General features: G+C 42.5%; 3 protein-coding genes, 2 pseudogenes and 1 gene segment (V, D, J or C); 4 read left to right on the forward strand and 2 right to left on the reverse strand.

Annotated features, from left to right (window-relative positions):
• Positions 1 to 7,206, forward strand: part of LOC135515501 (uncharacterized) — an 11,108-nt pseudogene extending 3,902 nt beyond the window's left edge.
• Positions 7,207 to 20,362: 13,156 nt separating this feature from the next.
• LOC135515502 (Ig kappa chain V region K29-213-like) lies at positions 20,363 to 20,832 on the forward strand. The segment is given in 2 exon segments: positions 20,363 to 20,378; positions 20,474 to 20,832. Coding segments are annotated over 2 exon segments (375 nt in total).
• A 5,285-nt stretch (positions 20,833 to 26,117) lies between these two features.
• Positions 26,118 to 29,566, forward strand: LOC135516277 (uncharacterized). The gene is made up of 6 exons (XM_064940445.1): positions 26,118 to 26,178; positions 26,341 to 26,685; positions 26,849 to 26,878; positions 28,598 to 28,780; positions 28,971 to 29,005; positions 29,102 to 29,566. The coding sequence occupies exons 1-6, from the start codon at positions 26,136 to 26,138 to the stop codon at positions 29,234 to 29,236; spliced, it is 771 nt and encodes a 256-aa protein (XP_064796517.1). The 5' UTR covers positions 26,118 to 26,135; the 3' UTR covers positions 29,237 to 29,566.
• A 5,203-nt stretch (positions 29,567 to 34,769) lies between these two features.
• Positions 34,770 to 37,679, forward strand: LOC135515503 (uncharacterized; annotated as a pseudogene).
• Positions 37,680 to 61,270: 23,591 nt separating this feature from the next.
• On the reverse strand, positions 61,271 to 64,029 carry LOC135516275 (uncharacterized). 2 transcript variants are annotated; one of them, XM_064940444.1, is made up of 6 exons: positions 63,969 to 64,029; positions 63,518 to 63,865; positions 62,530 to 62,721; positions 62,220 to 62,351; positions 62,016 to 62,050; positions 61,271 to 61,653 (listed from the first exon to the last, which is right to left on the reverse strand). In XM_064940444.1, exons 1-6 carry the CDS (start codon positions 64,006 to 64,008, stop codon positions 61,531 to 61,533), a joined length of 870 nt encoding a protein of 289 aa, XP_064796516.1. In that variant the 5' UTR covers positions 64,009 to 64,029; the 3' UTR covers positions 61,271 to 61,530. The 2 variants fall into 2 exon arrangements, with proteins under 2 accessions (XP_064796516.1, XP_064796515.1); XM_064940443.1 differs by having other exon boundaries at positions 62,530 to 62,880.
• A 666-nt stretch (positions 64,030 to 64,695) lies between these two features.
• LOC135515504 (uncharacterized) overlaps positions 64,696 to 72,089 on the reverse strand; it is an 11,813-nt gene continuing 4,419 nt past the window's right edge. The window contains exons 5-6 of the mRNA XM_064939129.1: positions 65,577 to 65,761; positions 64,696 to 64,833 (exon numbers count right to left, since the gene is read on the reverse strand). Of these exons, the coding sequence (XP_064795201.1) occupies positions 64,696 to 64,833; positions 65,577 to 65,761 (323 nt within the window). The remainder of the gene's footprint in view (positions 64,834 to 65,576; positions 65,762 to 72,089) is intronic.

Raw genomic sequence — 72,089 nt, forward strand, 5'->3', positions numbered from 1 at the left:
GAGGAGTTGACAGGGTTAACCTGACCATCTCTAAGATACAGTTAGGGGACTCAGCTACATGCTAATGTGCTGCTATTGAAGTGGGCAAAGTCACATTTGGACAAGGAGCAGATTTGATTGTCAAAGGTAAACTAACTCAAGTAAATCTTTGTTTTGGATTTTCATTTTGCATTCATGAAATTCTAAATATACAATATAAATTGTTCATTAAAAAATTCTAGCAGGACAAACAGTTGACATACCATGATCTTACTCTGTCACTCTTTTCAGAATTAGAGTCCAAGAGCATGTCTGTTACACAGCAGCCTGTGTCTGAGTCAGTCCAGCCAGGAGACTCTGTGACTCTGAACTGTACAATACACACTGAGACCTGTACAGGAGAACACAGTGTCTATTGGTTTAGACATGGCTCAGGAGAATCCCATCAAGGAATCATTAACACTCATGGAAACAGGAGTGATCAGTGTGAGAAGAGCCCTGAGGCTGGGTCTCCTACACAGAGCTGTGTCTACAATCTCCCCAAGTGGAACCACAGCCTTTCTGATACTGGGACTACTGTGCTGTGGCCTCGTGGGGAGATACTGTTTGGGAATGGGACCAAGCTGGATGTTGAGTGTGGTCACTCTGATGATCCACAGATGAGAATCCTGGTCCTTCTCTCTGTCATAAGAACTGGAGGTCTCCTCCACTGTCTGACCATCTTCATCATCATCTACACCACCAGGAAATAGATCAATCTAAGATAAATGACGATGGACATTTTGCAGTAAATGTTGGAAATATCATCAACTTGTATTGAAAATTAGTATTTGTTGAGATTGCTGAGTTGTTTTGCATTATATAAGTATATAATTTGTATAAGTTGCTTCTTATAGCATTAATAAATATCCATTTAAACACCTGATACTGACTGAAATAGACTTGTCCCTTCTCCTCTGGTCTGTACATACAGTATGTCAGTATGAATGTGTGCAGAGGGATTCTGCAGACCCAACCTACTGATAAATGCTAAACCCACCCATGCATACACCCACACAGCGAGATGTAAACAGGTACCTGCACTCTGTGGTCTGATGTGAGCACAAAACAAGGCCATCTCTACGCTTTGGACAGGCCTGCTGGCCTTTTACACACCCTGTGTCTCTATGTGGTTTTCAGCAGGATGTCTATGTGGTGTCACTGTTTTCTCTCATTCTTTCATTGTTGTTCACAACCATGACAATTAGCAACATAGTCCACATATGTACTGTATGTCATGTAGCCTGTATCTTGTCGCTTACAAGATCATAGGTTTAATTCATTCAAACTACATTCATTTGTTTAATGAGTTAAACAATTGTATTAATGTATATTAGGTTACAGTGAAGAGGCCTATCCATGAGGTTCACCCCTACCAAACGCTCAACTAGTAGCCTACACTTGAGGTAGTACCTGAATGACAGGGATAAGACTGACTTTCATCCTGTAGGTGTTTCCTCCACATACCCTCATTGTAATGCTCCACCCCTTATCACCCTACACTTCAGGACATGTTCTTTGTATAACAGTCCCCCTATAGGTCATCAGGAGTACTGCCTGTGACTGTTGCATGGGGAGGGGCTAAATCTATTTTAGGCACACAACTGAGTTTAATAACAAGAGGATACAGGTACATTAATTTGTAATGTATGCTTGAAAATGTACTGCATACTTACCAGATAATATTATACTTTTAACCCCATTAAATTAAAGATATACATATATTATCTTTACACACTGCCTCATTGTTGGACATCTTTGATTCAGCTGGTGCCCACATAGCAAACTATACATTTCCCCCAAAAAAGAATTATTCTAGACACCACAAACTGTCTACCACAAACCTGTACTGGGGGAAAGGTTTGTCGAGCTAATTGAGGTAATATGTACATAGGGGTAAAGTGATAATTCATAGATAATAGATTATAAATAGTGAGTAGCAGCAGCGTAAAAAAAAGGTGTGTGGTGGGGGGTGGGGGTCAATGCAAATAGTACATGTAGCCATTTGATTAGCTGTTCAGCAGTCTTAAGGCTGGGGGTAGTAGCTGTTAAGAAGCCTTTTTGTCCTAGATTTGGTGCTCCGGTACCACTTGCCATGCGGTAGCATTAAGAACAGTCTATGACTAGGGTGGCTGGAGTCTTTGACAATTTTTAGAGCCTTCCTCTGACTCAGCCTGGTATAGAGGTCCTGGATGGCAGGAAGCTTAGCCCCAGTGATGTACTGGGCCGTACGTACGTGTATTTTAGCACCTTACAATCGGAGGCCGAGCAGCTTCCATACCAGGCAGTGATGCAACCAGTCAGGATGCTCTCGATGGTGCAGCTTGAAACATTTTCGAGGATCTAAGGACCCATGCAAAAACCTTTCAGTCTCCTGAGGGGAATTAGGCGTTGTCGTGCCCTGTTCACGACTGTATTGGTGTGTTTGGACCATGATAGTTTGTTGTTGGTGTGGACACCAAAAAACTTGACACTCTCAACCTGCTCCACTACAGCTCCATCAATGAGAATGGGGGCATGCTTGGTGCTCCTTTTCCGGTAGTCCACGATCATCTCCTTTGTCTTGAGCCCATTGAGGGAGAGTTTGTTGTCCTGGCACCGCTCTTCCAAGACTCTGACCTCTTCCCTATAGCATGTCTCATTGTTGTCTGTGATCAGGACTACCACCATTGTGTCTTTTGAAAACGTAATAGTGGTGTTGGAGTCGTGCTTGGCCATTCAGTCATGGGTTAACAGGGAGTACCGGAGGGGACTAAGCACACACCCCTGAGGGGCTCCCATGTTGAGGATCAGCGTGGCATATGTGTTGTTGCCTACCATTACCACCTGGGAGCAGCCTGTCAGGAAGTCCAGGATCCAGTTGCAGAGAGAGGTGTTTAGTCCCAGGGTCCTCAGCTTAGTGATGAGGTTTGAGGGCACTTTGATTTTGAATGCTGAACTTTAGTCAACGAGCAACATTCTCGCGTAGGTCTTCCTTTTGTCCAGGTGAGAAAGGGCAGTGTTGAGTGCAATAGAGATTGCATCCTCTGTGGATCTATTGGGGCAGTATGCAAATTGGAGTGGGTCTAGGGTTTCTGGAATGATGGTGTTGATGTGAGCCATGACCATCCTTGAAAAGCACTTCATGGCTACAGATGTGAGTTCTACAGGTCGGTAGAAATTTAGGCAGATTACCTTGTTGTTCTCGGGCACAGGGACTATGGTATTCTGCTTGAAACATGTTGATATTACAGGGACAGGTTGAAAATGTCTTTAAAGAAAGATCAATAACTCAAATTATAATGTTAAACCGTTTTTTCTCTTCTCATGCCACTAACACGCCCTCAAACAAACAGCAACCTATTTACAGTTACTCTGCGGTCTGCAATGAACACAATATGAGGATGTATCTACACTTTGCTATGGCCTGCTGCCAATGTATTGTACACAGGACCCCCTGCGCTCTCTCTCTCTCTCTCTCTCTCTCTCTCTCTCTCTCTCTCTCTCTCTCTCTCTCTCTCTCTCTCTCTCTCTCTCTCTCTCTCTCTCTCTCTCTCTCTCTCTCTCTCTCTCTCTCTCTCTCTCTCTCTCTCTCTCTCTCTCTCTCTCTCTCTCTCTCTCTCTCTCTCTCTCTCTCTCTCTCTCTCTCTCTCTCTCTCTCTCTCTCTCTCTCTCTCTCTCTCTCTCTCTCTCTCTCTCTCTCTCTCTCTCTCTCTCTCTCTCTCTCTCTCTCTCTCTCTCTCTCTCTCTCTCTCTCTCTCTCTCTCTCTCTCTCTGTGGTTTTCAGCCGGATGTCTCAGAACTCTTAGCTCTCTCATACTGTAGGTTACACTACTTGCCCTTCAAGTTGACCATTGTAACAACATTAAACCAACTTTTTTGATGAGGCAGCCAACCTAAACATAGTTGACTGAAATCTGTGAAAAAACACAATGAGCTATTTATTAGGTCATTTCAGCTGTAGTTCTTAGTCAATCACAACACAGTTTTAACAGTGAAGTATTATCATCACCTATAGGCCGAGAGGAATCTGCCTCCTCAATAACAAAATCATGGGAAGGGATTCTATCCAGCCAATACAATTGAGTGTAAGTCCTGAATTATGTTTTTTCAATAGATGTTTTTTTAGTGAGGTGAAGTGACTGTGTGGTGATAGAAGCCCTAGTGGATGACAGTGTCATTGCATGCATGTTCCCAACACGTTCACAACTGAGTCTCTTGACATAGACAACAGTATCTGTTGAGATAAAGAATAAGGGATGTCAAACTTGAATGATTATTACTAAATTTGTACTAAATCTATACTCTGTGACTCTGTACAATGTGAAGACAATTGTCGTACCGGAATAAGGTGTCAATAAAAATTATGGGTCCAGTTCGAGAAATCACCTGCAGCTCCATTGTTGAAGTGTTGTCTACTTAGGTGGACTTTTTCAACTCAAGACAAGTTGTGAGGAGGATGACAACTTCAATGAGGATCACACTGTGTCTGATATTTCCAGTTCTTGTAGAGATGGTTAAGTCCAACTTTTATATTTCTCTGCTTATGAGATGTCCGCCCTCGATTTGGATGTCAGTCCAGCCAGGAGACTCTGTGACTCTGAACTGTACAATACACACTGAGATCTGTGTAAGAGAACACAGTGACTATTGGTTCAGACATGGCTCAGGAGAATCCTGTTCAGGAATGATTTACTCCCATGGATACAGGAGTGATCAGTGTGAGAAGAGCCCTGAGGCTGGGTCCCCTACACAGAGCTGTGTCTACAACCTCCCCAAGAGGAACCTCAGCCTCTCTGATGCTGGGACTTACTACTGTGCTGTGGCCTCATGTGGGGAGATACTGTTTGAGAATGGGACCAAACTGAACATTCAAGGTAAATCCCATTTAATCTGTTAATATTCCCAACAATACTGTATATTCATGCAAACAGCCTACCTCCAAATGATCCCATACATTTGTCTCAACAAGCTATACAATATCACCAACAGCTTTTGATGCCATACTTTACTGTTTGATGATCTTCCTAAGTGCTCATGAATACAATATGAATTCTCTGATACCCTTTCCACAGTTCCAGAACATGATTCTCCATTTGATCTGAGTCCTACTGTTCTGGCCTTGGTCGTCTCCAACATCATTCTGGGGATAGTGACCCTTCTACTTGTCTGGGCGCTGTGCAAGAAACAGAGATAGCAGAGGTATTACTTTATATCTAATGTATCCAATGTATGTGATGTTACAACTGATGTGTCTGATGTTACATGCATCTCAATGCAATGTACATTCTGTAAATATCCATTAAATGCCCAACATATCAGCATTGTTAATTAACTACATGAGGTTAAAAATAGATAGATTGTCATAAAAAAATCATAGCTGGCCTTCCTCTATTTCAATCTCTATGAAGGGAGGACTGATGTCCCAACGTCTCAGGGAAATCAGTTAAACTTGTCAACATTTATAATTATATAATATTTGTAGTTTTTACAAGAAACTGCCTTACAGCTAGTGTTCAGCTTATTTGTGCATTTGTTGTTATTAAGCTTTCTTGTAAGTAATAGGTCACTGTGATAGATGAAGCCTACTTATCTTTGTGATTGTTCATTTTTCTGTGGAACTTCTGTCTGTCACTGTTCCGCTGACTGCCAGGTCATTGTAGTGGGTGTACAGTCTGAACAGTCATGTCTTTTGTAGTGTTTTCTTCCACAGGAGAATTGAAACACTATATAGTTGTCACGCCCTGACCCGGGTGTCAGGTCAGGGTGTGATGAAGGTGGTATGTGTCTTTTTGTCTCATCTAGGGTGTTTGTAATGTCTAGGGGTTTTGTAGATTCACAGGGTTGTTTCCATCTAGGTGTTTATGCAGGTCTATGGTTGCCTAGAATGGTTCTCAATTAAAGGCAGGTGTTTATCGTTGTCTCTGATTGGGAACCATATTTAGGCAGCCATCTTCTTTGGGTATTTTGTGGGTTATTGTCTATGTTATGTTGCATGTTAGCACATTGTTTATATAGCAGTCACGGATGTTTTTTTTGTTTAAGTGTTCTTCATCAAATAAAGAAGAATGTATTCTAACCACGCTGTGCTTTGGTCTACTCCATAAGACAATCGTGACAATAGTAGATCATGCTGTCATCATAATGTATTTTCACCCGCAAGAAGAAGTCCTCCTCTAGAAGAGCAAGAGAGAAGACCAGCAGAGAGGATGCAGTGTATTCTGATGTCAGGAACCTGTAGCAGCAGTGAAAGATATCACCACTGTCACAAAGACTACAAGAAGAAATGTTACTATTTGTAGCATAATAAAACTGATTTTAGTAACAATCATTTGTATGTTTTCAAAGTATCAAAGAAACTGTTGTTTTAACACCGTTTTGCGGGTACTATTTAATGAAGCTGCCAGTTGAGGACTTGTGAGGCATCTGTTTCTCAAACTAGACACTATAATGTACTTGTCCTCTTGCTCAGTTGTGCACCAGGGCCTCCCACTCCTCTTTCTCTTCTAGTTAGAGCCAGTTTACGCTGTTGTGTGACGGGAGTAGTACACAGCGTTGTATAAGATCTTCAGTTTCTTGGCAATTTCTCGATTGGAATAGCTCCATTTCTCAGAACGAGAATAGACTGAGGAGTTTCAGAAGAAAGGTCTTTGTTTCTGGCCATTTTGAGGCTGCAGGAGGGATAGCAGACATTAAACAGGTTACATCGAACCCACAAATGCTGATGCTCCAGATACTCAACTAGTCTAAAGAAGGCCAGTTTTATTGCTTCTTTAATCAGAACTACAATTTTCAGCTGTGCTAACATAATTGCAAACGGGATCAATTAACATTTTAAATGATAAACTTATATTAGCTCACACAATGTGACATTGGAACACAGGAGTGATGGTTGCTGATAATGGGCCTCTGTATGCCTATGTAGATATTCCATAAAAAAATCAGCCGTTTCCAACTACAATAGTAATTTACAACTTTAACAATGTCTACACTTTGGCTGGGCTCCCTGCCTGTGCCATTAAACCCCTACAACTCATCCAGACTGCCGTGCCCCACGCGCCCGTCCGCAGCCCTGTCCTGGTGTTCAACCTTCCACTGAAGTTCTCTCCCGTCACGGCCCTGGCTCCTCCGCTCGAGGTGGAGTTGGTGAACTCCACTGGCTTCCAGTTGAAGCTTCGCATCCGCTACAAGACCATGGTGCTTGCCTGACGGAGCTGTGAATGGGTTGTCAGAACAAAAAGAACGCACCGCCAGGCAGACTACAGGACAGGACAAGGTCCAGGCTCTGATCAGGCCCTACACCCAAACAAGGGCACTGCGTTCATCCACCTCTGGCCTGCATGACAGAAACACTCCCTACCACTGAGGAATCTAGGGTGTTTGTAATGTCAGTTCCCGCTCAGCCCAGTCAAAACTGTTCGCTGCTCTGATTGGGAACCCCCATCTTCTTTGGGTAATGGTGGAACAAACTCCGGATGTTTTTTTTGTTTAAGTGTTCTCACAAATAAAGAAGAATGTATTCCAGGACAGCGTGAGTCAATCACCACCTTCCGGAGACACCTGAAACCCCACACCACTCTTCAAGGAATACCTAGGATATTTGGATAAGTAATCACCATTCCAGTTGAGGACACATCCCAAACTAGACACTATAATGTACTTGTCCTCTTGCTCACCCCCCCCCACCCCTTACATGATTTAGATGCACTATTGTAAAGTGGCTGTTCCACTGGATGTCAGAAGGTGAATTCACCAATTTGTAATTAACATTTTAAATGATAAACTTATATTAGCTCTGGATAAGAGTGATGGTTGCTGAAATGACTTAAATTCCATAAAAAATCAGTAATGTAATGTACACTGTTTTTCAGATAAATGTGATGTTATTTATTGAACAAAACATTTGCTTTTCTTTCAAAAACAAGGACATTTCTAAGTGACCCTAAACCTTTGAATGGTAGTGTACATAATCGTAGCATCAACATACATTGTAGTGTAATTCAATTTCACATATTTAATTGTTCTTTTGGTTCAACCATAATGCATAATAAGCATCATCAACAGGGGGAATATATTGGGTGTGCGCGGATTAGCTCTAGAAAGAATATATCGATTTATAAGACTTTTTCATAAAAATAGGCTTTCCCACATGAACAGGTGATGAGATGATACCCCGAACAGGGTTTTTCAACCTGTATGTGGGTGTCTGAAGAAATATGTTTTTATTGTGATATTGCACTGTGCACAAGAGACACATTTGTAGTTCCCATTTGGAATGTGTGTCAAGAGTGTCTGAGTGGGCTCAGGGTGCATGACTGATCTCATGAAGCTATCTCCAATATTGCGACCACCGGGACATGGACTTGTACCCATGTACCAACTTACTATGAAAAAGTGTCATTCCAGGGAGATTTCGCAAATACATCTTGTCTTGAGCTGCAAAGGATGACTTGAGTTTTATTTTGCCCATACTGATGTTGGTTTGTATCATTGTGGAATATTCTGGTATAATGAATAGAGATGGTGCATATGCCATGAAGGTCAGTGAAGAAACTGAAAGTTTAGTAGCAAACTATGTTTCCAATTTGAATTTCAGTTTATTTTCCATCAGAATGTCGAAATGTTATGTGGTTCTCTTTAGCCAATTGTCACGTTCTGACCTTAGCTCCTTTGTTATGTCTTTGTTTTAGTTTGGTCAGGGCGTGAGTTGGGGTGGGTAGTCTGTTCTTTTTTCTGAGCTGCCAGAGTCGCCCGTCTGTCCTGAGCTGCCAGAGTCGCCGTCTGTCCTGAGCTGCCGGAGTCACCCGTCTGTCCTGAGCTGCCGGAGTCGCCCGTCTGTCCTGAGCTGCCGGAGTCGCCCGTCTGTCCTGAGCTGCCGGAGTCGCCCGTCTGTCCTGAGCTGCCGAAGCCCCCGTCAGTCAGGAGCTGCCGGAGCCGCCCCTCAGTCAGGAGCTGCCGGAGCCGCCCTTCACTCCGGTGCTGCCGGAATTGTCCTTCACTACGGAGCTGCCGGAATCGTCCTTCACTCACGAGCTGCCGGAATCGCCCTTAACTCCGACGCTGTTGGAGTCTCCCGCCTGTCCAGTGCTGCCGGAATCTCCCGTCCGTCTGGTGCTGCCGGAATCTCCCGTCCATTCAGGGCCCTCTGCTAGGGTCCCCAGTCCGAGGTCGGCGGCGAGGGTCGCCGCTCTAAAGGCACCATGGAGGCGGGTAAAGAAGCGGGCAAAGACTATGGTGGAGTGGGGTCCATGTCCCGCGCCAGAGCCGCCACCGTGGACAGACGCCCACCTAGACCCTCCTCTATAGGTTCAGATTTTGCGGCCGGAGTCCGCACCTTTGTGGGGGGAGGGGTTCTGTCACGTTCTGACCTTAGTTCCTTTGTTATGTCTTTGTTGTAGTTTGGTCAGGGCGTGAATTGGGGTAGGTAGTCTGTTCTTTTTTCTATGTTGTGGTTTTGTGTTTGACCTGGTATGGTTCACAATCAGAGTGTCACGCCATGGTCGAAATATATTATGTTTATTCTTCATTTATTCGGTCAGGCCAGGGTGTGACATGGGTTATTCTGGTGTGTTTTTGTCTTGGGGTTTTGTGGGATGTCTAGCGTTAGTCTATGGCTGCCTGAGGCGGTTCTCAATCAGAGTCAGGTGATTATCGTTGTCTCTGATTGGGAACCATATTTAGGCAGCCATATTCTTTGTGTGTTTCGTGGGTGATTGTCCTTAGTGTCCTTGTTCCTGTATCTGTGTTAGTTTACACTAGTATAGGCTGTTTCGGTTTTCGTTACGTTCTTTGTTTTGTAGTGTTTGTATTTAGATTCATGTTACGTTTTGTTCATTAAACATGGATCGCAATCTACACGCTGCATTTTGGTCCGACTCTTTTTCACCGTATGAAAACCGTTACACAGATCACGTGTCGTTCGTTGTCTCTGATTGAGAATCATACTTAGTTAGCCTTTTCCCACCTGTGTTTTTCCCAATCACCTGTGCCTTTTCCCACCGGTGATTATGTCCTGTTTAGTGTGTTTTTCATTCACCTTACGGGACTGTTCATTTGTTGTTTTGTTCAGTGTTCAGTAATTTTATTAAAAATATGAACTCTTACGACACTCCGCTTTGGTCCTCACCTTCTTCCACCACAGACGATCGTTACACCAATGATAGATACAAGAATGAATTACATATACAACGAGCTGTTTGTATGTGGATGCTATGAAAGTGAACTGTGTTTGCGTGGGATCATGGGTGTATTCATTGCACCGATTCTGTTGAAAAACGTTCTACAACGGAAGCAAACGGAACAAAATGGGGATAAACATACCTGAATTTGTCCAATAAAAACTCTTGTTTGCAACTGCTGGACTAATGATTACACCCTTGATCAGCTAGATGCAGGAAACAGTGTGCAAGGTGGTATTGAATGTGTCACTGTCTGTCATCTTGATTACTCCAAATTCTCTCGACCATTGAACCTACGTTGTAAACTTTCATTCATAGGCTAGTTTGTACTAACCTCATGATGGGTACAGGGAATATTTTGGAATCATGTAGTAGACAAAACATATTGATTTTACGTTGAGATGGGTGAATGGAATATGAATGACATTCATCCAATATGCTATTATAGAAATAAGGCCATGTTCATTAAAAAAATTATCATACTTTATCTTAAACGGCACCGACCACCACGGGTGTATACTAGTCATTCTGTCTGTCAGATTAGAGTGAGAGGCAGGGGGTTGGCTGTCTTACATGACTATAATGACGATCACTAGGCATGATTGGCTGTTCTGAGACCAGCAGAGAGAAGGAAGAGGACAGATAATAAAGTCCTGAATAATCAGATGAAAAATTAACATTAACATGTTTCAGATTTTTACACTATATCTACACTTATACAGTAGGGAGAACAAGTATTTGATACACTGCCGATTTTGCAGGTTTTCTACTTACAAAGCATGTAGAGGTCTGTAACTTATCATAGGTACACTTCAACTGTGAGAGATGGAATCTAAAACAAAAATCCAGAAAATCACATTATGATTTTTAAGTAATTAATTTGCATTTTATTGCATGACATGAGTATTTGATCACCTACCAACCAGTAAGAATTCCGGCTCTCACAGACCCTCCTGTTCTCCACTCATTACCTGTATTAACTGCACCTGTTTGAACTCCTTACCTGTATAAAAGACACCTGTCTACACACTCAATCAAACAGACTCCAACCTCTCCACAATGGTGATGTAACGGCGTTCTTGTTTAGTTGAAGGAGAGTCGGACCGAAATGCAGCGTGTAAGTTACTCATGTTTATTTAATGAAGACAAAACGAACGAACTAACACGAATAACTAATAAATACAAAAAAAAACAACAAACAGAACGAAACCTAATACAGCCTGACTGGTGAAACTAACACAGAGACAGGGACAATCACCCACGAAATACAAGGCGAAAAACAGGCTACCTAAATACGGTTCCCAATCAGCGACAACGAGAAGCACCTGACTCTGATTGAGAACCGCCTCAGGCAGCCAACCTAATTAACACACACACACACACACCCCTAATCAACTACCAACCCAAACACTACAAACCCCAATACAGAAATACAATACAAAATAACCCCATGTCACACCCTGGTCTGACTAACTAATAAACTAAAACACACATTACTAAGACCAAGGCGTGACAGGTGAGAATGCAACATCTGTTGGCGCAATTATTAGAAAATGGAAGAAGTTCAAGATGACAGTCAATCACCCTCGGTCTGGGGCTCCATGCAAGATCTCAACACGTGGGGCATCAATGATCATGAGGAAGGTGAGGGATCAGGCAGAACAACACGGCAGGACCTGGTCAATGACCTGAAGAAAGCTGGGACTACAGTCTCAAAGAAAACCATTAGTAACACACTACGCCGTCATGGATTAAAATCCTGCAGCGCACGCAAGGACCCCATGCTCAAGCCAGTGCATGTCCAGGCCCATCTGAAGTTTGCCAATGACCATCTGGATGATCCAGAGGAGGAATGGGAGAAGGTCATGTGGTCTGATGAGACAAAAATAGAGCTTTCTGGTCTAAACTCCACTTGCCGTGTTTGGAGGAAGAAGAAGGATGAGTACAACCCCAAGAACACCATCCCAACCGTGAAGCATGGAGGTGGAAACATCATTCTTTGGGGATGCTTTTCTGCAAAGGGGACAGGACGACTACAACGTATTGAGGGGAGGATGGATGGGGCCATGTATCGCGAGATCTTGGCCAACAACCTCCTTCCCCCAGTAAGAGCATTGAAGATGGGTCGTGGCTGGGTCTTCCAGCATGACAACGACCCAAAACACACAGCCAGGGCAACTAAGGAGTGGCTCCGTAAGAAGCATCTCAAGGTCCTGGAGTGACCTAGCCAGTCTCCAGACCTGAACCCAATAGAAAATCTTTGCAGGTCAGTATTGCCCAGCGACAGCCCAGAAACCTGAAGGATCTGGAGAAGGTCTGTATGGAGCAGTGGGCCAAAATCCCTGCTGCAGTGTGTGCAAACCTGGTCAAGAACTACAGGAAACGTATGATCTCTGTAATTGCAAACAAAGGTTTCTGTGCTAAATATGAAGTTTTGCTTTTCTGATGTATCAAATACTCATGTCATGCAATAAAATACAAATTATTATACTTAAAAATCATACTGTAACGGCGTTCGTCTGTTGAAGGAGAAGCGGACCAAAATGCAGCGTGGTGGTTACTCATGTTCTTTAATGAAAACGAACGAGACATGAAATAACTTAAACATACAAAACAACAAACGGAACGTGAAAACCTATACAGCCTATCTGGTGACAACAAACACAGAGACAGGAACAATCACCCACAAACTACTCAAAGAATATGGCTGCCTAAATATGGTTCCCAATCAGAGACAACGATAATCACCTGACTCTGATTGAGAACCGCCTCAGGCAGCCATAGACTATGCTATACACCCCCAAGACAAAACACACCACAATAAACCCATGTCACACCCTGGCCTGACCAAATACATGAAGACAAACACAATATAAAGAGACCAGGGCGTGACACATATAATGCGATTTTCTGGATTTTTGTTTTAGATTCCGACTCTCACAGTTGAAGTGTACAAATGATAATAAATTACAGACCTCTACATGCTTTGTAAGTAGGAAAACCTGCCAAATCAGCAGTGTATCAAATACTTGTTCTCCCCACTGTATGTACACTAATGAACAATATTTTCAAATGAAATGAAAAATAACAGTATTAATTACTGTAAGTTTTTGCCAAAGTTCACCAGGAACAACAAACAGAGTTTGATTCAAGCGTGAAAAGAGTCCTTTATAGGTGTCAGCTAATGGCCATTTCCTGCTGTTTGTTTTTTAACTGACATTAGAAAGGTGACAAATGCATCAACCACAGGGTGAGGTGACAGGAACTACAAGGCTGGAGCCAGTGTTGACCTAATATTATTGGTTAGTGAAGCGTTTCCCAAACTAGGGGTCACCTGATGTGGGGTCACCTGATTTTAAACTAAGTGTCGCCAGAGAAACTCTGAAATAAAATAAAAACATATCAGCTGGTTCATAGTACCAGGGTTACGTCAGTAACCTCTAGCAGCCGCTAGATGCGGTTGTAGTAAATAGAGCGGTTTCAGTTTTCTTCTCCTACAAATGTGACTCTATCTTAAGAATGGTTTAAACTACAAAATATTACGACCCCATCACTGAAGGATAATACTCTCAGGAACATGTTTGTGTCTTCTGTTTCCCTCTACAATTCCCAGAAGCCAGAACAGACTGGACAAGGTCAAGCACTAAATCAGACTGTGGAACAAAGAATATCATCAATGATGAAGTTCTTTTCTACACAAAATATCACACAACATGATCATCTCAACTTCCCAATGCCTTTCTGATGCATTTCAGTCACTTCAAACCTTACTTCCTTCACATTGAAAAAACTGTCAAAAGTACTGACTTGTAATAGTCTGTCATAGCTGCAATTATAAAAGTAATCATTGGCCGTTGACTACATAACTTTTTTTACATGGTTGCATGGTTGGGTGGCAAAGACAAATGTATATCAAAATGGAGTTACGGGAAAAAAGGTTTGGGAACCAGTGGGTTAGTAGCACTGACACCCAGACAGGTCTGCATGATATGATCATGAGCTAAAAACAAGTATAGGTAGCTGCAACCCTATCTGGTGACCGGAGTATGGGCGAGTGGATGTGTCGAAACAATTGGGTGTATAGAAACAAATCAGCTTATTGTGCAGATTTGTTGCCAATCCAGTCTGTTTTGCATGGTTGATTTTGCTGAATGACAATAAGCCAGCGACCAGTGAACAGCTATATCATGGTCATGTCGCCTGCCATAGCTAACGTGGCCACGTTTTACCATCCCATTATTCTATTTCAAGTAGGATAGCAGCATACACAATAACTAATATTAAAAACCATCTAGATGTGACCTTAATTCACACAGTACATATTGTAATGACCTGACTAGATCATAAATGAACAATTGTCCAGACAGAGGCTTGAGTTTGCGAATTGACGGTTTATTAAACCAACTTTACACAGGCTACTGTTTGGGCCGTAGCACACGCCAAAAAGATGACAGATAACTCACAAGCCAATCGTGACCTTCTCTTGGGAAGCCCAGACGTAAGAGAGAGAGAACAAAGGCTGAACCTGGTCTTAACTTCCAATGCTCCACCCCCTGCCCAACCCCCTCCACGCCACTCCGCCAACCACCAGGATGCCCGGCATCAGAACATTCCAGGCATTCCCGTGATTGGCAGATAGCAGGTTGATTGACATGTCGGACCCCGTACTGGTCAGTACAACACAACCACCTCCTAGCCTAACACATAACACACAGCTGTCTGTGCGGGTCGCTACAGGTGTATACTACTCAATGGGGAGGGTATGAACGGCAACAACACCAAGCACTAATGTCCGGCAAAGGCGTGGGATGTAGCTACTTACTGTCGTAGCCAATATCAGGGTGCCAGTCACAGTACACCCACCACCAGTACTTCTAATAAAATATAACAATTGTCTGTTTTGTAACTGAAAATATACAATTATTTGTGTAACACTAACCCAAAAATACGACTCAGACTCATGCCCTGGCTTCAAAACAGATGTCCAAACTCTCGCGGTATGGTAGCTCAATGTGTGGCAGATGTGTTGCTACCTACCCTCACCACCTGGGGGGCGGCCCGTCAGGAAGTCCAGGATCCTGTTGCAGAGGGAGGTGTTTAGTCCCAGGATCCTTAGCTTAGTGATGAACTTTGAGGGTACTATGGTCTTGAACGCTAAGTAGTAGTCAATGAATAGCATTCTCACATAAGTGTTCCTTTTGTCCAGGTGGGAAAGGGCAGTGTGGAATGCAATAGAGATTGCGTCATCAGTGGATCTGTTTGGGCGGTGTGCAAATTGGAGTGGGTCTAGGGTTTCTGGGATAATGATGTTGATGTGAGCCATTACCAACCTTTCAAAGCACTTGATGGCTATGGATGTGAGTGCTACGGGTTTGTAGTCATTTAGGCAGGTTGCCTTTGTGTTCTTGGGCACAGGGACTATGGTGGTATGCTTGAACCATGTTGGGATTACAGACGCAATCAGGGACATGTTGAAAATGTCAATGAAGACACCTGCCAGTTGGTCAGCACATGCCCGGAGCACACGTCCTGGTAATCTGTCTGTCCACGCAGCCTTGTGTACATTGACCTGTTTAAAGGTCTTACTCACGTCGGCTACGGAGAGCGTGATCACACAGTCGTCCGGAACAGCTGATGCTCTCATGCATGCCTCAGTGATGCTTGCCTTCGAAGCGAGCATAGAAGTGATTAAGCTCGTCTGGTAGGCTCGTGTCACTGGGCAGCTCGCGGCTGGGCTTCCCTTTGTAGTCTGTAATTGTTTGCAAGCCCTGCCACATAAGACGATAGATAGATTTGAAAATGTTATCAATGGAATCAGGAGTTATCGTGAAACAAAAGCAAATGATTGATAAACATTTTTTTTTACCGTCATAATTTTGAGAAAAAATACTTATTTATTCTTACTATTCACAATGTTATAGGGCACAGTGGAGGTGAGGAAATACTAGAGTCATCTAAAGAGTGAGTTTCTCAATGTTTGTCAAGTAGATGTAAAATGATAATTAAGGAACAAAAACGCAAAATGTTCACGTCTGTGATTAAAAGGACCACCAAGTGATTGAATAAAATGTCATCTAATAGGACATTGTAATGGAACTATCAGTCTAGTAGGAGAGGATGATGATGGAACAACATACCTCCCTCCCTGGTTGTGATCCTGGGTGTTGTGACTTCTGTTCTACTGATAGTCATCCTCATCCTGGTCCTCAAGATCAGACGAGGCACAAAAACACAGAAACCAGGTAGGATTCCACTTCATGATTATATTGGACCTGTGAACTGCACCTTTATTGAGGATGTTTTCCCCATGAGTCAGTGTGTACACTAGAATGGAATGACACATGAATCCGTTGTCTCGTCTCTCTTTTATATCATATTCAGGACCTGATTCTCAAAGACAATAACACAATGATCAGGTAAATACTGTATGATTAAATACTGAAATATAAGCAGTTCAGAAATCTTGAAAGTAGCATATGTTGGTTATGTCACGGTGTTTGAATTATGCCACTCTGAATTTCACCTCTAAGAAGAGGAAGATGGAGAGGAGAAGAGAGAAGGAGCTGGACCCCCATGTAGTGTATGCTGCTACAAGATGATAAAGTGGAGGAGGATGGAAGTTTGGTTGGCCATATCTTTGAATACATTGATATGTCATGTCTCTGAATTTAAGTTTAAATCCTTCTATATTGTATGTGTAGTTAAATTAAATATTGATATGCAAATCAGTAAATATCTCTGTAGTGTTTGTGAGTTGTACCTCAAGGCCACTGTAGCCCTCTCCAACTCAGTTAGGTCACACAGCTCTGTGGTTCAGGGTGTGGTTAGAGAGGAGGAGTTAGAAGTCAAAACACAACTGTTTAATGGTCACAGAGTGGTTGCCTCTTTTGACCTCTCTTAATTTAGATTTCTGTTGTGTGTTAGAGATTTGGTAATTTTTTTATAGGGTGACCCTGAGGGTCAAAGCACCCAACAGTAAACAACTGTATTATACTGATCACTTCTAAAGACAAATAAAGAGCTAAAGCAAAATTGCCTTGATGTTATTCTTCCCTTAGTATTTCCTGTCTTGGCTTTGCATTGATCACATCCCCCTATTCCGTGAAGCACCTTATAAGGAGAGTATGATTGGGGTCTGAGGTAGAGGAGGGGCCAGTGAGGGTACGCATCACTTCCTGTGGTGTGAGTGACAGGAAGGAGCAGCTCAGTGTAGAATGAGACCTGCTGAGGTGAACATCACTGGGTCTCTGGGGGATGAAATGAAACACTGGGGGATGAAATGTCCCTTATGCTCTCTCGCTCTCTCTCTCTCTCAGTATGTCTCGCCATATTTCCTGTCCACCTGCCAACAGATAGAATGTGCAAAATAGTTTGTAAGAGTAAATGCCTGGTTGATTTGAGGGTGTGGGACTCTTTACACACCTCTCTTCATCTGAACGGTAAACACCAGACCCCTGCCGCTCAGGTAGATGTGCCAAGCATGTCAAGAATACTAGCAACAAACAAGCTGAAGCATTTTCCAAACCCTAAAATGTGCAGGATTTCTTAAACTATGGTTTCTGAGAATACATCTATAATCACACATTATTTATTCTTACTTTGAGTCATTGGAAGTTGATTTGTCACAGTGGGACATTCAATTTCTAATTTGGGTCTCGAGTTAACATTAAGCCAACAAAACATACACTACCAGTTATAATCTGTCTCAGCCTCCAGTATTTATGCTGCAGTAGTTTGTGTCGGGGGGCTAGGGTCAGTTTGTTATATCTGGAGTACTTCTCCTGTCCTATTCGGTGTCCTGTGTGAATTTAAGTGTGCTCTCTCTAATTCTCTCTTTCTCTCTCTCTGAGGACCTGAGCCCTAGGACCATGCCTCAGCACTAGCTGACATGATGACTCCTAAATTGGCAATTAACTTCAACCCCGGATTGCAACTCAAAGAAATGCTTCACAGAGTTCAAGTAACAATGTCACGGTTGTCATAAGAACGGGACCAAGGCGCAGCAGATATTGAGTTCCACATATTTATTGCAAAGTGAAACTTAAAGAAAAAAACAATAAATCTAATAAACAAACAACTAAAAGTAACTAAGTAGTGCACAAACACAAAACAATATCCCACAAATGCAGGTGGGGAAAAAGCCTACCTAAATATGATCCCCAATCAGAGGCAACGATAAACAGCTGCCTCTAATTCGGAACCACATTAGCACCAACATAGAAATATCTATACTAGATCACCCCTAGTCACGCCCTGACCTACTACACCATAGAGAACTAAGGGCTCTCTATGGTCAGAGCGTGAAAAACAGACACGTCTCAACATCAGCTGTTCAGAGGAGACTGTGTGAATCAGGCCTACATAGTCTAATTACTGCAAAGACACTAATAATAAGAAGAGACTTAATGGGTCAAGAAACACGAGCAATGGACATTAGACTGGTGGAAATCTGTCTTTAAGTCATGATTAGTCAGAATTTGCGATTTTTGGTTCCAACCGCTGTGTCTTTATGAGACGCAGAGTAGATGAAGCTTGGAGGAGGAGGTGTGATGGTGTGGGGGTGCTTTGCTGGTGACACTGCCAGTCATTTATTTAGAATTCAAGGCACACGTAACCAGCATGGCAACGACAGCATTCTGTAGCGATACACAATCCCATCTGGTTTGCGCTTAGTGGGACTATCATTGTTTTTTCAACAGGACAATGACCCAACACACCTCCAGGCTGTGCAAGGGCTATTTGACCAATAAAGAGATTGATGGAGTGCTGCATCAGATGACCTGGCCTCCACAATCACCCATCCTCAACCCAATTGAGTGAAGGAAAAGCTGCCAACACGTGCTCAGCATATGTGGGAACTCAAGACGATTGGAAAAGCATTCCAGCTGATGCTGGTTGAGAGAATGTCAAGAGTGTGAAAAGCTGTCATAAAGGCAAATGTTGGCTACTTTGAAGAATCTAAAATCTAAAATATAATTGTATTTGTTTAATACTTTTTGGGTTACTACATGATTCCATATGTGTTTCAAACTGTTGATGTCTTCACTATTATTCTACAATATAGAAAACAGTACCATATATTATTCAATTGCGGTTACAAATAGTATTAGTATTTAATGTTGGAGGCTTATGATGAAAACCAATAGCCAGAAATGCAGCTTCTATGCAGTGGTGGGTAAATTTACATTATGGATCACTTTAACCCTTGGGCTGGGCTGGGCTGGGCTGGGCTGGGCTGGGTTAGGGTCGGTAGTATCAGCAGCACTAGAGATATTTCACTGTTTCTTGTCCAAACATCAATTTCATTTCAGAAAATGTTTAATTTTTCTCAAAAAAGAAACAGCCGTATCAGGCAAATATTTGATAGCCTTGATCTAGTAACTCTGAATCGCTTGATAATGTCTTCTTGGAAAGTCATTCCCCTGAAGCTCACACTATGGTAAGCCAGAGGACACACTTCTAAGATTGTCGTCAGCCAATAAAATCTCTAGTTTCAGTGTTCCCTCCTACTGTATGATGGGTACATATAAAGTGCCATCATATATAAGGTGCCCCACTGTCAGACCCACACACTATACAGTGCAGAAGGGAGTAATTCTACAATGATGAATAGAGAAGTATTTATATTTTAAATCAACTTGGGTAAGAGTAAGACATTTTAATTTAGTTCCTTATTTAATAATTTGTAGTATGTAGTTTGAATATAATAAGCGAAGTGGATGCTGTCTGTAATGGGTAGAAATGCCTGTGACTTTGTTCCATTTTGTTTGTTTGCTTTGACAGTTTGTGCTTTCACCAAACCAAACGTCATCCAACCAATCCCTGTGATGGTTACTGAGCTGGGAGGCACTGTGACTCTCACTTGCCTTTGTCCTAATGTGTCGGTGACCAGATTTCATTGGTTCAAGCAGAGTTTTGGACAGGAACCCCTCCTCATGACATCATCTCTTTATGTTGGCCAAGATAATTATTATTCCAACAACTTTATCAAGGACTTTACTGAGACCAAACGTTTGGGTGTGAGGAGAGGAGACTACAGCTGTAACTTGACCATATCCAACACAGGGCCAGGGGACTCAGCTACATACTTTTGTTCCACTACAGTCATCTATGAGCTCACATATGAAGAGGGAACTGTTTTATTTGTCAAAAGTAACTAAACATTTGCATCTTCAATTTCAAAATGTATGGCACTGTATATTGGTATGTTTCTGCAACTACTTCATCAAATGCTAGCGATGAATGCATGGCTTGTTTTTCACCCACTTGGTCTTACATTAGTTACTCACCTTCTTCAGATTCAGAGTCTAACAGCATATCTGTGCTCCAGCAGCCTGTGTCTGAGTCAGTCCAGCCAGGAGGCTCTGTGACTCTGAACTGTACAATACACACTGAGACCTGTGTAGGAGACCACAGTGTCTATTGGTTCAGACATGGCTCAGGAGAATCCCATCCAGGAATCATTTACACCCATGGAGACAAGAGTGATCAGTGTGGGAAGAGCCCTGAGGCTGGGTCTCCTACACAGAGATGTGTCTACAACCTCCCCAAGAGGAACCTCAGCCTCTCTGATGCTGGGACTTACTACTGTGCTGTGGCCCCATGTGGGGAGATACTCTTTGGGAACGGGACCAAGTTGGACATTGAGGGTATATGATTCGGCTTCTATTTCATTTTATATCTATTGTATAGTCTACTGTGTAGAACATACATTTACTTGCTATTCTGGTTTCTTCTATTACTGTTTGAATTTCAACAGACCATAGAGCAGATCCTCTTCTCTTGGTGTCCTGCCTGGGTGTAGTATTGTGTGTCACGTTCACCTTGATCATTGTCCTGGTTTGCATCATGTACAAGATGAACAACACAACATGCGTGCAGTGCAGAGGTAAGTTACTATCCCTTGATATTCATTGATGTCACCATTTGTTGTTGTTTCAGTAGTGGAAGAACGAGAAGTATCCTAATCTTTTTTGTCATTCGTTTTAGGACTCGTCTCACAGACAGGAGGTCCTGCAGTTACCAGGTCAGATGTAGGGGTAGGCAGGAATCATTTTATATTGTTTGAAGTCTATTGTGAAGCCTGTCTTTAACCAACTTCACTATTTTTCTAGAAGACAGAGAGGTCACATGGAGACAGTGGTGTATGCTGGGATCAGACAGTAGAACTGGATGAATGAACCAATTATCCTTTTATACTAGATAACTCTTTATTAACTAGTTCTAGCTTCATTAACTATATTTGAATGCATAAGCAGTCACATGTGAATAAAACAGTGGTCATAGCTTGTTTGTTATACAATGTTGAAATAATTGAATGCATTGCTATTTTTTTATTTTAATAATAATAATAATAACAATTAGGGGTGGTGCTTATATTTGTCTTGGTACACTAGTGTGTAATGAAAATGTTTTGTGTTGTTGTTGCTAATCCCAACTCCCCCTGAGACACCCGCAGGGAGTGGGTTCACAGCCAGGGTCACCATTGTACAGCACCATTGGAGCAATTAGGGTTAAGTGCCTTGCTCAAGGGCACCTTTACAGATTGTTATTATTTGTATTTATTTGTTGTGCCCATTTTAGCAACAGTAAACCAGTTACTTGTGTAAAGGAAAATAAAGTGTTTCCAACTGTTTGAATTTGAATAAATCGAACCCATTGCATACTATGATGATATGGCGCTTTTTACAGACAGATGCTATTAACTGTCTCAGATATTATGGTCTGTTTACAAAGCCTTGTGGTGAAGGATGGAAGTGTTGCAGTAACTTTCCACTGATGGAAACTAACCTCTTATAGACATTTAACACAGGAAGACTGACCTGCACCCACACTACTCTCCACTTTGTCCCTTAGGGCCCCTTACAGTTCACACTGCTTAGTGGGTGTGAAACAGACCCTTAGTGCAGCAAAAGCCTCTCAACACAAATGTGTAGGACAAAGTTTACTTACTGATGTGATGTCTCGCAGTACCACATGTTATGGAAAATGATTTAGGCCTCTTGCAATAGATCTACTCATAGTGAAAGTTGCACAACAGCCAGCACCACACAACGAGGACAGGTCATAGTCAGCCGTCATTATTTTGATTTTTTTTAAGACATAACATAATAAACCAATTTTACACTCCGTATGTCTCTATTCTCTGTCTACAGAACATCTCTGCCACCACAATAACAAATTTACAATATTATTAAAGTAATAGCAGTTTAGCTGAATATGTGTCAGGCTCCATCACACCATGAGAAATGGAGGAACACCAAGACACATCTATTTCTTATCACAGATGAAGTGCCTTTTTATTGAACCTTTATTTTATTATGTTTAGTCTAGTTGAAATGTAAAAAATAAAAATAAAAAATTCAAGAGAGACCTTGTGCTTGCACACCACAAGAATCTCTTTGACTCTACATACCTCATAGATATACAGTTGAAGTCGGAAGTTTACATACACTTAGGTTGGAGTCATTAAAACTTGCTTTTCAACCACTCCACAAATTTCTTGTTAACAAACCATAGTTATGGCAAGTCGGTTAGGACATATTCTTTGTCCATGACACAAGTAAATTTTCCAACAATTGTTTATAGACAGATTATTAATTTTCAAACACCTGAAGATACCATGTTAATCTCTACAAACAATAGTACGCAAGTATAAACACCATGGGAACACGCAGCCGTCATACCGCTCAGGAAGGAGACGAGTTCTGTCTCCTAGAGATGAACATACTTTGGTGCGAAAAGTGCAAATCAACCCAAGAACATTAGTAAAGGACCTTGTGAAGATGCTGGAGGAAACAGGTACAAAAGTATCTATATCCACAGTAAAACGAGTCGCATATTGAAATAACCAGAAAGGCTGCTCAGCAAGGAATAAGTCTCTGCTCCAAAACCGCCATAAAAAAGCCAGACTACGGTTTGCAACTGCACATGGGTGATCCTAACTGACCTAAGACAGGATTAAATGTCAGGAATTGTGAATAACTGAGTTTAAATGTATTTGGCTTAGGTGTATGTAATCTTTCGACTTCAACTGTACACATTGCCACTCTTGCTGCTGGTGAGTCTCTGATCCACCTCTACGCAGACGACACCATTCTGTATACTTCTGGCCCTTCTTTGAACACTGTGTTAACTACCCTCCAGACGAGCTTCAATACCATACAACTCTCCTTCCGTAGCCTCCAACTGCTAGTAAAACTAAATGCATGCTCTTCAACCGATCGCTGCCTACACCTGCCCGCCCGCCCAGCATCACTACTCTGGACGGTTCTGACTTAGAATATGTGGACAACTACAAATACTGTACCTAGGTGTCTGGTTAGACTGTAAACTCTCCTTCCAGTCTCACATCAAACATCTCCAATCCAAATTTAAATCTAGAATTGGCTTCCTATTTCGCAACAAAATATCCTTCACTCATGCTGCCAAACATACCCTCGTAAAACTGACCATCCTACCGATCCTTGACTTCGGCGATGTCATTTACAAAATAGCCTCCAACACACTACTCAACAAATTGGATGCAGTCTATCACAGTGCCATCCGTTTTGTCACCCAAGCCCCATATACTACCCACCCCTGCGACCTGTACGCTCTCGTTGGCTGGCCCTCGCTTCATACTCGTCGCCAAACCCACTGGTTCCAGGTCATCTACAAGACCCTGCTAGGTAAAGTCCCCCTTATCTCAGCTCGCTGGTCACCATAGCAGCATCCACCTGTAGCACGCGCTCCAGCAGGTATATCTCTCTGGTCACCCCCAAAACCAATTCTTCCTTTGGCTGCCTCTCCTTCCAGTTCTCTGCTGCCAATGACTGGAACAAACAACAAAAATCTCTGAAACTGGAAACACTTATCTCCCTCACTAGCTTTAAGCACCAGCTGTCAGAGCAGCTCACAGATCACTGCACCTGTACACAGCCCATCTATAAAACATAGCCCATCTATAAATAGCCCAAATAATTATCTCATCCCCTAATGTATTTATTTATTTTGCTCCCTTGCAACCCAGTATTTCTACTTTGCACATTCACCTACTGCACATCTACAATTCCAGTGTTTTTAATTGCTATATTGTATTTACTTCGCCAACGTGGCCTTTTTATTGCCTTTACCTCCCTTATCTCACCTCATTTGCTCACATTGTATATAGACTTGTTTTGTACCATATTATTGACTGTATGTTTGTTTATTCCATGTGTAACTCTGTGTTGTTGTATGTGTCAAACTGCTTTGCTTTATCTTGGCCAGGTCGCAGTTGTAAATGAGAAATAGACTGTATATATATATATACATGTATATGATTTACAGTAAATGCTCTCTTTGTAAGAAGTGCAGTGTCTGTTCACACACCTACCAGGACGGGTGTTATTTGATAAATCTCCCACCAATCAGAGAGAATAGGTGACTTTCTGTCTTTCTCTGTAACTGTCAGGCAAGAAGCCTACAGATCACAGTACTGCACCAGTTCATTTGGTTCAGGGCAGGCGAGAGTAACCATGAAGGATGGACTGCAAGATGACCCCATTATTATCTGTCTGGTGATTCTGCATTTCACTTGTAAGTACTGTATGAGCATATCTACAGTAGACTGCCTAGTCCATTTCTCATGTGTTTCAGTAGCTATTTATGCTAAAGATTACTGACATTGTCTTCTACCTTGGCTCAACTTACTGACATGGCTTCACTGTAACTCTTATGCAAACTGTGAATTTATACATTTTTCTTCTACATCAATTAGCCAAACTTGAGCCCTTTACCTCTGAATGCTTTACACCATGTGCAAATACAGGTACGAACTGGGACCAAAAATCATAGTATTTTAGTATTTTGATACTTTGTAGATAGGGCCTCCCGAGTGGCATAGCAGTCTGAAACACTGCATTGCAGTACAAACTGCGTTGCTACAGATGCTGGTTCAATACCCATGCTGGCCGCGACTGGGAGACTCATGAGGCGACGCACAATTGGCCCAGCTTTGTCCGGGTTAGGGGAGGGTTTGGCCAGCCGGGATATCCTTATCTCATCGCGCTGCAGTGACTCCTGTGGCGGGCCAGGCACATGCACACTGACATGGTCACCAGGTGTACAGTGCTTCCTCTGACACATTAGTGCGGCTGGATTCATGTCATGAAGAAGTGCGGCTTGGCGGAGTTGTTTTTCTGAGGTCGCACGGCTCTCGACCTTCGCCTCATCTGAGGCTGTACGGGAGTTGCAGCGATGGAACAAGACAACTTGACATCACGAAAAGGGTGTAATAAATACATACAATTATTTTTTAAATTGTGGATGGGTATCATTTCTATGTAAAACATGTATAATAGTAATATTTAAAATGAGTAAATCGGGTAATTTTGTATACATTTATTTAAATTTGCATCGGGATGCTTCTGGGGGGGATTCTGATAAGATGCCGACATAGTCGCCTGAATTCATTTAGACGGAAACGGCCCGATGTACTTGGGCCAATTCTGGGCAGTCATTCATTTTGATTCCGGGCCGAGTCCGACACCAGATTCCAGGCGGATTCAATCAGTTCTGGTCCCCCGGAAGAGGGCCGCTTGTGGGCAGATTCCTCATTGCTAGCTGGGTAGTGGATAGTTAGTTTGAACTGGTATAATCCATCTGTAGGGTACAATACAAACAAAGCCTTAAGAGCACTAACCCTGATAAGGGGAAGTCTTATGGTCACCTATTATCCCCACTAAACCCAAACACCTACTGTATATGAACCCAAACACTTATCTCCATTTTAATTCAACACACCTATGCTAAACTTTTTTTTTTACAATCCACAGAAAACATCTGTGTCAATTTTGCTTTCTGTAAATAGACATTGTGGTCCAATACCAACTACCATGCCCACTACCAATGAAATCACCTTTGATCTCACTGTGATCTCAGAGTGAATAGTGCTCTCTGATTCACAACCAGACAGAGCAGAATAGATCTACACACAGAATGGCCAAAACCTTCCTACCAGCTCTACTGCTCTATGGATTGAGTAAGTAAGCTACTGTTAAATCTAACATACTGTAGAGACAGTATGAGAATAAGATTGAGTGCATCCGTCAAGGAAAACCGGAATGTTCAGTGCAGCACTTTTTCCTGATTTCTAACGTGATTTCAACTAATATAGTAATTCACTTTGTTCTCTGTGTTTCAGGTTTGGTCTCTGTGTTGGTTTCTCAGTGTCAGACTATGATGGTCCGTACTGGGGATACCATCACCTTGCAGTGCTCCAATCTTACAACGGCTGTGGGACACACAGCATGGTTCAAGCAACTTAACGGATCAGAGCCTGTGTGTATCTCGTCTATGTACAGCTTTAACTCAACACCTGATCTCCACAATGGTTTTCAAAGGAGCCATTTTGAAATGTTCAGCAACAACACCACTGTCTTTCTCACAATCATAAATGTGGAAATAGCTGACTGTGGCCTGTATTTCTGTGGATTGTATCCACATAGCCACATGTTCTTTGTCAACGCAACAGTTCTAAAAATTCAAGGTACGTTTTCAATTATTTATCTGCCGTTTGATACATTTGAAAATGAATAACAACCTAATCAGGAATTGTCATAAAACAAAGGCAAACCTTTGTTGGACATATTTTTTAGTATAAAAATTGAGAAAAAATGAATTGTTTATTTGGACTAATCTCGATGTTATAGGGCACAACGGAGGTGAGTCATCGACAAAAAGTGAGTTTCTCTTTCTTTCTCATGTACAGCACCTTTAGAAACTATTCATACCCCTTGACTTATTCCACATTTTGTTGTGTTACAGCCTGAATTCAAAATGGATTAAAAAATAATTATCTCACCTATCTACACACAATACCCTATAATGACAAAGATAAAATGCCTATCAACCAAATCAGGAGTTATCATGAAACAAAGGCAAACCATTGCTGGACATATTTTTCATCATTATAATTTTTTGCAAAAAATACATATTTTTTCTTACTAATTACTAATTCCCTGTCTTTCTCATGTACAGTGCCTTCAGAAAGTATTCACACCCCTAGACTTATTCCACATTTTGTTGAGTTACAGCCTGAATTCAAAACTGATTAAATAGATTGACACAAAATACCCATAATGACAAAGTGAAAACATGTTTTTAGACATGTTAGTAAATTTATTGAAAATGAAATGCAGAAATATATTTATTTAACTAGGCAAGCCAATTAAGAACACATTCTTATTTTCAATGACGGCCCTAGGAACAGTGGGTTAACTGCCTTGCTCAGAGGCAGAACAACAGATATTTACCTTGTCAGCTCAGGGATTAGATCTTGCAACCTTTCGGTTACTAATCCAAAGGTCTAACCACTAGTCTACCTGCCACCCCTGTAAATTTAAGTTAAGTTTAAGTTTTGACTTTAAGTCAAAACTGTAACTCAGCCACTCAGGAACATTCAATGCCGTCTTGGTAAGCAACTCCGGTGTATATTTGGCCATGTGTTTTAAGTTATTATCATGCTGAAAGGTGAATTTGTCTCCCATTGTCTGTTGTAAAGTAGACTGAACCAGGTTTTCCTCAAGGATTTTTCCTGTGCTTAGTGTTATTATGTATATTTTTGTCTTTAAAAAAATGTAGTCCTTCTCGATGACAAGACATGATGCAGCCACCACCATGCTTGAAAATATGAAGAGTGATACTTAGAGATGTGTTGTGTTGGATTTGCCCCAAACATAATGCTTTCTACTCAGGACATGAAGATAATTTCTTCGACACATTTTTAGCAGTTTTACTTTAGTGCCTTATTGCAAACAATAATATATTTTTTATTTTGTTCAGACTTTCTTTCCCTCTGTCATTTAGGTTAGTATTGTGGAGTAACTACAATGTTTTTGATCCATCCTCAGTTTTCTCCTATCACGGCCATTAAACTCTGTAACTCATTGTGAAATCCCTGAGTGGTTTCCTTCCTCACCGGCAACTGAGTTAGGAAGGACGACTGTATCTTTGTAGTGACTGGGTGTATTGATACACCATCCAAAGTATAATTAATAACTTTACCATGCTCAAATGGATTTTCAATGTCTTCTTTTTTTTTACCCATCTACCAATAGGTACCCTTCTTTGTGAGGCATTGGAAAACCTCCCTGGTATTTGTGGTTAAATCTGTGTTTGAAATTCACTTCTCTGCTGAGGGACCTTGCAGATAACTGTATGTGTAGGGTAGAGAGATGAGGTAGTCATTCAGAACTCATGTTAATAAACACTAATATTGCACACAGAGTGAGTCCATGCAACTTATTTTGTGACTTGTTATTAATCACATTTATCTGAACTTATTTAGGCTTGCTCTAACAAAGTGGTTGAATACTTATTGACCCAAGACATTTCAGCTTTTAATTTTTTATTAATTTGTAAACATTTCTAAAACATACTTTCACTCTGACTTTCTGAAGGCACTGCCGAAGCAAAACCAAAACACTGTGATGGAACTATCAGTTTAGTAGGAGAGGATGATGATGGAACGACGTACCTCCCTTCCCTGGTTGTGATCCTGGGTGTTGTGACTGCTGTTCTACTGATAGTCATCCTCATCCTGGTCCTCAAGATCAGACGAGACACAAAAACACATAACACAGGTACGATGGAGGACCATAAACATTTTCTAAAAAGTGTATATCTCAGATTATATCAATTGAAAGCAAACCACACACACACATGCTTAGGGTATTTCTCTCTGACCAAATTTCTTTACAGTAACACACAACGTAAAATGTATGTTTGAATAACTGTTTGTGTACTGACCCAAATGACTCTTTCCTTACTCAGGTATCAAGGCTCAACTGCAGCCACAAAATAGCCAGGTAATAGAAACTGTCATATTTTGTAAATGACATCCAGATAACTGTACTTGATTAGAATTGTTTGATACCTCTAACCTTATTATATGTTTTCTACAGGATCCGGATCAGGACCCAGAGTCTCTGAACTACTCAGCACTGAGTTTCCGTCAGAAGAGGTCCAGAAATCAGAAGAGAGATGAAGGTCAAATGATGGAGATGGAGTCGAATGTTGTTTATGCTGCCACAAGATAATTGTCAAATGTTTCAATGTTGATATCAGTGTACTGTAGCACTGATAAAGAACTGATGTAGTACATTGAATAGTAGTAGTCAAAAATCCCCTTGTGACAGCCATCGTGATTGAGTGCTGAGGTAGAGGAGGGGCCAGTGAGGAACGCATCACTTCCTGTGTTGTGAGTGACAGGAAGGAGCAGCTCAGTGTTGAGTGAGACCTGCTGAGGTGAACATCACTGGGCCTATCATAGTCTTGACAGAAAGATAGTGTAATATTATTATAATATTTTTTTTACTGATTACCAATATTTTACTACTTTTTGATATTAAAGATGGCATGGCCCTGGGCGTGTATCTCTAATTCTGTGTAATAAGATTTAGGAGGCAAACCGCAACAAAATGAAGGGCACTAGTTTGTATAATATATTTGAACGTGTATGATAATGGTAACACTGATAGGCCTTGTTATTTTCCACTGAGGTAAAGTCCTCTCTCTCTCTCTCTCTCTGAGCAACCTGCACCACAGCAACCTGCACCACAGCAAGACTGGCCTGGAGCTTTCTCTGTTTGTATCTCTGTCTCTCTCTCTCTCTGTCTCTGCATCTAACCACACAATCTCTTATCAGCATTCAGGCCCCACATCAATGTCCATTCCTACCGCTAGACTGAAAATACCTGACCAAAACTAAACTACTCCAGGCTCTAGACTAGAGAGTTGTGCACAGTGTGAAGTGTACAATGACAAACACTATTATACTTCAAAACATTATCTGCTGTTGTTATCGTAATTGTATGGTTGAATTTATTTGAATGCATGATGTACAATGATATGAGTGGACATCTGGGGTTTGGGACACCTGTACACCGCCAGCAGTACACTGCCAAAAAAATGCAAATCTGCTGTTCAGTAAAATAACCATGCATTTAGTGGGCTATGTTCAAACAGTCCATAACATGTTAGTTTTTTTCAACTTCTTGAACACTTTTGTGCACTTGTAGGCATACTTCAATCATAGTGCATACATGATGTGTTTGCATGCATAGGGAACCCATCCATAAACAATAGTCCTACTGCACTAATGTTGTGTGCCGAGGCAGTTGTCAATGCTCTCAGCCTGGTCTCATACACTAGACGTAACATAGTAAATGTAAATCAGGGTTAGTTCTAATTAGTATGTTAAGTTACGTTTGGTATGGTTACATAAGACAGAAGGTTGCTTAAGGCAAAAAAAAAGTAGGGTCGTTGGTCGGGAGGGATGATTATCCATTTAATGTGAACCTCTAGCAACCCAAAGGTTGCAACTACTTACTACATTTTAGCTACTTAGCAACTAGTTAGCTTGTTAGCTAACCATTCCTCTAAACTTAACCCTTTACCCTAACTCCTAATCCTAACATTAACATTAACCCTAACCTTGACCCTAACCTTTACACCGAACTCTAACCCCTATCCTAGCTAATGTTAGCCACCTACCTAACATTAGCATTAGCCTCATAGCTAACGTTTGCCACAATAAAATAGAATTTGTAACAAATAGTATGTTTTGCAAATTCATAACATATAATATGAATTGTATTTCATAACTTAATTAAAATTTCTTATGGCTTGGGGGCAGTATTTCGACGTCTGGATGAGAAGCGTGCCCAAAGTAAACTTCCTGTTACTCAGGCCCAGAAGCTAGGATATGGATGTAATTGGTAGATTTGGATAGGAAACACTCTAACGTTTCCAAAACTGTTAAAATAATGTCTGTGAGTATAACAGAACGGATATGGCAGATGAAATCCTAAGGAAAATCCATCCAGGAAGTGGGATTTGTTTGATGTGGGCAGGTTTCAATTGAATGCCTATTGAATATCTAATGAGTTAGGACCCAGATTGCAGTTCCTATGGCTTCCACGAGATGTCAACAGTCTTTAGACATTGTTTCGGGCTTGTTTTCTGAAAAATGAAGAAGAATGAGAACTTTCTGTCAATGGACTGAGGAAGCATACAGTGCTGGTTTGCGCGTGTGACCGTGTGCGTGCCCTTCGTTGTTTTTCCTTTCTATTGAATACGCTATTGTCCGGTTGAAATATTATAGATTATTTAGACAATTGACAACCTGAGGATTAATTATAAACATCATTTGACATGTTTCAACTAACTTTACCAGTACTATTAGGATGTATTTGTCTGCATGTTTTGACCTCCTTTGAGCCAGTAGATTACTGAACAAAATGCGCCAACAAAACAGAGTATTTGGGATATAAAGAGGGAGTTTATTGAACAAAACAAACATTTATTGTGTAGCTGGGTCTCTTGTGACTGCAACCAGATGAAAATCTTCAAAGGTAAGTAATTAATTTTATTTCTGACTTTCGTGACTCCTCTACTTGGTTGGAAAATGTTTGTATGCTTTTGTAAGCGGGGCGCTGTCCTCAGATAATCGCATGGTATGCTTTCGCTGTAAAACCTTTTTGAAATCTGACAAAGCGACTGGATTAACAAGAAGTTAATCTTTAAGCCGATGTATAACAGTTGTATTTTTATGAATGTTTATTATTACTATTTCTGTATTTTGAATTTGGCACTCTGCAATTTCACCGGATGTTGTCGAGGTGGGTCGCTAGTGGCACGCCTGAGCCAGAGAGGATATCATACGAAATGGATGATAGCCATCCACAAATTAATACATACCATATGAAACGTAACATATCATACTAATTGGAGTGTCCCAGATTTACATTTACTATGTTACGTCTACCCCTGAGTCCAGGTTGAGGCTCTCTGCAAACTCTCATCTGATGCATTTGCTGCAGACACAACATCCTCGACCTGTGGTCAGTGTCACCTTGCTGGTGTGAACAGGGATGGAAAAAAACACGTACATCTCATACAAAGGTCTTTGTGGTGAGAAGTTTCCACTGAACAACAAAACATAAACGTTTTGTGCTATATTTGTTATGGTTTGTTACCAAGGCAGTTTGATGTGCATACAAACAATCATGTTGCTAATTGTGTTGCTAAGGTCTTGGACACGTCTTGTTGTGTTTTTGGTCAACACACACTCGATTTCACTTTCTGCTGGACAGAGAGATTCTGAGGAGGTTGATTATTAACAAACCCTCAGGTCCAACAGATTCAGCCCATAATTTTTATATTGTTACTTTTCAGGGAGGCAGGAGGGTGGGCCATGTACACATCAAGGCTTACTTTTCACTGACAAAGCTGATATCTTTCTACAGCATCAACCAAATAACAAGTGTGCTTCTGAAATAGCACCCTATGGGCCCTGGTCAAAAGAAGTGCCTCTGGTCAGAGGTACAGTACAGTATGTGCACTTTATAGGGAATATAGGGAACCTTCACCAAACCTTCTTTCTGAACCACACCCTCGGAGTGTGGTGTCAGGAAAATAACCTCACACTCAATGTCAACAAAACTAAGGAGATGATTGTGGACTTCAGGAAACAGCAGAGGGAACACCCCCTATCCACATCAATGGAACAGTAGTGGAGAGGGTAGTAAGTTTTAAGTTCCTCGGCATACACATCACAGACAAACTGAATTGGTCCACCCACACAGACAGCATCGTGAAGAAGGAGGAGGAGGCTGAAGAAATTTGGCTTGTCACCAAAAGCACTCACAAACTTCTACAGATGCACAATCGAGAGCATTCTGGCGGGCTGTATCACCGCCTGGTATGGCAACTGCTCCGCCCACCACCGTAAGGCTCTCCAGAGGGTAGTGAGGTCTGCACAACGCATCACCGGAGGCAAACTACCTGCCCTCCAGGACACCTACACCACCCGATGTTACAGGAAGGCCATAAAGATCATCAAGGGCAACACCCACCCGAGCCACTGCCTGTTCACCCCGCTATCATCCAGAAGGCGAGGTCAGTACAGGTGCATCAAAGCTGGGACCGAGAGACTGAAAAAGAGCTTCTATCTCAAGGCCATCAGACTGTTAAACAGCCACCACTAACATTGAGTGGCTGCTGCCAACACACTGACTCAACTCCAGCCACTTTAATAATGGGAATTGATGGGAAATGATGTAAAATATATCACTAGCCACTTTAAACAATGCTACCTAATATAATGTTTACATACCCTACATCATTCATCTCATATGTATACGTATATACTGTACTCTATATCATCTACTGCATCTTTATGTAATACATGTATCACTAGCCACTTTAACTATGCCACTTTGTTTACATACTCATCTCATATGTATATACTGTACTCGATACCATCTACTGTATCTTGCCTATTCTGCTCTGTACCATCACTCATTCATATATCTTTATGTACATATTCTTTATCCCCTTACACTTGTGTGTATAAGACAGCAGTTTTGGAATTGTTAGTTAGATTACTTGTTGGTTATTACTGCATTGTCGGAACTAGAAGCACAAGCATTTCGCTACACTCGCATTAACATCTGCTAACCATGTGTATATGACAAATACAATTTGATTTGATTTGACCACATGTTTATATGCAGACCACAAACTGTTTTTGTCACTATGCTCATCAGACAACGGAAAAAATACTTTATATAACATGCTATGCCTGACATCTATCAGAATTTGTTCAATAACTTGAGAAAGTTTTGAAAGGATATACAAATTATAACGATACAATCTCTTTCTGTGAATCCTATGGAGATATAGTAGATCAGGGCCTACAGTATTATTGGTAATTTTCAGAGCATCAGAATGAGACAATATGTAAATGTAAAAGCACTTCATTTTATACATTCAAGAGTACCATATCACAGAAAAGTGCATGACTAGTGTGCTCTCTGAGAAAGCATTCATAAGCAGAGTAATAATACTGATACCTTTGACTGTGTGCATATGAGATGACCAATCATAATCATGCCATCTCATAAACTGAAATGAGAACACGTACTTATCCATATCATACATATTGTCACACCTACTCCCTCTCCCTCCAGCGCTTGACGTTGCCGGTCTACTAAACATGGGCCCTGACAACAGTTATTACGCACACCTGCTCCCCATCATTACGCACACCTGGTGATCATTATCTTCTTGATTACTCCACCTCAATCATTAGGTAGTATTCGTGCGTTTTGTACGTGATCACATCTACGTGCCCACGGGGGTAAGATATCGGCTGTTTACCTGGGCACACACATCCCTCGCCGCTGGACACCCAGGGAATCACCCGCACCGTCCAATCCCTTTCCGATAAGTGGTGGCCCACCTTGGAGCAGGACGTCGCCCACTATGTCAACTCGTGCTCTGTATGTGCACAATCCAAATCTCCCAGGCATGCTGTAGGGAAACTACTTCCCCTTCCCGTGCCTTGGTCACATCTGTCTATAGACTTCATGACTGATCTTCCCCTTTCTGATGGTTTTTCCTTTCCGGTTCACTGTGTTTGTTGACAGATTCTCTAAATCCTGCCGTTTTATCGCTATCTCTGTTCTACCTAACGCTCTCCAGGTCGCTGAGGTACTATTCCAGAAGGTCTTCCAGCACTCTGGTCCCCAATTCACGTTGCATGTATGAAAGGCCTTTATGGCAAAGATGGGGGTCACGGTCAGCCTCATATCCGGGTACCGGCCGGCCTAAGTCCAACGGCAGGTGAAGAGGACCAACCAGGAGCTGGGGAGGATTCTAAGGAGTTCCACTCTGCTTGCCCTGCCGGAAGCTGAAGCCACAGTTTGTGGGGCCCTTCAAGGTCCTTCGGAGTGTCAATGAGGTAACCTATCATTTAAAACTCCCCACTAACTACCGGATCTCACCCTTCTTTCAAGTTTCCCTTCTCAGGACGGTGGTTCCTGCTCCCCAGGTTCCTGGTCCCCTGGCTGATGCCGTCCCCTGTGACACCGCTCCGCCTCCTCTGGACATCAAGGGGACACCTGCCTATGCTGTTAGGTCCCTCCTGGACTCCCGACGTTGTGGGAGTAGGCTCCAGTACCTGGTGGACTGGGAGGGGTACAGTCCTGAGGAACTCTCTTGTGTCCCGGTGGCGGACATCCTGGACTCCAATATCATCCGGGTTTCCATCTCCTCCGGCGTCGTCCTGTTGCTGGAGCTGAGCGTCAGGGGGAGTGGGTATTGCCACCCCTAAACCCGCTCCCTCTCCCCAGCGCTCGACATAGCCGGTCTACTAACCAAAAAGTTGTTTTTTCCCCCACAAAAGTAGTGCACTGGGCCTTTCCTAGTCCTCTATTAGCGGACCGATTTTGCCATCTGCAGTGATGCAAAAAAGTATCTGCATCTGTCCTGTTCTGTGTGTTTACTGACGCCACAGCAGCCAATCAGGCGTGTCGTCCCTCACTCCAGTTCTGTATTAAAAAAATGTCTGGCAGAACTTTGCCTGGAAATAACATACAGTGTACAGATGAGGAAGTTACAAAACCATGTGAAGATATTCAAGTATTCATATATTCATTTTTAGGGTGGTCTCTTGCAACCGTCAGACAGTCTGATATGTGACCAACCGGGCTGAAATTGGTCTTATGTAGCAACATTTGAAATTTCGTTTTTTACGTTTGATAAATGTAGAGACTCAGAGCTACAACATGGTATATCATACACTACAATTGAGGAACAATGGGAAAATAAATCTGCTTTGAAAGTTGAAAGCCTTTGAATGTTTTGGTACTACTACTGGAGAGTCCTTTGTCTACATCCTCTTAAGATTTAGCCCTGACCATCTCTTTAAGGGTTGATCAAAGCATTCTGTACTAACAACAGCAGTCAAGCACCCAGGCTAACTTGATAGCTACTTCCAGACACAAATGAGAGAACAGCTCACTGAACATTACTCACCCTAGCAGAGCTGGTTAGGTTGTTATGTTATCCAGAGCGTTGTTGACTGCAACTGTGCTGTCAGATTGTCAGTTCGTAAATTCAAAGCGTTTCGCTCTCGGAGTGTTTAGAGCACACACTGGACGCTCTGGACGATGAGTAGGGTTGCTCCGAACGTTCTGACCTCACAATGGCATTCAAGTACCCAAGCTAACTAGCTAACATTGGCTAGCTTGCTAGCTACTTACAGATACAAATGAGAGAACACCCCACTGACCATTTTACTCACCCTGTTTATCATGTTATCCAGAGCATATGATGACTGTAACTGTGCTGCTAACAAAAATGTAATTATGCTATTTTGCCGACGTTTACTGACATTCAATAGGTGTTGAGCGTTCTTAAATTCATCAGTTATTCCGTGCTCTGACACATTCAGACAAGAGTGCTCATCGGAGTATATGGCCATACTGAATTTACGAACGCACCTGAAATGGTTACTTGCATAGTGGATTATTTTGTTAAGATATGTATCTAGCTAGCTAGCTAAACAATGAACCATAATCCCAACTCAAGATGTCACTACCCTGCATAAATCTGCAGGTAGCTAACCAACCAGGTTCAACATTAGCTAGTTAACAAGACATGTAGCTAGCTAGCTAGGTAAACAGTGAACCATAGTCCGAACTCATGACGTTACTACACTGCATGAATTTGCAGGTAGCTAACCAACCAATTTCAACGTTAGCTAGCTAACAGTAGGCTATAACTAGCCAAGCAATGGCTCTGAGATACGAATAATAAGATCATACATGTAACATTAGCTGGCTAAAAGAACACTTGAAATAAAGCACATTTTGATATTTAAAAAATGTTTACGTTCAAACAGCTCTCCTGTGAAGTAGTGACCCGCGACATACGCCTAGTGTCCTGAAAGTGTCACATATATTAAAGACCTTTATCGTTGGAGACACAGTGGATTTGGAATGCCTCATCTTAGGAGACAAAAATAATTACTTCGACTGGTTCAAGCTGAGAGTGAGACAAGCACCTTTGTTGATGCAACCCTTCTACTCTCACTTAAAACACTCCATCGTTCTATGGGGAATTTATCAACCCTGAGTTTGCTGGTGAGAAGAGTGGAACTAGTTTTGTGCTAACCATTGCAAATGCCAGACCGGCAGATTTGGGGATGTATTACAGTGCTGCATGCGATTATGCCACCATCATATTTGGAAATTGTGTGTTTTTGATGCATGAGGGTAAGTACAGAAGTGAACAAATAATATGTAATGGTGTCAGGCTTTTTGGATCTGTAAATAATGTCATTATACATTCATCAGTCAGCCATGTGTTTACTGTGTAAAATGTGCAACTACAAGGAGCCAGCATGTTGTTCAGCAGGCTGTGTCTGAGTCAGTCCAGCCAAGAGACTCTGTGACTCTGAACTGTACAATACACACTGAGACTTGTGCAGGAGAAAACAGTGTCTATTGGTTCAGAAATGGCTCAGGAGAATCCAGTCCAGAAATCATTTACACCCATGGAGACAGGAGTGATCAGTATGTGGAGAGCCCTGAGGCTGGGTCTCATATACAGAGCTGTGTCTACAACCTCCCCAAGAGGAACCTCAGCCTCTCTCTGCATCATCTCTGCTGGTCTTCTCTCTTGCTCTTCTAGAGGAGGAGGACTTTTTCTTGGGGGTGAAACTGACAGCTGCGTAGTTCAACACGTCACTGTCTTGATTCTGAAGGGGTTGGAGCCATGAGAAAATACATTATGATGACAGCATGATCTACTATATACAGTGGGGCAAAAAAGTATTTAGTCGGCCACCAATTGTGCAAGTTCTCCCACTTAAAAAGATGAGAGAGGCCTGTAATTTTCATCATAGGTACACTTCAACTATGGCAGACAAAATGAAGAAAAAAAAAATCCAGAAAATCGCATTGTAGGATTTTTAATAAATTTATTTGCAAATTATGTTGGAAAATAATAAGAAGACTCACAAAAACCTCATGCAAATGGACATGGAGAGATGAACAAGAATCATTATTCATATCACTGAAGAATGCACTGGCCAGTTCACACAACATGGCCTACTTTAATCAAGATGCAGAGACATGTGATTGGGGATGCTAGTCCAGTGGGCTAGGGGCTATTTTGAGTTAGAAGCAAAAAGATGGTTCACAAAGGCCAGTGTACTACGCTAGCTGTGCTCTCACAGATGTAGAGCGACGCTATTCTCAGACTGAGAGAGAGGCACTCGCCATAGTATGGGCGTGTGAGAAATGTCATATGTGTCTCTATGGCTAAGACTTTGTAATGGTAACCGACCACCAGCCTTTAGGGACAATTTGTTCTCCAAAATCCAAACCACCAGCAAGGATCGAGAGATGGGCACTGAGAATGCAGCCTTACAGATTCAAGGTTGTATACAAGCCTGGGCCTCAGAATGCAGCCGACTCACTGTCACGGTTGACTCTGAACCCTCCGGCATCTCTACACTACGGGGGACGACCACATCTACTACGTAGCCAAACACGCAGTGCCATGTGCATTCACCCCACGAGAGCTGGAGGAAATGTCAGCAAAGATCCTAGTTCTAGCTACTCTATGAGCAAGCATCAGACAGGGTGAGTAGAGCACATGCGGCACTGCATACCGACGTGTTCATGAAGAACTCGCTATTGTTGGACAGATAGCTCTACGAGGCAACCGCATTATAATGCCACGAGCAGCTCAGAAACTGACTTTGATGTCAGCATACAAAGGGCATCAGGGGATAGTAAAAACAAAGAGACTGCATACAAAAGTGTGGTGGCCAAACATTGATAAAGAGGTTGAACTGCTGGTGAAGTCCTGTCCAGCATGTCAAGTCAATGGCACACTGCCAAAGCAGGTCCCCACAGTCAGAACAATGCTACCAGCTAAACCATGGCAGATCCTAGCCATTGACGTGTGTGTGCCGTTTCCAACAAGAGAACACCCTTCTCGTAACGGACTACTACTTAAGATGGGTTGATGTAAGTATCCTAAACCACATCACCACTGCTAATTTAATCAAAAGCCTAAGGGTAACGTTCACAGTCCATGGGTATCCTGAGTCTATTGTGACAGATAATGGAGTGATTTCTGAGCATACGTGTAGGAAAACGGGATCTGACACACCCAAATCACTCCATACTGGCCACAGGTCAACGGCGAAGTTGAAAGACAGAACAGGACTCTTGTGAAAGCAATTCACGCCACTCAATCAGAGGGGAAGGATTAGCTCACAGAACTACAGATGTTTCTCATGGCCTACGGGAGTACGCCACACTCAGTCACAGGCCGCAGTCCAGCTAAACTGTTGTTCAACCGCCAAATTAGAACCAAACTGCCAGAGCTGTCAGCCGACATGCAGCTTGGAGCTGAACCACACGACAACGCCATTCTGCTTGCTGATGCTGAAAGGAGAGAGGCCGACAGAACGCTAACAGATCTGGGAGAGCATCTGAAAGCACAATCCAAAGCAGACTAAGTTGTCAACAACATTCGAACCAGAACCATACACTGTCGTGGACAGGAAGGGGAAATCTGTTGTTCTGGAAAAGAATAGAAAGAGGGCCATGCAACGTGTTTATTTTGTGAAGCTGGGGAAACAAACACAGTCAGGACAATGGACTACTAGTGACAGAGCAGGGCAGAGCCCGACAAACTGCCTAGACAAGTGCCTGCACCTGGTGAGGCCATTCAACTACAGCCCAGACCCCAAAGACTCAGACAACAAGCTGTGCATCTGAAGGACGATGTTAGATAGACATGCTGTCATAATGGAACAGAATCATCTCCGGTACAGTCTCATTGGCAGGGCAGTCTACCCCTAGCCATCACAGAAAATTTCCGGTAAGAATTATTGTAAAAGAAACATTGTTAACAAAAGAGTTCCAGCAATGTAACCAGTGTTATTTTACTAGGCAAGTCAGTTAAGAACAAATTCTTGTTTTCAATGATGGCCTAGAAACAGTGAGTTAACTGCCTTGTTCAGAACGACAGATTTTTACCTTGTTTACCTTGATTTTATTTGATCTTGCAACCTTTTGGTTATTAGTCCAATGCTCTAACCACTAGGCTACCTGCCACCCAGGTAGTCTAGTAGTTTAAAGAAAGTAGAAGTAAACATTAAAGTATGTTGTTGTTGTAAAAATGTGTTAATAATGTATACAAGAAATACCATATTTTGAGTACTAGATCATGTTTTGTTACGTTATAATGCATAGATCTGCAGTTTGGAGAGGTGTTATCATAGGGGATAGACAAACATCTCAGAAAAGGAGGGATGTAGTGTATTAGTGACACCTAGTAGTGCAATACCAGCGGAGCACTAGGAGCCACTTGAGGAACGGAGGGGGGCGATGCTTGGGAAGACGAGAAATAAAGTCAATGATTCCCGTGAGTCTGAGTCAAGTTGATACATTACAGGTCCAAAGTAGCACCGATCCACAGCAGCACATCACAATGTTGTCTTGCTTTGTAGAATATATATTTAGGTGAAATATCCCTCCTTTCATCAATACACTAAATGCCCATTGCTAGAACATGTGATCAAGATTACTGGTGAAACGGCATTCAATTTTCACATTGTCCCCCAACTTTGCAACTAGGAATGGAGCAGGCTGAGAAATCTCAGATGATTTAGTCACATCTGAAACAAAATCAGGTATTTCCATTGAGAAAAAGACAGAATACCAAACACTTATTATTGAACCCAGATTGAAAGTCGACTTTCTAAGGAAATGTGTCACTTACAGGAGTTGCAGAGAAGAAGAAAGAGCAAGAGCTCAACCATCTTGTCCTCGCCTCTAGCTTTTCTGGAGCAGGAGTGATTTGTTAAGTGCATCCTGTGCTAAGTCTCAGAATCACACATCTTATGTCTGATTGGCTAGATCTAGATGGCATCTGATTGGTCTGTCAGATTTGTTAAGCCGAACACTCAAATGGCTGCCCAGTAGGTCATATGTGGAAGAGGAACAGTCTTTCTATGAAGTTTGAATCAGTGTCACTTTGCAAGAAAGGATAGAAGAAATTACAACCTGAAAATATGATGTTTGGTCACCCATGTTGTCAGTTTCATATCTTTCCTTTGACTTTAAAATTCTCATTGTTTTTAACAGTTTAATATATCTAAACGTAACATATAACACGCGATTAAAGTACACTGGGGAGTAATAACAAACTCATAATGGAAGCAGTGATTTTTAATCAGCAACATTTATTCAGTTATGAGGCAATTTGTACATCTAAGACATTAGAGAAACAATGAAAGGCTACGCATCGAAGTTGCTTTTATGGGTTACATGTATTTTTACATGTATTTTCTATTTTATTTAGCTATTAGTTACGTACTAAAATCTTTTTATTTTTTACCAGTCGTCACAAGGCCTTCAAAGTTATTTCTATTGTATATGGATGTGGTTTCCGTTCAATGTGGTGAGGTTGTTCCCATATCTCACTCCTGCTGAAGGTACCTGACCTCAGAGTTCTCTGCATCCTCTCTGCTGGTCTGGGCTCCCTCTCTTCTGGAGGAGGGGCTTTTCTTGGTGGTGAAACTCACAGCTGCATAGTTTACCACGTCACTGTCTTGGTTCTGTGTGAGAGAGGTGGAGCCATAACAAGACATTATACTGGTCACATCTCCTAGATAAACCCTAAAAAGTGATACAACAAAGAGTTTACCTGACCGACTGGTGACCTATCAGTTGCATCTTCAAATTAAAAACAAGATGAAAATCGCATTACATATATAAGCTATCTCGGTCAGGGGTGAACGTAGATAGAATTTCTTACCAGTACGGGACACCCAAGCATTTAAGGCCATATATACTATCAAGATGTTCAAACGTTCATAGATGACCAGCAGGGTCAAACAATAATCACAGTGGTTGTAGAGGGTGCAACAAGTCAGTACCTCAGGATTAAATGTCAGTTGGCTTTTCATAGTCGAGAATTCAGAGGTCGAAACAGCAGGTGCGGTAGAGAGAGAGTCAAAAACAGGCCAGGCAGTCCAGATGCCTTATCCTAGGGCTCAGGTCTTCGGGACGGGAGGGAGAGACACCAGATAAGACAGACTGAACCTATCCCCCTGGCACATAGACTATTGCAGAATAGATACTGGAGAATAGAGACTGAGAAATTTAAAATCGGCTACAAGTCATACTAAAAAGCATAGAAACACAATAGGTCAGGAGCCAGACAGGAAGCCTGAATTATTTAGGCTATATTATTTAAATTATTACAAGGTTAAAGCCGACAAAGAAATACATTGTGAAGGATTTGCAAGTCCGACACAACAGGCTGGTAGCACTCATAAAGCGCTCAGCATTTAAAAAAACATTTTGTTGTATTCGTAATAATCTATAAATGACGCATATATTCTGACTTACTTAGAAGTAAATACATAAATAAGAATAGAATACGTTTCGAAACACTTCTACATGAATGTGTATGCTACCAGGATTACGGACAGTCCTGATGGATTGGGAATAATGATGAATGAGAAAGTTAGACGCACAAATATCATACCCCCAAGACATGCTGTATGACAAGGGTTATGTTGAGAGGTAGCTTACATCTAAGCATTTCATAGCACTGTTTACACCCCACTGTATTCTGTATATATGATGAATAAAATTGGATTTGATTTTTGACAGTAAGGATGCTTGCCATTTCAGGAGACAGTTCTAAAAGAGAGTACACCAGGGCTATATCTCCAGATACATTTGGCCAGGAGGGCTGTATTGCTCAGAGTTGGCAACCCAGCAACAAGGCACACTTGTTGTGTCAACACGAGATGCAGTTCAGCCTTCAGAGGAAGCAGACCTTCAAGTAGGTTGTTGGAAATGCTCTGTGGTATGTTGGGTATTTGGTGGCATTGATGAAGAGTGATGCAAAAAAACATGCTGCCAATCAGATGACTTTGTAGGAGTCCCACCATCCCGCATCCATTGCACACCTCTAACCACATCAGTCCTCCGTTCCTGTACGGATTACTCCACCAGCTGGTTCTCTGTCCATGGCCTTGACACCTGTGCCCTGCTCGGCCTCTGTTTATGATCTCCAAACCTGTGCCCGGCTGGGTCTCTGTTCATGATCTCCAAACCTGTGCCCGGCTGGGCCTCTGTTCATGATCTCCACAACCAGGGCCCTGCTGGGTCTCTGTCCATGCCCGACACCTATGCTCGACTGACACTCAGTCAGCCCCGCCCTCTGCTCCTTACAGGCTGGGCATTCTGATGGAACAGGCTGTCACGCCCTGACCATAGAGAGCCTTTTTATTCTCTCTATTCGTTCGGTCGGTGTGTGACTAGGGTGGGTAATCTAGGTTGTTTATTTCTATGTTGGCCTGGTATGGTTCCCAATCAGAGGCAGCTGTTTATCGTTGTCTCTGATTGGGGATCATATTTAGGCAGCCAATTCCCAACTGTGTTTTGTGGGATCTTGTTTATGTGTAGTTGCCTGTGAGCACTTCATTTTCTTCATGTTTCGTTCTTTAATGTTTTTGTGCATTTCATTCAATAAACATGTGGAACCCATATCACGCTGCTCTTTGGTCCGAGTATGCTTACAACGAGGATCGTGACACAGGCGATGAGTCACTCTCCATTTTCAGTTAATTATATGTAATTGTAATTATTTGTGTTCAATTGTCCCTCTGTGGTGTCAAAAGTATTCTCCCCTTAATTCACTAAGGGAACAAAAGCCCTTAGCTGAATTCTCAAATTACATTTTGATCAATTAATGTCAGTCTTTGAATGCGCCATTGTATAAACTATTTAATTTTCCAGCTTGCATGCCTTGTGCAAACAATTAGAGTATATTTGTCATTCTCACGTCCTCCTCCAATTCGGTGTCTTCAATTACATCCTTGATTTACAATCAAAACAATTTTGCCAACATTAGGTTTTCGATGTGAACTTGATATTACATTTATAAATGAAGCTATTTCTCTGATTTGAGATAAACAACTCCTGTGGTGTTTAGGCCTAATACATTTAGGCTATAAATGAATTTCTATAAATTCGAATCCTGAAGAGTGTGAGCGGTTTGACACAAAGGGACAGGTTTTCATAATAAAAAGTGATGATGATGACAGATTTACAGGCTGAGAGGAACGAGCATTGTCGGATGAAGCCCGATACTTTTCTACTCTCAGATTGTCACAGTAAGGAAAAGAAAGCATTAAAAACGGCTAAATACAGCCGTGTCGGGATTCGTTACACGGTATCATTGGCGGGTATGTTCATTCTTGGTTGAAAATGCCCTCTGAATTTGCTACACTCGTTAATTTCTGGTGTAGCAACCTCGACTGATGAGCTTTATCCTGTGCCAAGGCTGCATTAGATTATTAATTTAATTAAAATGATATTGCCATTACCAGTATATTTGCGTGGAACATTGTAAGGAACCATATGTCCCAACTGATGACCTTCCTACTGCACAGAATGTGGGCAATACAACTTAACCTGCCAGAGCTTCCTGGGCATATAGAGCAGCAGAGGATGGGCAAAGTTCCTCTCCATCTCTACTGAGCTGCAGATGGTGGTGGAGGGCAGTCCCACCACATTTTGTCAACCCTGACAAAGTCCAGCTCTGGAATCCCATTCCCAGGCAAAATGCGTTGCCATCCCTTGGTAAGGCATACAGCTCTCCCTGAAATCTGAAGACAACAACATCCCCACATGAGAAATAATGTATTGATGATCAATTCCCCAGAGAACAGGTCATAATGTCACATGAGACATACTGTGTAGGCCTAGTATATTGTTTAAAATGCAAGTGCTCACTGTAAATACTTCAAATACAGGCTGGATGGGCTGAAAAGTAGAACTATTAATTTAATTTAATCAATAGATTAAACACCATCAAAAGACAATATTTAGTTTTACTTGTCTATTATCTCCATAAACTAAACATCTTCATTAATGAAAATAATAACTCTAGAATAGTATGAAAATAGTGGGGTTAACAGACTACTTTGATGGTCAGAGTCATCGGACGTTAACTAGTTAACGTGTCACGCCCTGGTCTAAGTATTTTGTGTTTTTCTTCATTTATTTGGTCAGGCCAGGGTGTGGCATGGGTTTTTGTATGTGGTGTGTTTTGTATTGGGATTGTAGCTTAGTGGGGTGTTCTAGATAAGTCTATGGCTGTCTGAAGTGGTTCTCAATCAGAGGCAGGTGTTTATCGTTGTCTCTGATTGGGAACCATATTTAGGCAGTCATATTCTTTGAGTGTTTCGTGGGTGATTGTCCTTATGTCTGTAGTGTATTAGTTTGCACCAGTATTTAGGCTGTTTCGGTTTTCGTTACGTTCATTGTTTTTGTAGTGTTTGTATTTTGATTCGTGTTTCTTCAGTTCATTAAACATGGATCGTAATCTACACGCCGCATTTTGGTCCGACTCTCCTTCACACCTAGAATACCGTGAACATAACGTTACTTCATTAACCTTTGTCAGTGTCAAAACACCAGTTTACTAACGCGTTAGATAGCGTTACTAAAGCTACACTGTAAATCTTGTTAACTGAACCGACCTAACATATTACTGTAGCCTAATACACTGATCTTACCTGCTAGATATTCCGATCGATGATGATGATCAATGAAAACAGTAGACAACAAAAAATTGTAGCTAACGTTACTTCAGAAAATAAAGATCATTTGCGAACAAAATTACCTGAGGAAATATATTTTTCCATGATCCTCTTCTAGTGTTTAAAGGTCCCGCCAAAGCTCATAGCTAACGTTACTTCAGAAAAGAAAGAAATCTCGCAAACAAATGACCTAAAAGGAAATATCTCTTGACGAGAGTTTAAAGGTCCCACCATAGCTCTATCCTCATTGGTCAATTCTTGGTTACTTCCTGGTTGCACTGCCAACTCGGATTGGTTGTTGAGTGCAATTCTTGGTTAATTTTTGGTTGCAGACGGCGATATGATTGGTTGTCGGAACCAGAAATTTCCTCAACTCACCTTCTCAGGGGGTGCAACACTGTCGATAGCGTGCTGACTTCGGACAAGAAGGTTGAGGGTTTGAATCCTGCTTGTTTCATTTGAAGTTGTACACAATTATAAGTTAATATTTGGTTTTTATTACCCATTCATTGTCAGTTAGAGACACAGTAGTGCATTGAGACCCAAAAGCATAATCATTGCTCTAACTCCCCCTTGTGAGAAGTGCAAATCAATCCCAGAACAACAGGAAAGGACCTTGTGAAGGGGTTGGAGGAAACAGATACAAAAGTATCTATATCCATAGTAAAACAATTACTATATTGACATAACCTGAAAGGCCGCTCAGCAAGGAAGAAGCCACTGCTCCAAAACCGCCCTAAAACAGCCAGACTATGATTTGCAGCTGCACATGGGGACAAATATCGTACTTTTTGAAGAAATGTCCTCTGGTCTGATTAAACAAAAATATAACTGTTTGGCCATAATGACCATTGCTGTGTTTGGGGGAAAAAGGGGGAGGCTAGCAAGCTGAAGAACACCATCCCATCCGTGATGCACAGGAGTGGCAGCATCATGTTGTGGGGGTACTTTGCTGCAGGAGGGAGTGGTGCACTTCACAAAATAGATGGCGTCATAAGGGAGGAAAATTATGTGGATATATATATACATTTTTATTTTTTACATTTTACCCATTTTTTCTCCCCAATTTCGTGGTGTCCAATTGTTAGTAGCTACTATCTTGTCTCATTGCTACAACTCCCGTATGGGCTCGGGAGAAATGAAGGTTGAAGGTCATGCGTCCTCCGATACACAACCCACCAAGCCACACTGCTTCTTAACACAGTGTGCATCCAACCCAGAAGCCAGCCGCACCAATGTGTCAGAGGAAACACAGTGCAAGCTTGGTTAGCGTGAGCTGCGCCCAACCTGCCACAGGAGTCGCTGGTCTGTGATGAGACAGATGTATCCCTACCGGCCAAGCCCTCCCTAAACCGGACGACGCTAGACCGAATGTGCGTCGCCCCACGGACCTCCCGGTCGCGGCCGGTTACGACAGAGCCTGGGCGTGAACCCAGGGTCTCTGGTGGCACAGCTGGCTCTGCAGTACAGCACCCTTCACCAAAGTGCAACCCTGGAGGCCCTTATGAGGAAATATTGAATCAAGATCTCAAGACGTCAGTCAGGAAGTTAAATCTTGATCGCAAATGGGTCTTCCAAATGGACTATGACCCCAAGCATGCTTACAAAATGGCTTATGGACATCAAAATCAAGGTATTGGAGTGGCCATCACAAAGCCCTGACATCAATCCTATAGAACATTTTTGGGCAGAACTGAAAAAGCGTGTGCGAGCAAGGAGGCCTACAAACCCAACTCTGTTACACCAGCTCTGTCAGGAGGAATGGGCCAAAATTCACCCAAATTGTTGTGGGAAGCTTGTGGAAGGCTACCCGAAATGTTTGACCCAAATTAAACAATTTAAAGACAATGCTACCAAATACTAATTGAGTGTATGTAAACTTCTGACACACTGGGAATGTGATGAAAGAAATAAAAGCTGAAATAAATCATTCTCTCCACTATTATTCTGACATTTCACATTTTTTAAATAAAGTGGTGATCCTAGCTGACCTATTACAGAGCATTTTTACTTGGATTAAATGTCAGGAATTGTGAAAAACTGAGTTTAAATGTATTTGGCTAAGGTGTATGTATTCTGACTTCAACTGTATAGTCTTGTTGGCCTAATTTCAAACCTTTGTTTGTTACCAGTACCTTGTTCATAAAGGAAGAGTTGACAAAACTATTGAGACACTCAATCTTTATCTGCACTTTGTCATCTTGTTGAATGCTTTAGGACCGGAAATCTGACGAGAGAGAGAGAGAGAGAGAGAGATCATAAGGGACATTTAATCCCCCAGTGTTTGTCTATGAGCGACCCGGTGATGTTGACCTCAATAGGTCTCACTTTACACTGAGCTACTCCTTCCTCTCACCCATACCACCAGAAGTGATGTGTACCCTCACTGGCCCCTCCTCTACCTCAGACCCAAATCATATTCTCCTTATAAGGTGCTTCTCACAATAGGGGTATGTGATCAGTGCAAAGCCAAGACAGGAAATACTAAGGGGTGAATAACATCATGAGAAAGGCCATTTTGATTTATCTCTTTATCTTTCTATGTGATCAGAATTATGCAATTGTCTACTGCTGGGTACACCCTTTAAACAAAGAAATACCATGTCACTAACACACACACACAACAGAGATCTAAGTTAAGAGAGGTGAAAAGAGGCAACTGATCCTCTGCGGCCATTAAACAGTGTTTTTACTTCTAACTCTCTAACCACACCCTGTACCACCTGAGCTGTGTGACCTAACTGAGCTGGAGAGAGCTAGAGTGGCCCTGAGGTTCAACTAACAAACACTACAGAGATATTTGCTGATTTACATTTCAATACATGTAATTTATATACACAGATACAATATAGCAAGATTTAAACTTGTATTGAAAGATATGGCAAATCAATATATTCAAAGATATGGCCAACCAATTTTCCTCCTCTTCCATCCTCCTCCACATTGTCATCTTGAAGCAGCATACACTACATGGGTGTCCAGCTCCTTCTCTCTTCTCTTCTCCATCTTCCTCTTCTTGGAGGTGAAATGCAGGGTGGCATAATTCAATGCATCTGAATCTTGGATCTGTGGATTTGCGAACATCATGAAATAGGCTACGGTTGTAATTTTCACTATTTCTGAATTGCTTATATTTCAGTATTTAATCATACAGCATTTACCTGATCATTTTGTAGTTGTCTTTGAGAATCACGTTCTGAATATGACATAAAAGAGAGACGAGAGAAAAGATTAACGGATCATTCTATTCCAGTGTACACACTGACTCTTCACAGGCCACATATAATCACAAAATGATATGCTCCTGCCTGTGTTTTGTCTTTTTGCATCTTGTATAATCTTGAGGACCAAGATGAGGATGACTATCAGGAGGACAGCAGTCACAACACCCAGGATCACAACCAGGGGAAAGGGGTACATTATGGGTTCATCATCCTCTCCTACAATACCGATAGTTCCATTACACTACCACCCATCACAACCAATGGGAAAAGTTTCATTGATTTATCATCCTCTCTTATCAAAACAATTCATTTAGAATCACAAGTATAAAAACTATACCCATTTAATCAAACAATTATTAGCTTATATCGAAGATATGGGTTAAAATTGATGTTTGATTTTCACCATACAATAACAGACTAAGCATACCTTCAGGACATTTCTCTGGCTCTTTGTCAGAATCCTTGTAACCTTTTGGATGAATAGGAGAGTTGAATATTCCTACCACATAAAGTTGATTGAAAGTTAACTTGTGGTAGTCACAGCTGAGAAATGATTACCTGGAACCATCAGGAAAGTCATGTTGGTGAAGATGAAGTACTGATCATACATTCCACAGCAGTACAGACCAGAATCAGATACATTCACCTCTGTGATTTTGAGGACGATTATTCTATTGCTAATGAACATTTCCACATGGCTGGGCTGAAAACCATTGAGATGCTTGACATAGGGCTGAGAGCTGTACATTGACGCGATGCACAGAGGCTCTGAGACGTTGACTTGTTTGAACCAGGCAACGTGTCCTGGTCCTTTAAGGACATCAGTGCACTGTAGGGTGATATTATCCCCAGGATGGACCACCACTGAGGGTGGCGGAGAGACCAATAAGCACTTATTATAAGCAGCGCGTTACTGGGCAGGCACCGTGTTATGGGCAGGTGTCTCCAGTACGTGTCCATAGCCTGGTGCGCTATAGGGCAGCCCCCCGAGAGTGTCATGCGAGTGCGGGCATCGAGCCAGGGCACATGCTGTGTCTCCGGGGTGCTGGGAGGGTGCAGTGCGTCCTCTGCCTGCGCTCCGCTCGTGCCGGGCAAATGTGTGAGTGGAGCCTAAGGGAGAGGTGCACGTAGTAAGCACTAGATCTCCCATGCATACCCACAGCCCGGTTCAACCTGTGCCTGCACTCTGGAGTGTCCAGGCTAGAGTAGTTGTCCAGCCTGGGAAAGTGGTGCCAAGGCTGCGCACCAGAGCTCCAGTGCTCCCCCACAGCCCGGGCATTCAGGTGCCTCCTCCTAACACCAAGCCTCCTGAGGGTCTCCCCAGCCTGGTGGTTCCGGTGGCAGCCCTGGTGGTCCCGCCTGTCCGGCGCTGCTGCCGGAGCCTCCCCCTGTCCGGCGCTGCTGCCGGGGCCTCCCGCCTGTTTCTTCACTGCTGCCGGAGCCTCCCGCCTGTCCGGCGCTGCTGCCGGAGTCTGAGGCGCCAGAGCGTCCGCCCCTCTGTCCCGAGCTGCCCCTCTGTCCCGAGCTGCCCCTCTGTCCGGTGGGTTTATTGAGAAGGGTGGCCATGGTTAGAAAGCCACGGAGGCGGACTATAAGGCGGACTAAGACAATGGTGAAGTGGGGTCCGCGTCCCGCGCCAGAGCCGCCACCACGGACAGACTCCCACCCAGACCCTCCCCTATAGGTCAAGGTTTTGCGGCCGGAGTCCGCACCTTTGGAGGGGGGAGGGGGGGTACTGTCACGTTCTGACCTTTATTTCCTTTGTTTTGTCTTTATTTAGTATGGTCAGGGTGTGAGTCGGGGTGTGCAGTCTATGTTTGTTGTTCTATGATTTGGGTATTTCTATGTTTCGGCCTAGTATGGTTCTCAATCAGAGGCAGGTGTCATTAGTTGTCTCTGATTGAGAATCATACTTAGGTAGCCTGGGTTTCACTGTGTTTGTGGGTGATTGTTCCTGTGTTTGTGGCACCAGATAGGACTGTTTTGGTTTTTCACGTTTCTTGTTTTGTAGATTGTTGTACTTTCATCTTTATTGAAGATGCACAAAACTAACCACGCTGCATTTTGGTCCGCCTCTCTTTCCCCAGAAGAAAACCATTACAATTACACTACCGGTCAGGTTTTATAATACCTACCCATTCAAGGGTTTTTCTTTTTTTAACTGTCTACATTGTATAATTAGAGTGAAGACATCAAAACTATTAAATAGCACATATGGAATCATATAGTTCCCCAAAAATGTTAAACATGAAAATATATTTTATACTTCAAATAGCCACCCTTTGCCTTGATGACAGCTTTGCACACTCTTGGCATGGTCTCGACCAGCTTCACCTGAAATGCTTTTCCAACAGCCTTGAAGGTGTTCCCACATATGCTGAGCAGTTGTTGGCTGCTTTTCCTCCACTCTGTGGTCCGACTCATCCCAAAACATCTCAATTTGGTTGAGGTCGGGTGATTGGGGAGGCCAGGTCAACTGATGCAGCACTCCATCACTCTCCTTCTAGGTCAAATAGTCCTTACACCGCCTGGAGGTGTGTTGAGTCATTGTCATGTTTAAAAAACAAATTATAGTGCCACTAAGCCCAAACCAGATGGCATGGCGTATCGCTGAAGAATGCTGTGGTAGCCATGCTGGTTAAGTGTGCCTTGAATTCTAAATAAATCACAGACAGCATCAGCAGCAAAACACCCCCACAGCATAACTCTACCTCCTCCATGCTTTATGGTGGGAAATCATCCGTTCACCAACACCGCGTCTCACAAAGACACGGTGGTTGGAACCAAGAATCTCCAATTTGGACTCCAGACCAAAGGGCAAATTTCCACCGGTCTATTGTCCGTTGCTTGTGTTTCTTTGCCCAAGCAAGTCTCTTCATATTGGTGTCCTGTAGTAGTGGTTTCTTTGCAGCAGTTTCCTTGAATAAGGCAATGAAGGCCTGATTCACACAGTCTCTTCTGAACAGTTGTTGTTTAGATGTGTCTGTTACTGTAACGGTTTTCTATAGGTGAAGGAGAGTCGGACCAAAATGCGGCGTGTCTATTGAGATTCATGTTTAATGAAAACAACTAAACACAAACACTACAAAAACAAGAAACGTAACATGAAAACCGAAACAGCCTATACTGGTGCAAAGTATCACAGAGACAGGAACAAGGACAATCACCCACGACACACTCAAAGAATATGGCTGCCTAAATATGGTTCCTAATCAGAGACAACGATAAACACCTGCCTCTGATTGAGAACCACTTCAGACAGCCATAGACTTTGCTAGCAAACCCCACTAAGCCATAATCCCAATACCTATGAAAAACCCTAAGACAAAACACACCACATACCAAAACCCATGTCACACCCTGACCTGACCAAATAAATAAAGAAAACACAAAATCCTAAGACCAGGGCATGACAGAACCCCCCCCCCAAGGTGCGGACTCCCGGCCGCACACCAAAACCCCACTCCAACAAAGTTTTAGTCCATCTTCCTCGCATCCCTAGATAGGCACCCTCGCCGCCGACCTTGGCCTAGTAGCCCTCACCAGGGACCCCACTGGACTGAGGAGCAGCTCGGGACTGAGGGGCAGCTCGGGACTGAGGTAGCTCGGGACTGAGGGGTAGCTCGGGACTGAGGGGTAGCTCGGGACTGAGGGGATGCTCGGGACTGAGGGGAAGCTCAGGAGGTAGTTGGCTCTGGCAGATCCTGGTGGCTGGCTGGCGGTTCTGGCAGATCCTGGCTGACTGGCAGATCTGGAAGAGTCTGGCTGACTGGCGGATCTGGAAGAGTCTGGCTGACTGATGGATCCTGGCAGACTGGCAGCTCTGGCAGCTCCTTGCAGACTGGCAGCTCCTTGCAGACTGGCAGCTCCTTGCAGACTAGCAGCTCTGAACAGGCGGTAGACTCCGGCAGCCCTGGAGAGGAGGAAGGCTCTGGCAGCGCTGGACAGACGGGAGCACCTGTACGGATGAGCCGGAGAGACAGCCTGGTGCGGGGGGCTGCCACTGGAGGGCTGGTGCATGGAGGTGGTGATGGATAGACCGGACCGTGCAGGCGCACTGGAGCTCTTGAGCACCGAGCCTACCCAACCCTACCTGGTTGCATGCTCCCGATCGCCCTGCCAGTGCGGCGAGGTGGAGTAGCCGGCACTGGGCTATGCAGGCGAACCGGGGACACCATGCGCAAGGCTGGTGCCATGTAAGCCGGCCCAAGGAGACGCACTGGGGACCAGATGCGTAGAGCCGGCTTCATGGCACTTGGCTCGATGCCCACTCTAGCCCGGCCGATACGCGGAGCTGGAATGTATCTCACCGGGCTATGCACCCGCACTGGGGATACCGTGCGCTTCACAGCATAACACGGTGCCTGCCCGGTCTCTCTAGCCCCCCGGTAACCACAGGAAGTTGACGCAGGTCTCCTACCTGGCTTCGCCATACTTCCTGTGAGCCCCCCCCAATAAATTTTTGGGGCTGACTCTCGGGCTTCCATCCACACCGCCGTGCTGCCTCCTCATACCAGCGCCTCTCTGCCTTCGCTGCCTCCAGCTCCTGCTGCACCTTGGGGTGGCTACACTCCCCTGGTTTAGCCCAGGGTCCTCTCCCGTCAAGGATTTCTTCCCAAGTCCAGAAGTCTTTATTTTGCTGCTGCTGCTGCTGCTTGTTGTCACGCCGCTTGGTCCTGTTGTGGTGGGTGATTCTGTAATGGTTTTCTATAGGTGAAGGAGAGTCGGACCAAAATGCGGCGTGGCTATTGAGATTCATGTTTAATGAAAACAACTAAACACAAACACTACAAAAACAAGAAACGTAACACGAAAACCGAAACAGCCTATACTGGTGCAAAGTATCACAGAGACAGGAACAAGGACAATCACCCACGACTCACTCAAAGAATATGGCTGCCTAAATATGGTTCCCAATCAGAGACAACGATAAACACCTGCCTCTGATTGAGAACCACTTCAGACAGCCATAGACTTTGCTAGCAAACCCCACTAAGCCATAATCCCAATACCTATGAAAAACCCCAAGACAAAACACACCACATACCAAAACCCATGTCACACCCTGGCCTGACCAAATAAATAAAGAAAACACAAAATCCTAAGACCAGGGCGTGACAGTTACTTGAACTATGTGAAGCATTTATTTGGGCTAGAATGTCTGAGGCTGGTAACTCTAATGAACTTATCCTCTGCAACAGAGGTAATTCTGGGTCTTCCATTCCTGTGGCGGTCCTCATGAGAGCCAGTTTCATCATAGCGCTTGATGGTTTTTGCGACTGCGCTTGAAGAAATTTAAATATTTCTTAAAATGTTCCGTATTGTCTGACCTTCATGTCTTAAAGTAATGATGGACTGTTGTTTCTATTCACTTATTTGAGCTGATCTTGCCCTAATATGGACTTGGTCTTTTACCAAATAGGGCTATCTTCTGTACACCCCCCCACCCCTCCCACCCCCCACCTTACAACACAACTGATTGCCTCAAACACATTAAGAAGGAAAGAAATTCCACAGATGAGCTCAACAAGGCACACGTGTTAATTGAAATACATTTCATGTGACTACCTCATGAATCTGGTTGAGAGAATGCCAAACGTGTGCAAAATTGTCATCAAGGCAAAGGGTGGCTATGTGAAGAATCTCAGATATAAAATATATTTGATTTTTTTTTTGGTTACTACATGATTCCATATTTGTTATTTCATAGTTTCAATGTCTTCACTATCATTCTACAATGTGGAAAATAGTAAAAGAAAAACCCTTGAATGAGTAGGTGTTTTGAGCGGTAGTGTATATTGGTCAGGAGACCCCCTGGAGTGTGTAAGAATTAGCTGGAATTGGTGGTGTTTGAACAATAGGGTGAACTCTTCAGACTGCATCAAGTAGATCACTAAACTTAGAAACTCTTACAGTTGGCTGAAGCCAGGAATGGATTGGACATCTGGCATTTCGTGAGAATGCCAGATGGACTTGTCCATCTTTAGCTCAATCGGCTTGTCTAACTCAGGTTTTTTACATAAAATCTGGCTAATAATGAAATTCATGAAATTGACTTGTTACTAACATCAGAAAACATTCATATTGCTGATAAACACGTAGATAATTCCTTTGATGATGCAGTAGTAGATATACATGGTTATAGCATATACAGGAAAGATAGTAATGCAAATGGAGAAGGTGTTGCTTTATATGGCCAGAGTCATATTCCTGTTAAGCTGAGAAAGGATCTCATGTCAGGTGATGTGGAAGTAATGTGACTACAGGTTCATCTGTCTCACATAAAGCCTATTCTTGTAGGACGTTTCTATAGATCACCAGGGTGCAAAAAGTCAGTATTTGTAATAAAAAAAATAAAAATAAAAACATTTTTTTTAAAAAGGCTGTACTTTACTATCCCTTTGATCATGGTTAAGTTATTAATGACACTTTAGATGGTGTGTCAAAACACCCGGTCACGGCAAAGATAAAGGCATCCTTCCTATCTCAGTTGCTTGAGAGGATAGGAAACTGCTGAGGGATTTCACCATGAGTTAGGGATTTGAATGGCTGGGATAGGAGAAAACTGAGGATTTATCAACAACATAGTTACTCCACAATACTAACCTAAATGACAGAAGGAAATAATATATTCTAAAACATGCATCCTCTTTGCAATAAGGCACTAAAATAAAACTTCAAAACATGTGGCAAAGAAATTCACTTTGGGACTAATCCGAAACAAAACATTGAGTACCACTATTCCAACCTGGTAGGTTGGGATGGATGGGTTGGAGCATAATAAAAATGTTTAGCAACCCAAAGGTTGCGAGTTCGAAACTCAACAAAGACAACTTTTATCAGCATATTAGCAGCTTTTCAACTACTTACAACTTTTTTTGCTACATTGCAACTACTTAGCTTGTTAGCTAACCTTTCCCCCAACCCTAACCCTGACTTTAAGCCTTTAACCTAACTCCTAAACTTAACTCTAACCTTAACTCTAGCCCCTAACTCTGGCTAAAGTTAGCCACCTATCTAGAATTCAAAACATATCAATAAGTCAAGGGGTATGAATACTTTCTGAAGGCACTTCACATGAGAAAGATAGAGAAACTCACTTTCTTTAGATGACTCTGGTATTTCCTCAACATCGAGATTTGTGAGAACAATAATTATAATGGTAAAACATATGTCCAGCAATGGTTTGCCTTTGTTTCATGATAACTCCTGATTACCCATATAAATAGTTGAAAAAGTACCTTGAATTTTTGGAATGGTTGCTTTGACAAAGCACATCTGGCTATGTGGATACAATCCACTGAAATACAGGCCACAGTCATCTATTTCCAATTTAGTGATTTTGAGAAAGATAGTGGTGTTGTTGCTGAACATTTCAGAATGGTTCCTTTAAAAACCATTATGAAGATCAGGTGTTGAAGTCACACTGTACAAAGACGAGATACACACAGGCTCTGATCCGTTGACTTGCTTGAACCATGCTGTGTGTCCCACAGCCGTTGTAAGATTGGAGCACTGCAAGGTGATGGTATCCCCAGTACGGACCTCCATAGTCTGACACTGAGAAACCAACACAGAGACCAAACCTGAAACACAAAGTCCAACATTAATGGTTAGAATCATTGATATCTCATGTACATGTTAGAATTGAGGAGGAAGTGCTGCACTGAACATTCTGGTTATCCTTGGCAAATGCAGTCAATCTTACTCTGTTTCCATGTTAGATTTAACAGTAGTTTACTTACTCAATCCATAGAGCAGTAGAGCTAGTAAGAAGGTTCTGGACATTCTGTGTGTAGATAAATTCATCTCTGTCTGGTTGTGAATCAGAGAACACCTTTTCATTCACTCTGAGATCACAGTGAGATCAAAGGTGAATTCATTGGTAGGGGGCGTGGTAGTTGGTATTGGACCACAATTTCTATTTACTGAAAGCAGAATTGACAGACATTTTATGTGGAATGTGAAAACAGAAGTGTAGCACATTTATGTTGAATCAAAATGGAGATAGGTGCTTGGGATTGGTTGGGTTCATAGGGTGAATTCTTGTTGTCACCTATCAGGGTTAGTGCTCGTAAGGCTTTATTTGTATGTTCCCCTACAGATGGATTTTTGTGAGAGGGGGAAGCTGCAGTCCAGTATGACGTCTGGAGTATGGGCGAGTGGGTGTGTCAAAAGGAAAAAAGATGGCATGCGGAAAGGGGTTGGTGTGTCAAAAGCTAGTTTAATTTAAAACAAATAATATAGTATTCTCATTCATAAAACTGACAATTGTTTATTTTTATTAAAAGCACTGTTGCTACATGTGTTTGCTTACTGTGACTGGCACCCTGGTATTGGCTACAAGGTAGCTCCTTCCTACGACATTGCCGGACAATAGTGCTTGGCAAGGGCGAGCAAAGGGCACTGTGTCCTGGTGTTATTGATGTTGAGTAGTAGACTATTTGTATGTATCAATGTGACATCTAGATGCTTATCAATATTAGTTATTTCTATGCTACTTGAAAAAAAAATGTGATGGTAAAAAATGGCCATGTTAGCTACCGCCGGCGGCACGACCTTGATATAGCTACCCAGTAAGAAACACCCCCAGTCTGATTTAGTGCCTGGTCTTGCTCACTATGTTCTGCCATCTGGACATTGTAGAGGGAAGCTGAGAGCATTACCTTTCCAAAGATTGGATATATTATAATATATAATATTTTGTAGCTTAATCCATTCAAACGATATTTGTAGGAAGAAAACAGAAACCTCTGTTTATTACAACCACATCTTTCGGTTTACTAGTGTAACCCCGGTAGTATGAACCAAGCTCAAATTGTTTTATTTTAATTCAGAGTTTTTCTCGCAACCCCATTTTTAAAACGAGCAACCCAAAACAGGTGTCCCTTAGTTTGGGAAACGACGTACTAACCAATGATTTCAGGTCATCACTGGCTCCAGCCTTGTAGTTCCAGTGACCTCACACTGTGGTTGATGCACTTGTCATCTTTCTAATGTCAGTTAGACCATGAAGAACAAATTGCAGTAAATGGGCATTACCTGACTCTAGCAGTGGAGGCAGTGGAGGATGCTGTGGGGAGGACAAATGATAATAATGGCTGGAATGGAGGGAATGGAATGGCGTTAAACCATGTGTTTGTGTATTTTCTACCATTCCACTTATTCCACTTCAGATATTATCACAAGCCCGTCCTCCCCAATTATGGTGCCACCAACCTCCTGTGATCTATCGAGAACTCTTTTCACACATTTGAGTCAATCTCTGATGCTGCAATATACTGTGGTTGAAGTGATCGATCACATATAGGCATATTGTTCGTGATGAACTTTGGAGAAAAGGGACAGTAATTGTTACTGTTCGGTTTCATTTAACATAAAAATATAGTTCATTCATGTACATATTCTTTTAGATACCGTGTAAAATCGATCAATTTGATGTTATTTTAATGAACAGAAAAATGTGTTTTTCTTTTAAAAAAAGCAAGGATATTTCTAAGTGACCCCAAACTTTGGAATGGCAGTGTATATCTGAAAGCATATATGAATGTTTTCAAAATATGCTTTTGAACCATAGCAAATCAAGCATTTGTGTAAGAGTATTGACAGCTAGCATAGCATTTAGCGTAGCATTTAGCAGGCAACATTTTCACAAAAACCAGAAAAGCATTCAAATAAAATAATTTACCTTTGAAGATCTTCTGTTTTCAATGAGGAGATTCTCAGTTAGATAGCAAATGTTCAGTTTTTCCTGAAAGATTCTTTGTGTAGGAGAAATCGCTCCGTTTTGTACATCACGTTTGGCTACCAAAAAAAAACGATTTTTTTTTCTCCAAATTAACTCCATAATATCGACTGAAACATGGCAAACGTTGTTTAGAATCAATCCTCAAGGTGTTTTTCACATATCTCTTCATTGATATATCGTTCGTGGAAGTCTGCTTTCTCCTCTCAATCACATGGAAAAATACTTGCAGCTGAAGTTAACGCACTAATTTCGACGCAGGACACCGGGCGGACACCTGGTAAATGTGGTCTCTTATGGTCAATCTTCCAATGATATGCCTACAAATACGTCACAATGCTGCAGACACCTTGGGGAAACAGCAGATACTGTAGGCTCGTTCAGGGCGCATTCACAGCCATATAAGGAGACATTGGAAAACAGCTCTTCAAAAATTTTGCTCATTTCCTGTTTGAAGTTTCATCTTGGTTTCGCCTGTAGCATCAGTTCTGTGGCACTCACAGATAATATCTTTGCAGTTTTGGAAACGTCAGAGTGTTTTCTTTCCAAAGCTGTCAATTATATGCATAGTCAAGCATCTTTTCGTGACAAAATATCTTGTTTAAAACGGGAACGTATTTTTATCCAAAAATGAAATACTGCCCCTAGAGTTCCAAGAGGCCCATGGTGATATAGTGCTGTGCTGTACGTGAATATGGAAGGTACCAGGCTGAATATTCATGGTATATACAATATGTTTGTTTATTAACAATATACAAACATGAACCTTAGTTATTACACTGTATTAGCCAATACTGTATTATTTACAATTAGAAAAATGTGGAAATATGAAAGGTTAAATTCTTTCAGGTGCGGACATTCAAGTGGAAACTGAAGCAGATGTGAGGATCCTTGTCCTCCTCTCCATCATACGAACTGAAATTCTCCTTTGCTGTTTACTTTGCAGTCATCATCTTCATCATCTACCTTGTCAGGAAAAAGATCAAGTCAATGATTCAGTTTCTCAATCCTTCAGCTGTTACAAACATAAATGTGGTTTACTGCCTGGTCAAATGTTTCAGTGCTCGTCAGCTTAGTTGACAATCTCAAGGTAAAATGCCCATATGTTGATGATGCAGATTTGCATATAATATTTTATCAAACTTTAAATAATTTAATCATTACAGTATGATATGGTAACATACTCAAACAAGACTGGAAGTACGGCAATTGCATTATGGGAGCATACACAAAGTGTCTCAGAAATGTCTCCATCCTGCCCTCTCCCTCATCCACGCTCTGATCTGCTCATTGAGAAGCTCAGTGCAGCGTCATTTTCTGAGTCCATGTTCATATTTGAAAAAAGGAGAAGAGATAAACGAGAGAGATACATGCTGTCGTGGAAATTCAACACCAGGGACACCTGAAGTCAAACTTAAATGAATCTGGAGAGCTGGAGAGGTTCCAAGAATAGTATTTCACCAAGTAGTACACGTCTGTCAGAGGCTCTCACATCCACATTCACTTAATACTATTCCCAAACACACTCAGTAGTCCCAGACTACAGTGGTCCCAGACCATAGTGGTGCCAGACCACATAGACAATTCCCAGAATTGCCTAAAAACAGCTGCCGGTGGGGCTTCTCTACCCTTTCCATGACAGTACTTCGTCCACAATTACTAAATTACCCCAGAAACCTATATGAATGTGAAGCAGTATAACGTCAGGCAAGATTTAATGCCAAATTCCTCACTTGGTTTGTGAGTGAAGTGTCCATGCTCACCCCTAATACATAACAAAACATATATTTTTTGGTGTATTCTTGTTTGGTGTCATATTAATGAGCCTTACTAGGGCAGGCGTTCCACTAGCGGAACCCCTCGACAACATTCCGCTGAAAAGGCGAAAATATATATATTTTTTTAAATATGTCACTTTCACACATTAACAAGTCCAATACAGCAGATGAAAGATAAACTTCTTGTTAATCTACCCATCGTGTCCGATTTCAAAAAGGCTTTACAGCGAAAGCACAACATATGATTATGTTAGGTCAGAGCCGAGTCAAAAAAACAAACAGACATTTTTCATGGCAAACATTGTTTAGAATCCATCCTCAAGGTGTTTTTCTAATATCTATTCGATAATATATCAGTCTGGACAATTCGTTTTTCACTCTGACCGATTGGAGTAATGGTTACCTCTGTATTTTACGCGAGAATCTCTCTCGGAGCCACCATGTGACCACTTACGCAATGTGGCTGCCTACAGCTATTCTTCAACAGAAATGAGTAAAACTACTTCACAATGCTGTAGACACCTTGGGGAATACGTAGAAAGTGTAAGGTCGTTGATGGTACATTCACAGCTGAATAGGGAGTCATTGGAACGCAGTGCTTTCAAAACCTGGGGCACTTCCGGATTGGATTTTTCTCAGGCTTTCGCCTGCAACATCAGTTCTGTTATACTCACAGACAATATCTTTACAGTTTTGGAAACGTTAGAGTGTTTTCTATCCAAAGCTGTCAATTTTATGCATATTCTAGCGTCTTTTCCTGACAAAATATCACGTTTAAAACGGGAACTTTTTTTTCCAAAAATGAAAATACTGCCCCCTAACACCAATATATATATGCAGTATGTGTAGCGTGTATAAAGAGATGTACAGTGTGTATAAATGAATGGTTTATTAGGTTAAAAACAGACAGTCATACAACAAAAACAGAATTCTCTATTAGATGATTTCTTACAAGCTGTCAAACGTGATGGCAATTTCAGGCATTACAGGATCATTATATAAATCTAACATATAGACAATGTTCAAATTACAGTTTCTTTGTTGTGTGTAAAATGCCATACTAATGTCAGTTACCAAAAGCAGTTTTATTAGGCTACCAATAGTACTTGGAGTCTTGTGACAGTGGTGATATCTTTCACTGCTGCTGAAGTTATCTGACATCAGAATACACTGCATCGTCTCTGCTGGTCTTCTTTCTTGCTGTTCTAGAGGAGGAGTTGTTCTTGGGGGTGAAACTGACAGCTGCGTAGTTCAACACGTCACTGTCTTGATTCTGAAGGGGGTGGAGCCATGAGAAAATACATTATGATGACAGCATGAACTACTATATAGTGTTTCTATTCTCTTGTGGAAGAAAACACTCTACAAAAGACATGACAGTTCAGACTGTACACCCACTACAATGACCTGACAGTCAGTGGAACAGAGACAGAAGTTCCATGGAAAAATCAACAACGATCACAAAGATCAGTAGGCTACATCTAGTACAGTGACGTATTACTTCCAAAAAAGCTTAATAACATAAAAAGCGTACATAAACTGAATACTAGCTGTAAGGAAAGTGAAATAGCAGTTGTAAAGAAACACTTGTAAAAACTGAAAATATACTGTATTTGAACATTTTGACAAAATTACCTGATTGCCAAACGACTTTGGGACATCTGTCTTCCCTTGAAAGATTGAAATAGAGGAATGCCAGCAATTAATCTGAAGACAATACATTTTTCTGTTTAACCTCGTGTAGTTAGTTAACTATGCTTATAACTTGGAAATTGAAATGATGTTTGCAGAATGTACATTTTATTGACATGAAACATTAGACTTGATATAAAGTAATACCTCTGCAATCTCTGTTCAGAGTCTTGCACAGCGCCCAGACCAGTAGAAGGGTCACTATCCCCAGAACGATGTTGGAGACGATCAAGGCCACAACAGTAGGACTCAGATCAAATGTTGAATCATGCTCTGGAACTGTGGAGAATGTACAGGTATTTTGTATTAATTAACCCTTAGTAGTAAGACCATCAAACAATAAAATAATGCACTAATAATCTAATGGTGGTACAGCTCTATCTTGTTGTGACAAAAGTATGTACTTTTTTAGGTTAATTTTTCTGAATATATCATTTACAGATCAAATGGGAATTACCTTCAATATCCATATTGGTCCCGTTCCCAAACAGTATGTCCCCACATGAGGCCACAGCACAGTAGTAAGTCCCTGCATCAGAGAGGCTGAGGTTCCTCTTAGGGAGGTTGTAGACACAGCTCTGTGTAGGAGACCCAGCCTCGGAGCTCTTCTCACACTGATCACTCCTGTCTCCATGGGTGTAAATTATTCCTGGACGGGATTTTACTGAGACATGTCTGAACCAATATACACTGTGGTCTCCTGCACAGGTCTTAGTGTGTATTGTACAATTCAGAGTCACAGAGTCTCCAAGCTGGACTGACTCAGAAGCAGGCTGCTGTACAACAGTATCACTGTTCAACTGAGCACCTTTGAAATTAATAAAAAATTATTCAATATTACATCCACAAATACATTTGTTTTCATTAACCAGCATTTGTTTTCCTCTTACATTAATGTGATTATTGTGGATTGCCAGAGTAATATAGTAGTTAGATTAAAATGTTTATATGCTTTGCAAGAACAACAATTTTCCTAATAATCCTGTTTACATGGACACATCTGAAATCAGGCTGCAGAAAATTGGCAATCAAAATAAAATGTATACCAGAAGGAGCATGTTCATTTTGGAGAGCATATTTCATTCTGTGTTAAGACATAGAAAGTTTGTAGCTACGTGAAAACGACTTTTAAGACACATACATTGTTGTTCCGAACTGACTTTCCTCGTGCTAAAGGGCAAGACGTGCTCGACTGGTGCTAGCACATGCACAGATCAAATACACCACCGGAACGCCAATGAAGGTGATGACATGTCCTAATAACTCTACGGACTTCTCAGATAACCAGGTGTTTTAATCGCCGTGTGCGTACTACGATCACGACCTTACGCCGAGTAAGGTGTCTACACGACTAACACCGTACTCAGCCTTCTGCCATAATCAGTAATAACAAATTACTGGTGTGCATGTAAACGTACATGTTGTAAATACTGTGTTATCATTACCTTTAACCATCAAGGCGGTTCCAGGTCCAAACTCTACAAAGTTTAAGTGCAAGACTCCACAGTAGTATATTCCAATGTCCTCTGGCTTCGTGGCAGATATAGTTAGGTGACATTTTCTTTTTTCTATCAATACCCCAAAACGCCAGTTTTTGAAGTTACCAAAATATTGTACATGTTTGTAAAAGATCTCTGCCTTTGCCACACACTGGAGTTTCTTGCCAGTGGTCATCTTGTACCACACCATGTGATCAACATTACTGGTTACATGGCATTCAACTGTCACGTTGTCCCCCAACTTTGCAGCTAGGAATGGAGCAGGCTGAGAAATCTCAGATGATTTAGTCACATCTGAAACAAAATCAGGTATTTCCATTGAGAAAAAGACAATATACCAAACACTTATTATTGATCCCAGATTTAAACGAGACTTTCTTAGGAATGTGTCACTTACAAAAGATGCAGAGAAGAAGAAAGACCAAGAGCTCAACCATCTTGTCCTCACCCCAAGCTTTTCTGGTGCAGGGGTGATTTGTTAAGTGCATCCTGTACAAAGTCAGACTCACATATCTTATGTCTGATTGGTCAGATCTAGGGGGCATCTGATTGGTCTGTCAGATTTGTATGTTCGGCTCATCATCTGATTGGCTGCCGAGTAGGTCATATGTGGAAACAGGAACAGTCTTTCTATGAAGTTTGAATCAGTGTCACTTTGCAAGAAAGGATACAAGACAATACAACCTGGAAATATGATGTTTGGATCAGATGGTAACCCATGTTGTGAGTAAGGAAACTCAAACCTACTTAGGGACTTCCCTGTCTTTATTTTGACTTCACAGTTCACCTCGAGGGTAATTTTTTTAACAGTTTAATATTTCTAAACGTTAACATATAACATGATGAAAATAAACTAGGGTGTAATAACAAACTCATGAAGGAAGCAGTGATTTCTGATCCAAAACCTTTATTCAATTAGCATATTTAAGACATTAGAGAAACAATGAAAGCCTATTCATCAAATATTCTAATACAAATGGCTACAAAGAGCTATTTCCTATTTTATTTAGCTATTATTTACATCCAAAAAGCAGTTTTTTCCCAGTTATCACAAGGCCTTCAAAGTTATTTCTATTGTATATGGATGTGGTTTCCGTTCAATGTGGTGAGGTTGTTCCCATATCTCACTCCTGCTGAAGGTACCTGACCTCAGAGTTCTCTGCATCCTCTCTGCTGGTCTGGGATCCCTCTCTTCTGGAGGAGGGGCTTTTCTTGGTGGTGAAACTCACAGCTGCATAGTTTACCACGTCACTGTCTTGGTTCTGTATGAGAGAGGTGGAGCCATAACAAGACATTATACTGGTCACATCTCCTAGATAAACCCTTTAGAGATGGAGAAAAAAGCGATACAACAAAGAGTTTACCTGATTGACTGATGGGATTGGTGATCTATCAGTTGCATCTTCAAATTAAAAACAAGTAGATAAAAACGTGTTACATATACAAGCTATCTCGCTGAAACAATCAATATGGTTTGGACATCGTAAAAACAAACTTATAGTCAATGAAAAAATCCCACAAATGCAGTATATTAGAAGGTGTAACTATAAGTCATATTAAATGTAATGTTAAATGATGGTTTGGACAGGTCACACATATATTAGCTAGTCAAACAACAAACAACAGCAAGGATATTAGTGTAACTACACATATGCTGGAAACATGCAAAACAACAGTAAGCCTGACTCTACCTTCAGGCCCTCTGGTCCTTTCCTTGCATATCCAACATGTCAGTAGAATGACGACAATCACAAACACAATGGTTGGTGTGACCAGTTCAAGAGCAGTGGGAGTCAGGGGGAAATCATACCCTAAAACCAAAGAATTACATTTATTATGCTCAGCATCTAGCAATACAACATTAAATTAATATAGTAATAACAATTTCTTCAGGTAAAAGCCCTTACTAAGGATCTGACTCTTTTCTCAATTTTAGCCTAAAATGACATTCCCAAATCTCAACATGTTTTCTGTTAAAAATGAAGTGAAAGAAATTCCTATCAACGTCCAGCTTGGTCCAGTTCCCAAACAGTATCTCCCAACATGAGGCCACAGCACAGTAGTAAGTCCCAGCATCAGAGAGGCTGAGGTTCCTCTTGGGGAGGTTGTAGACACAGCTCTGTGTAGGAGACCCAGCCTCAGGGCTCTTCTCACACTGATCACTCCTGTTTCCATGGGTGTAAATGATTCCTGTATGGGATTCTCCTGAGCCATGTCTGATCCAATAGACACTGTGTGTATTGTACAGTTCAGAGTCACAGAGTCTCCTGGCTGGACTGACTCTGACACAGGTTGCTGTATAACAGTCTTTCTCTTTAAAGTTGTGTCTGATAACAAAGTTAAATAACAGATGAAATGTGATAAAATAACTATTTACAAATATTCAGAGAACATACTGTATGTGAAGTAGTTCCCAATGTCCTCTTGTTTTGTGTCAGAAACATTGAGGTGAAATGTGTTTTTGCCAGCCAGCACAGAGAATCATCCATCATCAAATTCATTGTAGAATTGTACATCACTCTGGTACTTGAAATATTTAGCAATGTATTGAAGCACAGTGCCAGTGGTGAGTTTGTACCATACCATGAAGTTGATGTTCTCACTGGTCATGTGACAATACTCACATTGCCTCCTGGAAAGAAGCAGGCTGAACAATTATTTGTGTTTTAGACACTCCTGAATTATAATAATACATGTACCATGTTGAAAGAACATGCACCAAATATAGTAAGAACCTGTAATGTATGTTTAACAGTTATAAGATTAGTAAATTGAGATAGATGTTACTTACAAGCTTTCCAGATGAAAAAAAAAATGAAATAGAGAGTTTGTTCATCTGGCTTGATCCTTCAAGTGATGATATTGACCTGTGTGAAATGCAGTCTCTCTACAGAAGAGAAAGGAAACTTGTGTTTGCTTTCATTGGTTGATCTCCGGTACCATCTGATCTGGATGTTCAGATTTGATTGGTTGGCCCGGTGGGTCATGAATGCGACAAACACTGTGCATTCATGTTGTTGTACAGCTTGAACATGTGTTACAACTTTATCACATTGCAATGTCAATTTTTTTCTTGTATTTTTAAGCTGAATGTGACTAGTGTGGATTTATCCTTTATTAGACCTAAATACAGCTCATACTGTTTACAATACTATGTACTACAGCCGTCCACCTGAGGGCTTGTCCACCGGGAACATATAAGACATAACCGCAAGCATCAATGGTTCACTTCACTTCATCAGTTGTTCTTGCCGTGGTTGTCCATGGGAGTCATACAGTAGTTGTGACCTTGTTGGCCACATTTTATGACACTGTCATCCTCGAGGGCTTCTATGACCACGACACATCACTTCATAACACAGAGAAACATCTACAGAATCAATGATAATAGTCTTAACCAGCAATATCTCATATACATTTATTCTCCAATGTATGGACAGATAACAGCCCTCCTATGATATGAATATGAGGAGGCTCATTCTTCTTCTCCCAGGTGATGATGATGCTTTGCATCACACTTAAAACTGTCATGTGCATGGGACAAAGTACTTCAGATGTCTTGGTCAAATGACCCAATACAAAGTTCATTGTGGTTTTTCACAGATTTCAGCTGAATATATACAGTGCCTTGCGAAAGTATTCGGCCCCTGTCACGCCTTGGTCTTAGTATTTTGTGTTTTAGTTCATTAGTTGGTCAGGCCAGGGTGTGACATGGGTTTATGTTATTGTGTTGTCGGATTGGGGTTTTTGTAGGCATTGGGATTGTGGTTGATTAGGGGTGTGTTTACTTTAGGTTTGGCTGCCTGAGGCGGTTCTCAATCAGAGTCAGGTGATTCTTGTTGTCTCTGATAGGGAACCGTATTTAGGTAGCCTGGGTTTCACTATGTATTTCGTGGGTGATTGTTCCTGTCTCTGTGTAGTTTCACCAGATAGGCTGTAATTAGGTTTCACGTTCCGTTTTGTTGTTTTGTATTTATTAGTTATTTCATGTATAGTTCCGTTTTTTCTTCATTAAAAAACATGAGTAACCAACACGCTGCATTTCGGTCCGACTCTCATTCAACAAACGAAGAACGCCGTTACAGAATCACCCACCACACACGGACCGAGCAGCGTGTTAACAGGCAGGAGCCACAGGAGAGGCAACAGAAGCAGCTTCAGTGGGAGAGGCTGCACCACTTGGAGAATTGGACATGGGAGGAAGAACTGGACGGAAAAGGACCCTGGGCTCAGCCTGGTGAATATCGCCGCCCCAAGGAGGAACTAGAGGCGGCTAAAGCGGAGAGGCGCTGGTATGAGGAGGCAGCACGGCGACGTGGATGGAAGCCCGGGAATCAGCCCCAAAAATTTCTTGGGGGGGGCTTTCAGGGAGTATGGCTACGCCAGGTAGGAGACCTGCGCAAACTCCCTGTGCTTACCGGGGGGCTAGAGAGACCGGGCAGGCACCGTGTTATGCAGTGGTGCGCACGGTGTCCCCAGTGCGGGTGCATAGCCCAGTGCGGTATATTTCAGCTCCGCGTATCGGACGGGCTAGATTGAGCGTCGAGCCAAATGCCATGAAGCCGGCTCTACGCATCTGGCCCCCAGTGCGTCTCCTTGGGCCGGCTTACATGGCACCAGCCTTGCGCTCGGTGTCTCCGGTTCGCCTACATAGCCCAGTGCGGGCTATTCCACCTCGCTGTACTGGCAGGGCGACCGAGAGTAAGGATGGGCAGGCTCAGTGCTCAAGAGCTCCAGTGCGCCTGCACGGTCCGGTCTATCCAGTACCACCTTCACACCCCAGCCCTCCGGTAGCAGCTCCCCGCACCAGGCTTCCTGTGCGTGTCTTCGGCCCAATACCACCAGTGCCAGCACCACGCATCAGGCCTACAGTGCGCCTCGCCTCTCCTGCGCTGTCGGAGTCTCCCGCCTGTTCAGCTCTTCTAGAGCCTTCCTCATCTACAGCGCTGCCGGAGCCTCCTGCCTGTTCAGAGCAGCCTGAGCTGCCAGTCTGCATGGAGCAGCTAGAGCTGCCAGTCTGCATGGAGCAGTCAGAGCTGTCAGTCAGCATGGAGCAGCCAGAGCCGTCAGTCAGCATGAAGCAGCCAGAGCCGTCAGTCTGCCAGGATCCGCCAGTCAGCCAGACTTTTCCAGATCTGTCAGTCAGCCAGACTCTTCCAGATCTGCCAGTCAGCCAGACTCTTCCAGATCTGCCAGTCAGCCAGACTCTTCCAGATCTGCCAGTCAGCCAGACTCTTCCAGATCTGCCAGTCAGCCAGACTCTTCCAGATCTGCCAGTCAGCCAGACTCTTCCAGATCTGCCAGTCAACCAGACTCTTCCAGATCTGTTAGTCAACCAGACTCTTCCAGATCTGTTAGTCAACCAGACTCTTCCAGATCTGTTAGTCAACCAGACTCTTCCAGATCTGCCAGTCAACCAGACTCTTCCAGATCTGCCAGTCAGCTAGACTCTTCCAGATCTGCCAGTCAACCAGACTCTTCCAGATATGCCAGTCAACCAGACTCTTCCAGATCTGCTAGTCAGACTCTTCCAGATCCAGTCACCAGGATCTTCCAGATCTGCCAGACTCTTCCAGATCTGCAGTCACCAGACTCTTCCAGATCTGCTAGTCAACCAGACTCTTCCAGATCTGCTAGTCAACCAGACTCTTCCAGATCTGCTAGTCAACCAGACTCTTCCAGATCCGCCAGTCAGCCAGGATCTGCCAGAACTGCCAGCCAGCCAGGATCTGCCGGATTCAACTGCCTGGCTGGGCTTCCTCTCAGTGCTGGGCTTCCCCTCAGTCCCGAGCTTCCCCTCAGTCCCGAGCTTCCCCTCAGTCCCGAGCTGCTTCAGTCCCGAGCTGCCCCTCAGTCCCGAGCTGCCCCTCAGTCACGAGCTACTCCTCAGTTCAGTGGGGTTCTGGGTGAGGACTATTAGGCCGTGGTCGGCGGCGAGGGTGGATTATCCCAGGACGCGAAGGGGAGGAACTATGACATTTATGGAGTGGGGTCCACGTCCCGAGCCGGAACCGCCACCATGGACAGATGCCCACCCGGACCCTCCCTATGGTTTTGAGGTGCGTTCGGGAGTACGCACCTTAGGGGGGGGTTCTGTCACGCCTTGGTCTTAGTATTTTGTGTTTTAGTTCATTAGTTGGTCAGGCCAGGGTGTGACATGGGTTTATGTTATTGTGTTGTCGGATTGGGGTTTTTGTAGGCATTGGGATTGTGGTTGATTAGGGGTGTGTTTACTTTAGGTTTGGCTGCCTGAGGCGGTTCTCAATCAGAGTCAGGTGATTCTTGTTGTCTCTGATAGGGAACCGTATTTAGGTAGCCTGGGTTTCACTATGTATTTCGTGGGTGATTGTTCCTGTCTCTGTGTAGTTTCACCAGATAGGCTGTAATTAGGTTTCACGTTCCGTTTTGTTGTTTTGTATTTATTAGTTATTTCATGTATAGTTCCGTTTTTTCTTCATTAAAAAACATGAGTAACCAACACTCTGCATTTCGGTCCGACTCTCATTCACCAAACGAAGAATGCCGTTACTGTCATGTCTTATTATGTCTGTTCCTGTCCTTTCTCTTCACTCTGTCTCTCTCTGCTGGTTTTATTAGGTTACCTTCTCTTTCTCTCCTTCTCCAGCTGTTCCTCATCTCCCCTAACTACCTCGTTCACCCTTTCCCCACCTGTTCCCTTTTTTCCCTCTGATTAGGTCTCTATTTCTCTCTCTGTTCCTGCTACTTTCGGTGTCAGATTCTCGTTTGTGTTTCTCATGCCAGAAGCAAGCTATCGTCTCGTTTGCTTCCTCCTTGTCCTATCCTGTCGGAGTCTGCCTGGCAGGTGCATCCTGTACACTTCTAACTGTCTTTCGTTTGCACTGTGTCCAGTTCATCTGATGCTACGTGTGATCAGGTACCACCGTTCCTCTGTGACCCGCACCGACCCAGAGCGACCTGCAGCCTGTCGCCGCTAACCTGCTATTCATCAGAGGGACTTTATGTTTCATTTGTCGCCCTCTCTGCGGGTAGTCTATTGTGCCATTGTCAACGTCGGAAGAGGATCTATGCCATTCCTGTTTTCTCATTAAAGAACTCTGTTTCTGTTAAACCGCTTTTGGGTCTTCACTCAAGTGCATAACAGTTACAGCCCCCTTGAACTTTGCGACCTTTTGCCACATTTCAGGCTTCAAACATAAAGATATAAAACTGTATTTTTTTGTGAAGAATCAACAACAAGTGGGACACAATCATGAAGTGGAACGACATTTATTGGATATTTCAAACTTTTTTAACAAATCAAAAACGGAAAAATTGGGCGTGCAAAATTATTCAGCCCCCTTAAGTTAATACTTTGTAGCGCCACCTTTTGCTGCAATTACAGCTGTAAGTCGCTTGGAGTATGTCTCTATCAGTTTTGCACATCGAGAGACTGAAAATTTTTCCCATTCCTCCTTGCAAAACAGCTCGAGCTCAGTGAGGTTGGATGGAGAGCATTTGTGAACAGCAGTTTTCAGTTCTTTCCACAGATTCTCGATTGGACACCTGGATATGTTTATTTTTGAACCATTCCATTGTAGATTTTGCTTTATGTTTTGGATCATTGTCTTGTTGGAAGACAAATCTCCGTCCCAGTCTCAGGTCTTTTGCAGACTCCATCAGGTTTTCTTCCAGAATGGTCCTGTATTTGGCTCCATCCATCTTCCCATAAATTTTAACCATCTTCCCTGTCCCTGCTGAAGAAAAGCAGGCCCAAACCATGATGCTGCCACCACCATGTTTGACAGTGGGGATGGTGTATTCAGGGTTATGAGCTGTGTTGCTTTTACGCCAAACATAACGTTTTGCATTGTTGCCAAAAAGTTCAATTTTGGTTTCATCTGACCAGAGCACCTTCTTCCACATGTTTGGTGTGTCTCCCAGGTGGCTTGTGGCAAACTTTAAATGACACTTTTATGGATATCTTTAAGAAATGGCTTTCTTCTTGCCACTCTTCCATAAAAGGCCAGATTTGTGCAATATACGACTGATTGTTGTCCTATGGACAGAGTCTCCCACCTCAGCTGTAGATCTCTGCAGTTCATTCAGAGTGATCATGGGCCTCTTGACTGCATCTCTGATCAGTCTTCTCCTTGTATGAGCTGAAAGTTTAGAGGGACGGCCAGGTCTTGGTAGATTTGCAGTGGTCTGATACTCCTTCCATTTCAATATTATCGCTTGCACAGTGCTCCTTGGGATGTTTAAAGCTTGGGAAATCTTTTTGTATCCAAATCCGGCTTTACACTTCTTCACAATAGTATCTCGGACCTGCCTGGTGTGTTCCTTGTTCTTCATGATGCTCTCTGCGCTTTTAACGGACCTCTGAGACTATCACAGTGGAGGTGCATTTATACGGAGACTTGATTACACACAGGTGGATTGTATTTATCATCATTAGTCATTTAGGTCAACATTGGATCATTCAGAGATCCTCACTGAACTTCTGGAGAGAGTTTGCTGCACTGACAGTAAAGGGGCTGAATAATTTTGCACGCCCAAT

This window comes from Oncorhynchus masou, chromosome 27, assembly GCF_036934945.1.
Source record: "Oncorhynchus masou masou isolate Uvic2021 chromosome 27, UVic_Omas_1.1, whole genome shotgun sequence".
Lineage (NCBI taxonomy): Eukaryota > Metazoa > Chordata > Actinopteri > Salmoniformes > Salmonidae > Oncorhynchus > Oncorhynchus masou.

Bases quoted from the DNA above. Each gene is read 5' to 3' on its own strand.
- LOC135516277 (XM_064940445.1), top strand. From the start codon at position 26,136: ATGGCCAAAACCTTCCTACCAGCTCTACTGCTCTATGGATTGA. The intron at 26,179-26,340 runs GTAAGTAAGCTA...TCTGTGTTTCAG, and splicing joins TCTACTGCTCTATGGATTGA to GTTTGGTCTCTGTGTTGGTT. The intron at 29,006-29,101 runs GTAATAGAAACT...TGTTTTCTACAG, and splicing joins TGCAGCCACAAAATAGCCAG to GATCCGGATCAGGACCCAGA.
- LOC135516275 (XM_064940443.1), bottom strand. From the start codon at position 64,008: ATGGTTGAGCTCTTGGTCTTTCTTCTTCTCTGCATCTTTT. The intron at 63,866-63,968 runs GTAAGTGACACA...ATTTTGTTTCAG, and splicing joins TCTTCTTCTCTGCATCTTTT to ATGTGACTAAATCATCTGAG. The intron at 62,352-62,529 runs GTAATTCCCATT...CATTCTCCACAG, and splicing joins GACCAATATGGATATTGAAG to TTCCAGAGCATGATTCAACA.